This window comes from Arachis ipaensis, chromosome B1 (assembly GCF_059453495.1).
Source record: "Arachis ipaensis isolate K30076 ecotype BB chromosome B1, ASM5945349v1, whole genome shotgun sequence".
NCBI classification, from domain to species: Eukaryota; Viridiplantae; Streptophyta; class Magnoliopsida; order Fabales; family Fabaceae; genus Arachis; species Arachis ipaensis.
In genome coordinates, this window is record NC_142436.1 from 17,251,307 (window position 1) to 17,323,395 (window position 72,089).

Sequence of the window (72,089 nt, forward strand, 5' to 3'; positions counted from 1 at the left end):
ATTAGGATGCAGTTGGAAATGAGCAACATTACAGACCTTAAGGACCCCAGATTAAAAGTCAAAAAATGGAAGGCTAACTTCTAACTTTGTGAAAAGGTAATCATACATATAGATGAAATGACGCTCCGACTTATCAAGTCGGGAAAAACAAACCCTTTCTTAAGGATCGGCAACTACAATTTCGTACATTCTCTCATCCTCCCAATTTAAACATAACCTATGATGTCTATGAAAAGTTTCAGCATACTCGTTATTAATAACAGGGACGGAAGTAAGAACAGATATATCTACCCAAGTCAGGTCGAACGGGACTTTAGAGGACATGCTGTGAATTATTGACCGAGACATAAAACTTATACCTATAATACAATAAAAGAAGATCATCACTATAAGTCGGCAGGCCAAACATAACAACATAAGCATTTTCACAAAATTAAAAGAAGTTGGATCGTCATTAACTAAGAACATCACAGCTCTTACAACCCTTCAATGCCAAACAAACATGCAGAAAGGGGCCTTAGACAAGGGGACCTGCTTTCTCCGTTCTTATTTGTGTTGGTTGTTGATGTACTGCATAGAATGATTGGTGAGGCAGTAAGGAATGGCCGCATCTCCCCCTTGGTAGTGGGTCGAGACAGTGTGGAGCTCTCACACCTTCAGTTTGCTGACGACACTATCCTGTTCTGCCCACCAGACAATGAGACTATGCAGAATTACAAGCGACTGCTGCGCTGGTTTGAATTAATGTCAGGGCTTAGCATCAACTTCGACAAGTCCAGCTTGATTCCACTCAATTGTGAAGAGCAGTGGGTACAGCGTATGTGTAGTTTATGGGGTTGCAAGGAAGACACCCTCCCTGTCAAATACCTTGGAGTTCCCTTAGGAGCTAATCCGAGGTTGGTTAAGACTTGGAAGCCTATCATTGATAAGGTGGAAGAGAAACTAAGCCTCTGGAAAGCTAGGGTGCTAAACAAAGCGGGGAAGCTGGTGCTTATAAAATCTGTCTTGAATAGCTTACCAGTGTATTATCTGAGCCTATACAAGATGCCGAAGGCGGTTGCAGAGAAGCTGATCTCCCTACAAAGAAGATTTCTGTGGAGTAAGGAGGATGGGAGACAGGGCATGGTGTTGGTGAAATGGGAGTTGGTGCAGGCCCCAAAAAAATTCGGTGGGCTGGGAGTTGGAGACGCTATGATTCGGAACACTGCACTGTTGTTCAAGTGGTGGTGGCGGTTTGCAAAAGAAGAGTGCCCTTTGTGGAAGAAGGTGGTCTGTTCATGTAATAACTTGAGGCCGGATGAATTACTATCCATGCAAGTGCTGCCTACTAGAGGAGGCCCTTGGAAGGATATCTTCCATATAGAATTCAAGGAGCGGAATCTAAGGGATAAGATGATTACAGGTCTGACCATGGAGGTTGGCGACGGAAGAAGGACTCGGTTTTGGAGGATGTCTGGTTGCATTGTGGCTCTTTGAAAGATCGATTTCCAAGACTCTTCTCTGTTTTAAACCAATGTGGGTCGGTTATTGGGGATTGTGGGGTTTGGGATGGGCTAGAGTAGGTTTGGAACTTCCAGTGGAGGCGTGAGCTCTTTCAGTGGGAGTTAGAACTCCTGAGTCAGCTACATGAGGTGTTGAGACCTGTGAGGCTAGTGAATAATAGGGAGGATAGAGTTGTATGGAAATATGATAGACTTGGTATTTTTTCGACTAACTCCATTGTGCAGGTGCTACAAGAAGGAATGCTATCAGAGGATGTTACTAGTTACAGCATCACGAAGGCCATCTGGAAAGGGTTGACTCCACCAAGAGTGGAGCTATTTGTGTGGTTTGTCCTGGTTGGCAGGGTTGAATACAAAGGAACGGTTAAGCCGCCTCGGGATTATTAGCCAGGATGATAAGCGGTGTGTCTTGTGTAATAAGGATGATAAGCAGATCCATCACCTGTTTCTTGGCTGTGATTTTGCTTGGCAGGTGTGGAGTGCATGGATATCTGCATTTGGCCGACCATGGGTCTTTTCGGAGCGAGTGAAGGACCATTTTCTGAGTTGGACAGAGGAGCCGAGAAGAAAGGAAGACCGGAAGCAGCGCCTAAGATGCTTCTGCGTGATTATCTGGCATATTTGGATGGAGCAAAATAGGAGAATTTTTCAGAATGAAGGGAAAGGCGTTGATGAGATCATCTCAATGACATCCATGAGTTGTGAGGAGTGGAGAGGTATGCATCCCTAGGGTTATTGATGGCTATGCCGGAGATGACGTGGGGATGTTGGTTCTTTGGGGTAGGATTCTCCAGGAGTGGTCTGCTTTTCTTTTGGTTTGATTCTGTATGCTCCACCTTAGTGTGTTGAGCTCTTTTCCTTTCAAAAAAAGATATGAAAGTGGTCCCATCTTCAATGGAAAACATGGAACCATTTAGGGGCAACACAAAGTAAAATCCCACTCAGTTTATCAGTAACAACAAGAAAAGTTCAAGAGCGGCAACAATAAAAGTTCAAGAAAGAATCAAATTCTCAAATGAATACGACACAGAACCATCAAATAAATAAAGAATCATCACCAAATCAACAAAAATAATTCAAACCAAGAAGCACATTATCTAGCCAAGAACAAAATAAACAGGAAAGGCGAAGACCAACCTTGATTGGAAAAATGAAGCACACACAAGTAGCAAAACACGAACGTTCCTCTCAAAAGTGCGAGCAAAGCCTTCTAAGCCTCAAGATAAAGAAATCTTGAAGGCAAGAGTGGTTGCACGAAAGAAAGTTGAAAAGATTGAAAGAGGGAAAAAATGTTGAGTGCAAACATCTCAGAAAAGAAGCGAAAAAGAAGAAAGAGAAATGAGTTTGGGTATTTAAAAGACACCAAGGACAAAAGAGTAATTTTGGTCCTTCATTTATGGCCGGTAGAGTAACGTGCGCAAAATTACGAAAAGACGTAATGTCTCGAATTTTAAAACACATCGAGTGCCAGACCTAACCCCAAGAAAGACAGTTTGCCCGAGCTGATGTTTTAATCTGCTAGAGACCAATCTAATCTACAAATGCTCGAGTCCGACCTCAAAAAGCTCAGACTCAAGCAGGTACACTATTCATACTTAGACCCAAAAATATAGCCAAACCCAAAATGAATAGAAGCCCACTCAAGAGATCCAATTACTACAGCTACCCGACCTCATAGAGGTCGGGCGCGATGACGCAGTTCAGCTCTACTTATTCAAATAAGTAACTAACTCCTAAGATATCTCCCACTTATCTAGAAAAGAGAAGTCACTAACTTTTCTAGAAAGAGGGAATAGTTGTCCACTATTAAAGGTGGAACTACTCTATAAAGGTGGTTATATACTCTACTATAAATACACTAACACCCTCAACTATATTCAGGACCCAATCTACTAAAACCTGCATTAAACCCTTGCTAACTTAAGCATCGGAGTCCCTTGCAGGTACCACCTCCACCTTCCCACGAGAAACTCGGATGGCGGCACCTCAACATCAGTAGAAGTCGGACGCTGTCCTAAAAGAAGTCTGAAGACCTCGTGTTCAGACCTAAAAGTAACCCCATTTCAGATAATTCTCAGAAAAAATTTTATTAATTTTTTAATATTTTAAAATTTTATTTACTTTCATATTTTTTTAATTACTTTTATTAGCGATATAGATAAACTATCATTTCTACCAAAGAATATTTAAAACGCTGACAAATTTATCACAAAAAATTGAAAATAACTTCCGTGGCCACCACCTATCAAATACCTCGAGAAGTAGGCATTGAAGAAAACACACTGAATAATTACACGCCTACATATGCATCTTTTCGTCTTTGTTTGCAACTGTCATGTTTATTTATTAGGATTTAGGAGAATAAGGTTAATAAAATTAGAAATGAATGAAAATTTTCTGATATAACAGCCTTAATCATTAATTAATTTTATCCTAAGGGTGTTTATGGTTTGGTTAATCCAAAAATCAAACCAGTTTTTTGGTTAACTAAAAATAGTCTTAGTTAATCAACCAAATTGGTTTTACATGATAAAATTGGTTATTAACCAATTAGTAAAATTCAAAACTGCTTTTTAACCGATTATTAAAACAAAAATCGATTTTTAAAAAATAACCGGTTTTTATATAGAAAAACTAGTTTTTACGTAAAAAAAACCAATTTTTACACTACAAAACCGGTTTTTACACCTAAAAAAACGTTTTTTACACAAATTAATTTTTTTACATGCAAAAACTCAAATTTTGATCTTTTTTTTAAATTAATTTTTTTTCTTTCTAAATAATACAAGTAACATGTGTAAATAATGAAATTCCTTCCATTGTAAATAATAATTACTTTTCTAAATTTTTTGTGGCAACACTTATCACATATACCAAAAACAAAGAAGGTATAAAGCACATTAGAATCATACTCTTCATTCTCAATGGCACTTCAAAAGGCATCTTCAATGATGGAAATTTTCTCCTAAGCCAAAGAAACAATGCAAATTCCACCAGCATCCCCAAACTATACAAGAAATTTACTGTTGATATAATCTCATTGAAACTAAAAAATGACATTGCAACTACTATAGTTGTTGACAACAACAATATCCCCATCCAAGGAGTATTAGATTTCTTTGATCCATCACCAAATATTTTTGGTATAAATCCCAAGTCAGCCCATACCAAGAAGTTGGTATGCAGCACTAGTAAGTTGTGCCTCAAACAAACCAACATAAACATAAGCATAAACATAAACATAAGCAAATCTAGTCATATATGAAAAAGTAAGTCTAATATCTTTTTGTTCTATTTTCGCACTTGATCACTTTCAAACAGTGTTGACATTGAATCTTATTTTCATCATCAGAGATTCTCTTGAAGTGGTCCCAAACTGTTGATCGATTTTTGTGCTCAGATGATGTGGTTGAGAGAAGAGGTAATGTAAAAGTCGAATACTCTGCAGACTCTGACATGGGAACATCACGATTGGCTACCTCATTCTGAATAAAAAGCCATAAAATCTAATTATTAAATACTTCAACAAAGTAAAGCTATCAAGCACAAAGCCAAATTCAAACAATATATACATATACTTTGAAACCGATTCCAAGAGTGTACAAAATGTTGATGTTCACAATATATACAATATATGTGCTAATGCCTAATGGATTACATATACATTAAAGACCCTCTTCCATTTCCTTTTTATATTTTTTTGTTTATATTTTTTGTTATTACACTCCTATTCCTAAACTACACATCTGAAACATTCAATAGAGTTTTAATTGAACATAATCAATCAATATTCAATATAAGTGACAGATAACTTTTCATCAAAAGAACACCATCTAAAGATAGATAACTATATCCTTATAGCAATCTTAACAAGTACAAACAAGCTCAATTCAAAGTGCAAATTTGCCAACAACCTTGACACATAAATAACACTTTAAGATTGAACTATTCCTATTTACGAGAAGATATCCCTCTCTATAGATTGTGACAAAACCAAAACAAAAGGTGGTTGCTTTGGAGTGAGCATAACGTTATCAAACATCAATTTGAAGCTACAACAGAATTACTAATTATCACAGCATTTATGGGTGTTCATGAATCGGATCCGATCCGCATATCTGCGGTATTTATCCGAATTCAATCCAAAAATTGCGGATATAGATCCAATCCGCAAGGTTATCGGATCAGATCAGATCCGATCCGCACACTAATAGGATAGGATCGCGGATTTTGTATAGATATCCGCATATCTGCGTTTCCGCAAAAATAAAGAAATAAATAAGTAAATATTCTTTTTATGTTTTATTTTAACTAATAATTATCATATATGTTGTATTATTTTAATTTATTATTTAAGAAAAGTATGTTTAATATTATTTTAAGAGTAAACATATTTAAAAGAATAAAAAAAATAAATTTTATTGATATTTTTTTTAATAAAAATAAGCTTTTAAAAATATTTTTGTATTTTGCGGATATATCCGATATCCGATATCCGATCCGATCCGCAAATGTGCGGATCGGATCCAAGCTAAAAAACTGCGGATATTAGATCTGATCCAATCCGATGATTTTAATGCGGATCGGATCGAAATTTTGGCTAAATTTCATAACATCAAATCAAACACTTCAAATCACAAGCTACAAAGGACAAACTTGACATCAAAACTGAGAGAAACAAAGAATATCAAAGCTTTGTCATTGTTAATCCTTCAAAGGTTCCTAACACTATTGTACATTGAGCATGTTAGAGAAAATATTTAAAAAAAAAAAAAGAAAAAGAAACTACATAGTAAAAAGGAGTGAAACTTTAAAACATAAAAAAAAAAAAAGCCCCATCAAACTAACATTACCTCTATACAGAGTAACACCTAGGGGCCGCCAATGAGAGAATCATCAATGCACAAATTTTTTCCATTTTTTTTAAATCTTCCCAAATATCATTCCTCAGATTCATATCTTTGAATTCAAGTCACCCTTGCTTTTTCTCTTTCCAAAATCTGATGCACTTGCTAATCTCAGTCCCAACCCCAAATTTATAATGCAGCCACTAAAGAATTTAAAGCCTAAAAACCCACCAAATTAAAACGAATCGATGATTGATGATATGGAAAAAAACAAAATCTTTTTGTTTCAAGAATAATATATACATATAGTTTGCACTGTTTTCTTGATGATACTATGCATTAAACGCAACTATGCCCCACCAAGAAACGATTGTTAACATTATAGAATTTACAACTAAAACACAGCTATTAATTCAAATAAATGCAGTTTAATCTTTAATAGGACCCCAGGCATTATTAAAGCAATAGATGATTGTTTTTGGCAATAGAAGGAATGCTCGGCAGAAAAAGGAATTTGTGAAAGTGAACTAAAATGGCCGTATCTAATAAAAATTCCAGGTACATAGTAGTATCATCACTCTAAAGCATAAAAATAGCCTGCTTCCAACTAAATCCGATGTGTCTATGCATGAAATCATAGAACCAACAATTTCTAAGTGGAGTACAAGGGTCTGCTCTGTCCAGCATTCATTTAAAAGCAGCAGACAAAACCAAATGAAGCACATATACAGATACACTCGGCTATGATTCATGGTGGATGTTACAACACTATCCTAATGTTTTGGAGTTTTGAAATTCTTTTATATTATTGATGGCTATTTAATGGCTACAAATCACAAAAGTTACTGTACCTTAGCACTCCTCTTATCAATATTATAATGTGTTGGTACAGTATTTTAACAGGTATTCTATTAATAGAGCTTTTATTATATATTGATAACATCATTAAACAATTAATGCCAACAAATTATATTTTTTTAAAAAGTTAATATTTAAAAAATTAACACTAACTTAAAATTATACTTTTAAATAAAAACCATAAAATAATCATAGAATATCAATCTTCCATCTTTACTTATTAAGCAACTTTTTTTTTTAAATTAGTATTTTATTAGTGTTAATTTTTTACTGAAATAAAATAAAAAAATTATTGTTTCCCATAACAATTATTTTATTTTTATCTTTTAAAATTCATTTTGTTTTAGAATTTTATAAACTCATTACAGTACGATTTAAATTGTACTGGTATATTTATATTTTTATTTAATCTAATTTTATTCACATAATTTAAAATTTTAAATTATAAAATTTTTAAATTAAAATTTAAATAAATATAATTTAATTAATAAATTAATTTAATTTAATAAAAATAAACGTATTCGTATTATTATATTTATATGACTAATTACATTTATTCGATTTAAAAAAAAACAACTATTTAAAATCGTTAATTATAAATTAAAAAATTAATATACTCATATTATTTTTAATACGATTACCTTTACAATATTCCCTAATAGTTTGGTGAATCAATTGTGTATAAAGTCTTTAATTATTTAATGAATCAATACTCTATATATTTTTATTTTTAAATTAGTTTTTTGCAGTTAAAATTTTTATTATTTTCTTTATATTTATTTTATGTCTTCTGTTTTAAATTAAAAAAAATTATATTTATTTTACCTCATAGTTCTCTTTTTCAAATCTCACTTCTAACCAAATTTATCACCGCCGTTCACCGCCGTTCACCACTGTCACCGGTGTCTAGTTCAACGTTACATCTCCTTCATCATTTCTATCGTCGCGTCACCGTCTCGGAGCTACTTCGCCTCACTGGTTTAGTGTCTCGTAGGTGTCTTCTCTTCACCATGGTTACTCTCTTGGTTGGATCTGTTCTTTTATTCTGAATATGTTCTTAATCCTATTCTTCAAATTTTTGTTTCAAATAAAATATTTTTAGGATATTTTAAAATTTTATCTCCTATTTTAATTTTTCTATTCTTCTATTCTGGATATATTTTTAAATTATCTTTAATTTTTGTCCCTATTTTAATTGTTATGGTTTTCTATTTTTGTTCCTATTTTAGTATTTTAAATTAAAATTCAAAATTTAACTTTCTAACTCATTTAGTAATCTAATCCTAAAAGAACATCTTAATATTTAAATTTAATACTAAATAATATATTTGGTTCTATTAATTAAATTCAAATTCACATTCCCGTGTTTTAGTTACCAAAAAAAAAAATTCGAATTCAAATTTTTATTTTTTTAATTTAATAAAATAACTTTAATTATTTAAAGAGTAAAGTATTGATTTTTGTCCTCAAGGTTTGGGATGAGTCTCAAAGTTGTCCCTAACGTTTAAATTATCATATTTAAGTCCCTAAGATTTTAAAATTGGCTCAATGTTATCCTGTAGTTAGCGATCTGTTAACAGAATTGATGATGAGAAACGATTTTGAAACGTTAAAGATGTAAATAGGACGAAAACGTTGGAGACAATAGAAATAAATTTTAATTTTATCCTTCAATAATATCAATTTTTTACTGTACATAGTTATTCAATTAATTTTTAATCACATTTAACTAAATTACACTTAATTACATTACTTTCATTCTAAATAAAATATTTTTTTTTATAATTTTACTTTTAAAGATTTTTACTCTTAAACGTTAAAGAATTTCGATACGTTAGAGAGAAAGGTACAATTTATACTTTATTGTATATATATCATTTTTTTTTCTTTTTCGCAAGTTTATGTACTAGTCATTTTATAAAAATTTCATAGTGGGTAAAAATTTTTAAGAGTAAAATTATTAAAAAATATATGTATCGTGTTTACAGTTATATCTCGTTTACATTGTAGACGAGTTATACACGTGTCGCGTCTACCTGTCTTCGTGTAAACAAGATACATGCAAAATTATCATAAACAAGATAAGAGGGGTATTTATTTCGTAAATATTTTTTAAATTATTTATTTTGGTAATTATTACATTTATTTAATTTATAAAAATAAAAAATCTGAAGATAAATCGTTATTTTAAACTGCCCACTATTAACATGGTTTTTTTTTTTTTGTGTCTAACTAATAAAACTATTGCTTCATAAAACTATTGCTTCTTCCACTCATTCACCTCCACCTGATGATCGTTTTTTATTAGGATTTATATTAAATCAATTCAAATAATATTTCAATTTTTTAACTGAGATATAATTTTTAACGGACAGAATTTTTAAATTTTTATGTACTCTCTTGAGTATTAATTTTTAAATTTAAATTATATATTTTAAATTTTGTTTAAATATAATTTGAAATATAATTTAAATATACGTGATTTATTTGATGACACAGTTAATGAATATCACGACGCGTACAAAGTTTGTTACAAAGTTTAGTCTAATTTAAATTATTAATATTTTTTATTATTTTTAAAAATTATATTTAATTATTTATAAATACATATATTTCGTTTACACTATAAACAAGATAATTTTTTATGTGTAAACAAGATATATGAAAATTGAAAAAATACACATATTTCGTTACACTGTAAATGAGATAAATAAACGTGATGTAAATTGGTAAATACGCTACAAATTATTTATTTTGGTAATTAAAATAATTAAATTATTTATTTAAAAAATTCTAAATATTATGAGATAAATTATAATATCAAATAAATAATTAAAATAAATAAAAATAAAAATTATTAATTAATTAGAATTTATAAACTAATTTAATAATTTTAATAACTTATATACCAATAGAATATATTAAATTTTCAATAGTAAATCATCAAAATAAAAAATTCAATAATAATCATAATTGTCATTTTATTAAAAATATATTTTAAAAATTATAATTAATGTGTTTGTAATTAAAAAAAAAATACATTAATTACTAAATGGTTTTATCAATATACATGAAAAGTTTTATTAATAAAATTTCTTAAAATATTACACCAACGTACATTATAATGTTAATAGTGTAAAGGAGTTTCAAAAATCCAAACAATACAAGAGTATGGAATCGGTCCAAAGTGTTTGAAGTGGCCTTAATAATTTCTTTTCAAATGTTTTCCAACTAATGACAATGTGATTTTACAGTTCGTAGTACTTACAGAAAAAGGCCGGAGGATAATTCATGAATCAAGTATTTAAAAGGTGGTGACTGCGTCTACATATCATATTACTTTGAGAAAACAGAAATATATTCAATTATTTAAATTGATGCCCAAATTGAGATTATGTGATTTTTGGAGTTCGTTATAAATAAAAATATAAAAACAAAAAGCATGAGAAATTCAAGCACACGGAAATAAATTCTTAACAATTCACATATGGATCCAACTAATGCCGGAGTCATATTAAGCAAAGCTACCAAATCGTATGATCAACTAGCCTAAATAGGTAAGAATTAGATACATTTGCATACCATCATTAATTACGTAATATGTGACAATATATGAGCACAAACCAGCATCATATATTAACACAAATGAAAAATTAGAAAAGTATAGGTAACCAACAATATTTTTAAACAATGTGTGAACAATATGAATTAATAGGATTAAAGAAGTAAATTAATCTTAAATTTAATTAGTAGTATTAAATTAGGATGTAGTGTATTTTTATTTGATTAGTGGTTGTTCATGTTATTTAAGATGGTCATTGTTTACCTAGCACTCACAAAAAATTAATACCATACCTAACATGAATGAAAAAAATAAAATCTTTGTTTATGTAGCATGCATGGCACACATGCATGTCAAGTACATCATTAGATGGACAAGCTCAAAAACAGAGGAGCAAGTCAATGGCAAAATCCTTCAATTTAAGTCTATCACCAAAAGGAAAAAGAAAAGAAAACTATCATCTTATCATTTCCACCCTGCTATTTACAAACCCATATGCCATCAACCAAGAAAGTAATCTGTCAGAGCATTATTACTGATTATTCAGAATCCATGACCAGTAGGCAGCTTCCCTCAACTTCACGCTCTTTTCGCTGTTTATAATAATCTAAACCCAGAACTACCATCATTATGATTATCAATATAATAATCCTATAATCAACCCAAAAATACATACTAACAATAACAAAAAAAAAACATACTTAGAACGAAATATTCTTTGATCACCGGATAAAAAAGCGAAGAAAAAACCATATATATAGTTGCAAAAATGAGACAAGATCATCAAGAAGGGCCGACACTCTTACTGTCTTCACTCTCTGACAGTTGTTGTAGTTGCTGCTGCTCCTGTTGTTGTTGTAATAGTTGTAGTTCTAGTTGTTGTTGTTGTTGTAATAGTTGTAGTTCTAGTTGTTGTTGCAATACTTGTAGTTCTAGTTGCTGTTGTTGTTGTAGGGTTAAAGGTAGTGCTTGGTGCTCTGATGGGAGCAGCAACTGGCCCTCAAGAGGGTAGTGATGTTGAGTTGCAAGGACGTAATTTCCCCCTACTCCATGCTGTGGTGGTTGTTGCAATTGTGAATGATAACTTTCACCACTATCAAATGTCCCCAAACCCATACAAGGTGCCATCTCACCTCCTTGACCGCCTGAAGGTGCACCCATGTGGCCAAACACTCCACTTCCACTGACGTTACCGCCGTAGGGTGCTGCAGCCGCAACAGGTTCAATCCCAGCAGCAGCATTGTATCTTAGTTGCTGTTCTCGGAATGCCACAGCAGCAGCAAGTTGTTGGGCCTCCAACAACTCTTGTTGCCCTGGGTCCGCTTGCGGGACAGCACCACCACCACCCAATGACCCATTATACTGGATAGCTGGCTTAAAAAAAGGTTCATCATCTGGGCCGTCCGATAGGCCCAAATGGACTGAAGAGTGTACAACATTTGGATCGTAGAATGGGTTTAAATGGGCTGAATACTGTACAATATTGGAGCAGCAGGAAGGGCCTAAATGGGCGGGAGATGAAGATAGAGGCTTTTCCTGAGGGTTGAATGGACCTTGAATGGCTTGCGGGTTGATGTAGGCGCTAAGTTCTCTCTTGGCGTTTTCGAGGACGGCACGTCTCTGGCGGAGGAGCTGCTGGAGGATGGAGACTTGGAAGGTGCAGCCATAGACCGGGTTGCGAAGGCGTGCCTTCGCCTGGAACGCAAGGGACTTCACCGCATCCTCGCGCTGGGATGGAGGTAGCTCGTTGAGGATCTTGCCGACGTTGCTGGCGCCGAAGACGCGGTGGACGCATTCGAAGCGCTCTGGGTTGTTCGCTGGGAAGTACGGTGCGAAAATGCACTCCGGTGTGCACTTCCGACGAAGAAACTTGCATGCCGCGCATGGTGTAGGCGTCGATGACATTCTTCTTTCTTTTTTATCCTTTTCTGCGTACTATTCAATTCGATTCTGTTACTATGATTATTTTGTTTCTTGAAATAAAGAATATGATTTGAAATTCAAATGACTTAAATTGATGAAGAAAGTTATCGATCAAATCTCATAACTGCACGAGTTTGTTGAAAACATCGTCAGGTTAAAACTTAAAAATGATAGTTTTTTACCATTAAAAGCTTAGCACCTCGAGGTGGTCGGAGGAGGCGCCCGACGGCAAGGTGCAGACAAGGACGTGGGAAGGTTGGCGGGTGCAGCGGCAAGGTGCAGACAAGGCCGTGGGAAGGTTGGCGGGTGCGGCAGCGAATACGGAGACTCTGAGACTGAAAGCGTTACCGGGAGAGGGTGGTTGGAATTGCAACAATAAGAATTCAATTCCCCCTGCACAGTGCACACCCTAGTCTTTTTCATAAGAATTCACTCAAGATTCAAGAATGATCTTCTCTTTTAAAGGTTTGAAATAAATAAAAATAAATATTCATTTCAGAATTTTAAATTTTATATTTGTTTTCTTGTAAATAAATCAGATCAGAAGTAATTTGATTTTTAAATAATTTTTACAATAATTATATTTAATATTTGAAATATTAAAATATTTTTATTTATAAATAAATATTCAATAAAAATTGTTTTTTAGAGTAATAGATTTGTAAAAAAATTCACTGATTTAAAAGTAATTTCAAATCAAAAATTAAATTCACATCTATTAATATATTATAATTATTTTATATTATAGGATTGAGTTTTAAATAAAAATAAAATTTTTAACGAAATAAAATTCTTTTTTTTATTCTAAAAAACTTTTTAAACATGCTAAAACTATATATATTTTCTTCGAAGTGACATTCGAAATAGAAAAAATAAAAAATTTGCTTCATACTAAATTTATTCTATTATATAAAAATTAAATTTTTTTATTTAATTATAAAACTAACGTGACATATTTTTAACAATATTTTTTATTTATTTCTTTTAACTTATTAAATATAATTTATTATGATAGATTAATTATGTCAATTAATTAATTTAATTAAATATTTAAATCACAAAATTTAATATTATGTATAATTGTATATCAATTAATTAAATATAATAAATATAAATTAATTTAGTTAAAGATTCATTATTTTATAATCTTTTATATATATATATATATAAAAATAATTTTTTATTACTTTAAAATTATAAAAATAATTTTTTATTACTTTAAATATTTTAACTTTTTTTTTGTTTTTTTTTTACGTATAATTTTATTTTGTATTAACTTTATTTTTTTAATAATAAAATATATTGACGTTATTTCTATTATATAATTGTTTATTTTTTTTATGTATTTTAATTTGTATAATTAGTTAATTATTATTGATTTTACTGTTTTTATTTTTTTAATTATTTTTTATTTTTTTATGATTTAATAATTTGATTTAATAATTAAAAAAAAAAAACGAAAACCAAAGATAAAGGTTAGAAAGCTAAAAGTCATTCTTCAACATTATTATTATTATTAATATAAATTTTATTATTTCTTTTCTAAGATTCTAACAAAACAGTAACAGAAATTATATTAACCATACCCCTAAATGGCTAAATCAGAACAAATCACATAGGAAGAACAAAACACTAAACAGAAATTATATTAACTAAATTCCTAATCCAAATCAATACCCTAAATCAGAACAAAACACTAACGGAAATTATATTAACCAAAACACTAATCAGAAATTCCAATAATTAATATCCTAAATCCCTAATCATAACTTCTAATAGTCAAATCCCTAATGTCACCAAAAAAAAAAAAAATAGTCAAATCCCTAATAAAAAATTATATTAACCAATTTCCTAATAAAAAATTTAAAACGAAAATTATTTACCTGAACTGAACTTGAGCAGGGGCTAGAGAAGAGAAGACGACCAGCCGCAGAAGCAGTGCACTGGGTCAGAGATGCTCCGTCGCCGTCGTCACTGGGAGCCGAAGATGGGGATCGATTACTGGCGCCGTGATTGTGGCTGTTGAGAGACAGAGAGAGGGCTGAGAGGGAAAGAGTGTAACGGTGGGCTGCAACGGAAAGGCTAGCAGCGGAGGGGAAAGGCCTGAGGTGAAGGGCTGAGGGGACTGAGCTCTGAGAGTGGTACTGTGGCAGGGTCAGGGTGCGTGGAAGAGGGGGAGTGAGGCATGGAGGCAGTGAAGCTTGCGTGAAGCCGTGAAGAGTGAAGACGTGAATCAGTGAATGCCGTGCGTGACCGTGACTGCGTGCCCAAGACCCCTTCCCTTACTTAGGATATTAGAAAATGATCCTTCCACCGGCCGGGCCGGGTGACCTGATCTATGGTCCGGTCCCGGTATCATACCATCCCTTGGCTTCATATTTTTTCCCCGGGTCAGTCCCGGGCCACTTCGGGTCCAGGCCAATATGCCCCAAATTCCTTCAGGTCACCGGGCCTTGACACTCCTACCGTAGACTATGCAACTCGCCGATGTCAGACACCAAATCTGTTGAAGCCTTCCAACAGATTTTGGCATCTCTTTCAAATCAGAGCAGGAACTAAGTCTCAAAACTTCCAGATTCTTCAGCATAACGATTTCTGGTGGTAGTTTAGAAAGCTTATGACAGTTAGTGATACTAAGCTTCTTCATGGTCATAATGTTACAGAAATCAGAAGGCAATTCCACCATATCCATGCAATAGTCAATGTTCAACTCCACTAAATTTGGCAGTGCATCTGAAATTTTGATGCCACTACCAAAAGCCTGCTTTGTAGTACACATATAATGCGACAGATTTCGCACTTCCTCAATTTGCAGAGGCTAGGAACCGAAACCTTTTCCAGGCTAATCCTTTTCAAGCATGGTAATGAACCAAGTACCTCAAAGTTGTTCAATTCACAAGGATGGAAACCCTGATTTGTGACTATGAGAACTTTGAGTTTTCTCATTTTCTGAATGAAATCCGGAAATGTATACTTGTTTGAATGGATATTTAAAATCAGAACTTCAGTTTCATCAGGGTTCATGTTGTACCAGTCAGGAGTGAATGTTTCATCTGCAGAGAAGCCAACAAAATATATAGCATCAATACCAGAAGACCATGGATGTGACGCAAGACAAAACCATTCTTATCATGATTGGGACAGAGAGGGAGAAACATACCAGTTGAAACAAACATTATGGGAGCAGTGTCTTGTTCCTGCTTCTGTTGTTGTTGTGTCCCCCTTACAGATAAGAATGACAGCATGCGAGAAATGATACCCGGCTGATTCTGGCCTACCAACCAGTTGGGACAATTTTTCCCATTCTGAGTCAAGTCGATCGCCAGCCTTTTCCTTGGCTCGATGGGTTCTTGGTTGCTTTGATGGTTTGCTAGCTCTCTAAGGAGATCATGCTGCATAAGGAAGTGGTTATTGTAGTACATTTCCACGTCCGTTGCAACTTTCCTGTTCAACAAAGATAATAACAAGTTATCCATAGAATCAAAATCTTCCAAAAGTTCAATGACAATAGTCTATTTGACAACATTAATATTATTGTTATTCTTGCTTGCACATACACACAATCTCATAGATACTTATGCTATTGAAGCATGCATGTTTGATTTTGGATAAAGTTGTTGACTGAAAAAGTTTATACAAATTATGCAATGCGGTAGCATTATTTCATAGATTTTGGCTGTCTGTAACCTTTATAAAGCATAAAAACCAAAATGTTTTGGCTGTCTGTAACCTTTATAAAGCACTAAATATCAACCAAGATAACATAAAAGATCCTGTGTACCTTGTAACAATGAGATTAGCCAAATTCTTGGAGTTTAAACTATGTATAATATTCATTGCTTTTACTCCATCCTCATCAAGTTCATGCAGTTCTGTCCACATGTCATTCAGCAAAGGAACGCGGATCCTTTGATCTTCAGGGAACAGACCTAGGTCCATGAAACACTCCTTCTCCTTGTCGTCTTCCACTATGTCTAGACAATTCTGAAGGTGAGAATCCAAGTCTTTGTTGGATTTAAGCCGTTCCTTCATTGTTTGCCAGAACTCATAAGGATGATGACACAGGGATCCACCAATAACTTTTAGAGCCAGAGGTGAACCATTACAACCTCTCACTATCTGTGTTTCATGAAAACCAAAGAAGAGCCAATAAATATTTTCCAAATTGTAAATATGTCAATGCAGCATGAAACAAATCAACAATTCTTGATTACAATGTTCCAGTAACACATTGTATGCTTAGACAAAAAATATTAAAAGGTTAAAGAATATAACAAAATTATATTTTACAATATGACTTTTTATTAGAGGTAATACTTAGATTGATCCCTGAAATTTTTAGCACTCATCAAAATACGTGTATCCGCGTGTTTTGTGTCATATCGTATTTGAGTCTACGTCAGTGCTTACGCATTATAACAAGATTCCGATTATGAAAAAAAATTATAATTATTTAGACATTTCATCCTTTAATTTAATTTGGATCTAATGACTATTAACTGGTGCAAATATGCTTGCACCGACACACACATGCACATACACACATTATAGGCTACTGGGCACAAAAGCTATCCTCTCCTTTTTTGTTCCAAATTTGAATTCAACGCCGAAAAAGAAAAACCAAAATTTTACTTTGTGAACAAAAGGACATTGGAATTGCTGCATCTCTCTTCCTATAATCCAGTGGATAAAAGCATCTTTCCCTTTTGAAAGAACCAAAGAATTCAATCCTCTTCTGCAACACACGTCAAAGTTTCCAAACTCTTGAATAGTAGAATTTTGGAGACACACATTTGTTTTTTGTAATTAAATATGATATAATATTATTAATTATTTTATATATATATATATATATATATATTTATTTATTTATTTATTTATCTATTTATTATTATAAAGATGGAGAGCAACACAGTAATTACTAATCTACTGTCATAAAACAAGGCATAGGAACATAATAGCAGAGGATGAAATATGGAACAAACAGATCATACAAGATTTACAAACACCAATCAATCAGGAAGGAGACAAAATTTCATAGGGTAAAGATAAAAGAAGAGCTTACACGGTTCAATCAGGTTATATTATTAGCTTCCAATTCTTCTACCCCCTATTGAGACATTGCCACCATACTTCCAGAACAAGCTGCTGTGGAAATCAATCTAGGATGTGAAATCTCCAACTAAAGTTAGAGTAATTCTCTGGAAGACAATCCATGGAGGACTGCCAGTGAAACACAAAATCCATACTAGATTTTTAGCGGTCTCCGAAACTTGTCCCATCTGTCTGCTCCAAACTGAGACAATAGCTACTCACTGTCTCCTTCACTGTCGGAAGAATTCAATGTGGCAAAAGCATAAATGGAACACAACAAAATGTACACAAAAAAAATCCAAGTCTTAAAGCCTACATAAGGGGCAAAATAACCTCGTGAAAAATATAATGACCGCAACACACACAGGAGGTTGATATTATTGAGTCATTTTAAGTTTTAAGCATGATTCTTTTTTACCTTTCATTTCATTTAGAATAAAAACTTGTTAGGAAGAGCATGTGTTATTGAATCAGTAATCTGAACTTAGCTCATTGGATGTAAAAGAGCTCGATTGATACACAATTTTTTAATGATATTGGCTAATTGAACTCAGTGAACTTTATTAGGTGATTTGAGTGCAAATTACAATTATTAGACTAATGTATTAATTAAATGACAAATTATTAAGAGTATTTATAATAAAATCATTTTAGTGTATGTACATAATTAATTAAAAAGAGAACATCATTTTATTTGTTCCTTGCTTACCACATATATCTTTTCTCTTAGTGCTTAAACTTTTCATGATCTGGAGGGTGTTTAGTCTTTTATAATGGATGTCACTTGAGACAAATGGTATGAAATCATTAACGTTCAAATAAACACGGGCTAATTAGTTGTGTTTTCGAAGTAGAATTATAACTATTCTATATATAAAGAAGATTTATAGTTATGGTATGTAGTTCATACCTACTCATAGTTCTACTGATATGAGCGCATCATTTCCATTGAACTTTGAGTCTTTGTATGCTGCACTGAAATTATTCTTAATTATGATGCATATCCTTTAACACTGATTTGATTCTTCACTGGGTATACACTAGTTCCAGAATTTTCTACAGCAGATCAGTTGCAGAAGCAGTTTTCCGATAAAGTACATCATGAAACATAATTTAACTTTTTAATGATTCATTTCGTGTTGATAACTTGTTATGATGGAAGTATTCCCAATTAAATTGGATTAATGGTTTCTTTCTGTGTTTGATAAATATGTGTAAATTTGTTATTGATACTGTGAATTTAATGAAATTAATGTTTAATTTTGCTAGGATTGATTTCAGTATATTTATATCATGTGCAAGTAATAATAGTTGTTGGCCAAAAAGTTTTCGATATTTAATAAAATAAATTGGTTGAAATTTGGTTAGAACTTTAACTTCTTGTGATATTTATTGGCCGGGTTATAAACGTATATAGAAGGTTAATATTGAGTTCCTTGCAGGTTTTTCTTATATAATTGTTAACTATTATTCTTAGGTTGATTCATTGGAAAACCCAGTCTTTTATGATGGTCTTTAATTCGATAGTGGTTATGAAAATATTTGTAATGTAATAATTTTGTGAAAGGCATGTGCAAAAAGCAAACAACTCTGAGAAATTTAAGCACAGAGAAATAAATTCTTAACAATTCAGATATCTATCCAACTATTGCCCAAGTCATATTAAGGTAATCATGATCAACTAACCTAAATAAACCTTACCTGGCAAGGAATTAGATACACTTGCATACTATCATTTAATTAATATGACTGAGAATGTATGAGCCTAAAGCAGTATCATAGATTAACATGAATACCTAACATGAATGAAAAATCAAAATCTTTGTTTATGTAGCATGCATTGCACACATGCATGTCAAGTACATCATCAAATTGACAAGCTCAAAAACAAGAGGAGCAAGCCAATGGTAAAATCCTTCAATTAAGTCTATCACCAAAATTAAAAAGAAAAAAGAAAAAGAAAACTATCATCTTATGTGCTCATTACAAACCAGCAATCTATACATTAATATTATCATTACTGATAGATTCCGATTCCATGACCAGTAGCCACCAGCTTCCTCAACTACTTCCTGCTCTCTCGCCTGTTTATTATTATAAGCAAAAGCCACAACTAACTACCATCATTATCATTATCCTATAATCAACCCAAAAACACATAACAATAATAAAAAGAACATACTTAGAATTAAAACTTCTTTGGCCAAAATGAAAAAAAAAAAAAAAACCATTTAGCTGCAAAAAATCAGAAAAATCATGAAGAAGGGCCGACACTCTTACAGTCCTCACTCTCTAACGGTTGTTGTTGTTGTGATGGGAGCAGGAATTGCGCCTCAACAGGATAGTGATGACGATTTGCAAGACCAACATAATTTTCCCCTACTCCTCCATGTTGTGGTGGTTGTTGTTGCAACTGATGATGATAAGTTCCACCACTGTCAAATGTCCCCAAACCCAAAGAAGGTGCCAGTTCACCTCCTTGAGCGCCTGAATGTGCAGCCATCTGGGCAAAAACTCCACTTCCACGGCCATCGCCGTCGGCTGTGACAACTGAAACCGGACTTGCAGCTGCCACAGGTTCAATAATCCCAGTAGCACCGTTGTATCTTAGATACTCTTGCTGATGCTGATGTTCATAGTTTCTGACCATCATGTCATGTTGCTGTGCTGCGAGTTGTTGGGCCTCCAACAACTCGCGCTGCTCTGGATCCAGGTCGGCATTAGCAATCATTGTTCCATTATGCTGCACAGAAGATGGTGGCATCAAAGACTGAATAACATTTGGGCCGTAAGGCGGGCCGAAAAGAGCCGCAGACGAAGACGGCGGCTTTCCTTGAGGGTAAAGTGGGAGCCCTCGAATTCCATGAGGGGAGAACGGACCCTGAATGCCTTGTGGGTTGATGTAGGCGCTGAGTTCGCTCTTGGCGTGGAGGAGGTCCATTTGTATTTGTTGCAGGCGCTGTTGAAGGATGACGATGTGTCTGACGCACCCGTACACTGGGCTGTCGAGGCGCGCCTCCGCCTCGAACGCAAGGGACGTCACCGCATCTTCCCGCTGGCAGGGGCTAAGATCGTTGAGGATCTTGCCGATGTTGCTGGCGCCGAAGACGCGATGGACGCATGCGAAGCGCTGTGGGTTGTCCGGCGGGAAGTATGGTGCGAAAATGCACTCTTGTGTGCACTTCCGACGAAGGAACTTGCACGCCGCGCATGGGGAATTCGTCGACGACATTCTCCTTTTTTTTTTTCACTCTTCCTTTTTTATTATTTTCTGCATACAATTGAGTTTAGATTGTGTTACTATTATCGTTTGTTTCTTCAAATAAAGAAATATGATTTGCATTGCAAATTAAAAAAATTGATGAACAAAATTATAGATCAAATCTCATAACTGCAGGAGTTTGTTGGGAACAACATCAGGTTAAAAGGATAGTTTTACACCTCAATGTATATATTGATTAATAAATGTATTTTTTGTGTTTTTTAAATATTACTTTTACATTAAAATTAATTATTATGAAATGTATATATTATTTAACTCATTTTTAATATATATTTTATATTAATTTTAATTTGATGATTAATTTTAATGTATATAACATAATTATTTTTTAACACATATGTAATTTTTTTTTAAAAAAAATGAGAATTTAAAAGAAGGCAGAGAAAATAAAGGAAAAATAGAGAGAGAAAAGAACTCACTTTTTTAAATTTTCTCTTAACTAGTTTCATTTTATGTGCTTTTTCATAGGAATTTAAATTATAATCATAAATAAATATTATTTTCTATACTAAAAATTAATTTAATTTGGAATGATCGATAATATACATATTTATTATATAATTTTTTGAAAATTAATTTATTATTTAATTTTTTATATAATTTATAGTCAACATAATAATAGTGCATTGTTATTTTTATCATGCGATTTAACACTATAACTATTTGCTGTGTCAACAACTTAACATGTTGATCAAGTCATGATAAATATATATTTTTTTTTAAATTTGTTGCCTAAACATAGTCAAAGACTTGTAGTATATCCTAAGATAATAAATTATCCAAGTGTCGAAGTTTTTACTATAGATACATTCTAAGTAGTAAGTATTACTCTTACACTTTGTTTGGATGGAAGATAAAAAAAAATGAAAGGAAAGAAAATAAAAAAAAAATTGATTTTTTTTATGTTGTTTGGATGAAGAGAAAATAGATGGAAAGAAAGTAGGAGGAAATTTTTCTTTTGTTTGGATGAAAAGAAAAGTAAGAAGAGAGAAAATCATAACTAAATGAAATTACATTAATACCCTTCCTTATATTATATATAAATTATAGAGTATTTACCCAAATTGGTCCCCAAGAAATTTTGAAGTGGATGTTTTGGTCCCTAACAAAATTTAATTATGTAATTAGTCCCCAATTTTTTTAAACGTCCGTCATTTTAGTCCTTCTGTTAGTTTCCTCCGTGAAATTTTAACGGTGGAGTCCAACGTGTCATGTTAAGGTGTTGAGTCAGCTGTTAAACGCCACGTGGGATGAAAGACAAAATAGTCCCTAGAAATACAACTACAAATTTGTTCTTGTATGATGCCCTAAATCCTAAAACAATGGTGTGAAGGTCATAATCATCCTCGTGTGCTACTCTGAAAACGTGTAACCATGGCAAGTGGAGGGAATTCAGCAAATTCTTATCGTCAACGAGTTATTAGAGGTAGCGGAGATGGTAGTGCTAGCAGTGCTTCAGGTGGCCCCAAATTTGGAATTGCAAGAGGGGAGAATCCAAGATGCCACTGTGGAGCTTATGCCATTGTTGTGGAATTTGGAACAGATAAGAACCCAAGAAGACCTTTCTTTGGTTGTCCTTATTATAGGGTAAGAAACATTCGGTATGGTATCTTCTTTATGCATTATAAAATTCATGGGTTAACTCTGATTTTGTGCATTTTCCCCTTCAATGTAGGAGAATCTTTCACACTGTGAATTTTTTATATGGTTTGACAAATTTTTTTCCCATGAAATACAAGATAGCCAGCATAATGTTGTACTGGAAGAGAGGGTGAAGAAGTTGAAAGATTTGGTAGATGAATTAGAGAAAAAGACTAAGAATATAAGTAAAAGGAGGGAGTGGAGCAGTCATTGGAAAAATGTGTTCTTTTTCATGCTAGATTTTTTGGTTTGTATTTTTTTAGGAAAGATATAGTTAGGTAGGAAAAGAAGGGAATTAAGTGCTTATTATGTATGGATATATTGTAATTGAATAATTGATCAAAATGTAATTGCTAATATTATAGTCTGTCAGAATTGTGTAATGAAATTTCTTTTGCCCAATATTAGAATCATATGCATTCACAAAAATAATGTTTCAAAAACCTGATTTAATACAAATCACATCACTCATAATTATCAAAATAGTCTAATAACCATAATTTCATATATTTGAAATCAAGCATCAAAGTTCTGAATATTCCAACAAAAAACTTACTCCTAGCTAGTTTATATCTGTTGCTAGCATCAAAGATACATTCCAAAAGCATAGCTCAAAGTTGCATAAATGCACTACATAACCATAATCTGTTACAAAAGGGTCTTAATAAACTAAACAACATAACTACAATCAGCATGATATCATAGAGCAATATCATTTCTTCTTTTGGAGGTTGAGTCCTGGTGTAGGCATGAACTTGAATATTCTGGCAGCAGTTCCAAAGCTTGTAGCAGCAACTGTTTTCGGAGAGATTCTTGGTATCTGATTCGGATGGAGTGACCTAGGCACTGGAGCAAATGGGGCTGTAGGTAGAGGAGTTAAAGTTGGTGGAGGTAAAGGTCTTGGAGCCGAAACAAGCTTCATAGGAGGTGTTGAGGCAGTGACCGAAGCTGCATGAGGTCTCAGAATTTGTTGTTTGGGTCTTGGAGGCCTAAAACTTGTTGTTGATGCAACTTGGTTGGATGAGTTAGTAGTTTGCTCCTAACACAAGACGAAGTAACAAGACAAGTATGATCAGCCACCCATTTCTGATCAGCCATGTTAGACCCGAATTCCCTAGCACAAGTATGTTTAGGCTCATACGTCTTAATCTGGTAGCACCCTCTAGCACTATTCCAGGCACAATAAATCAGCCAAGGACATTCATTATCATCACTGCTAGGGACAATAGCAGTTCCATTCTCTCCAGAATTATCCACTTCTGTAGCATCAGTCTCTTTCCTTTTAGCCTTACATTTAGCCTTGAACTTTGCCTTTGCAATCATAGCCTTCTCTTCCCCACTTGCAGACTTGCATCTAACTCTTCTATTATCATTTTTAACATAAAAAACCTCCTTTCTTCGGCAATAGTATAGTTCTTTAAGGCATGCTTGAATTGATCTAATGTGGCAAACTCCATGTTCAATTGGAGTTGAACATCACCAAAGTCTGCTTCCTCATTGAATTGGGGCCAATCAAAATCATCTCCCTCATTGTCTGATGATTGAGGTGTATCAAACCCCTCTGACTCAAATACTAAACCATCAGACTCATCACTAAAGATGTCATCCCCTTCCTCTTCCTCTGCTATACCCGGTCCAACACCAAATTCTGACCCACCAGCAGTAGGACTAGGCGTAGCAGTCGGAGTAGACCCATTAGTAGGAGTAGGCCCAACAATTATATTGGGCCCATATTTGTCATTGGGCCTAGTAGTCTGTTTAGGCCTACCTTTCTTCCTTGCATTATCCCTTTTTTCAACAGCCATCTTCCTTGCATTATCCTTTTTTCCAACAGCTTTCTTCTTACCCTTCTTATCTCTTTTGCCACCTTTTCTCTTTGTTTTCTTCATGAGTTCTTCATCTTCAAAGCTATCATAGCTATCATAGGTGTCATCCTCAAATCCTGGAGGTGGGGGTTTATACGCCTCGTCTTCAGCACTTTCATAGCTATCATAGCTATCGTTGTCAGAAATTGGTTCATCAGACAAGACCTCGGCCTCACTATGCTCATCAGTATCATCGTTATCCTCAAAATCAACATCTTCTATAATTGGATGATCAAAGAACAGACACAATTCATCCGTCTCTCTGTCCTCCCTCTTTTTGTCACACATCTCTCTGATTTCCTTGTCTCCATATATAGGATATAGGCCTGCTTCATAACTAGGAGCTGTTGGGTCATACCAATACATCTTTTTGTATGCATGGTAACCAAGTTCTTCAAACATTTTCTTCAAATCAAAATAATTCACTAAATCAAGATCCAAAGGAGGAAATCTCTTTACATTCCCATTAATGTAAAATAGTTCACCCTTGTTATCTTTGACAAAACTCCTCCCATGTTGAAAGAAAGGGATAACCCAATCAGTCATCTGCAATCCATAAACATGGAATAAAATGTCAAAACCAGAACACAAACTTATACAGAGCAATTTCATATTAAACAACAACTGCTCAAACTTTAATTTTCTAATTGTGATAGCTAGATTAATTAATGTATAAAGTGTATTTACCACAAAATATTGAATCTTTTTAATGTTAAACTCATATATGCATGCATTACGTCACTTATCAATAACTGATTTTCATAGTAATGAAGAACTTAAAAACACTTTCTTCAGTAACTAATTTCTACTGCCAGAAACAAATACACAAGGTAAACACATTCGAACAATTGCAACGATGATCAACTATACCATCCGCATCATAATAGAGAAAAGATATACTAACCTGACCGGTGAAGACCGATAGACCGGCAAAACCTTCTTCTACAATAACTTCGTTTGGTACAAAGTCTTGAGTCAACAATGTCAGCGAGGTCGTCGGAAGACTGACTACCGGTTCACGTGGTGGTGGCTTTCTTTGTAAAACCTAGGGGAAGAGAGGGTGCTGGTTGTAATTTCGTTTTGGGGGAGGAAGACAAAAATGGACCTTTAAAGCCACTCAGCTAACGAAACGACACACACCCTCGTGCCCTATTCCCAAAACGCCGCGTTTAGCATCATTTAGAATAGGGACCAATTTGTCTTGATTGAACATGTGGCACTTAACGGCTGACTCATCACCTGAACGTGACACGTTGGACTCTACCGTTAGAATTTCACAGAAGAAACTAACAGAAGGACTAAAATGACGGACGTTTACAAAAGTTGGGGACTAATTACATAATTAAATTTTGTTAGGGACCAAAACGTCCACTTCAAAATTCTTTGGGGACCAATTTGGGTAAATACTCTAAATTATAATATACCAATGTATTTAAATTATTTTTCAAATAAAAAAAAGTGATCCCAATTATATTTCAGAATTTTAACGTGTTGTTTTTTAATGTCATAAATAAAAATATATATCATTCTTTTTAAATATATACAAATAAATAATTTCCTAAAAGAATAATAAAAACTACTCATACTTTACATCATTAATCTCCTTAATCATATTTAAGAAAAAGTTTCACTAAATTGTATTTACAAAATAAAATATTATCAAAAGTGGCTAGCATTTCTTTCTTATTACGTGCAACAAAAAATCATATACAATTTTTATAAACATATAACAAAATGGCAAAAAAGTAACAACGACCAGGACTCTAAGAGAGTACTATTTTATCACCACACAATACTTTTCAAAAAGGTAATTCTTCATGGTTAGAGTAATCAACATACGCCTACTTCCAAAAAATCAATTCTACATAACTTGAGCCATCTGTACCCATCTACTTCAAAAAAATAAAGTTTTTCCGAGTTAAAGATATTAACACGTGATCAATTTCTAGTTGTCTTAAGCAATGTACCCATTGGTCCCAAACATTTTCAAGTATTAGGATTCCTGCACGAGCATATACAACAAAGACAAATTAACACAAAGATCAGAGTTGATCATGATAATCTATTTTATCGATATCTTTCTATTCAAACAACCAATCAATCTCAAAGTATCGGCAAAAAGTGATTTCCAACCATGTATTAACATAAATAAAACAGAAAATGATATCTTGTTCAAATACATGAAGATATACTCATACTTTACAATAATAAGAAACACATAATCAATTGTTAAAAGCAATAACCTCAAATTAATCAAAGATTAAGTGCGTATAAAAATTATACCTGTAATGGTGAATATTTTCTGGAAGTACCATATAACACCAGCAACAGTCATGAAATGAAAAAGAGCATCTAATCGCATTTCAGGTGGGATCCCAAAAACTTGGTGTTTTTTTTCGCTCATTTTCACATAAAAACTGATAACATTGCATCCGATATGAACCTACTAGACCCAATTCAGTCAACATATCCCATACATCTAATTCACTGTAAAGGCGAAGCCTACTTTGTTGCATAATAGCTAATCCTTTTTCAGCAATCGCGACTTGTCCTTACTTCAATTAATGAGACTTGTTTTTCGGCAACCGAAACTTGCCTCTCAGCCACAGAAGCTTGTCTCTCAGCTGATTCAACCTGCCTCTGAACCACGTCATGTAGCTTGCTAGACAGATAACTACTCTCTTTTACAACATCGGCCATGGTAGTAATTCCCAAAGTAATTTTTTCATATTGTACCTCCAAAAAATCATTCATATGAGACTTACACTTTGTACCTCTTGAAGTTGAAGCCCCTCCTAATTAATTTGGCTGACTATGAAGAACACTTGGTGAATCTAAATTAGCAGAAAATATTGGGATATCATGTCCCGTATTCAAGTCAATGGGATCTCTATCAAGTTGTTGAATCCTTTCTCGTGAAGTAGCAGCCCCTTTACCAGTAGCTCTATCAGCTCCGAACAACTTCAAAGTATCATAATGCTTAATTTGCATTTTTTTTTATTTTTCTGCATGTGGTTTTTCCTGCATAAAGAAATGTTAAAATTATTTTGTGACTCACTTCATCATTGGTATAAGTAATAAAAAAATATATGATACCTTAATAAAGTCTTGTCACACTTCTTCTTCAGCTTCAAACTTTCTAGTTACAGGATTCCATGCAAATCCACTTAAGTGATGAAATAGGTCATATGCCTCAACAAAATGATCTTTCAGTGTCTTCATTCTATTCTTAATGTGGTTCTTCGTTATGTGCGGGCCTATTGCTATACTCAAAGTCTTCACAACATTGGCATATGCTTCAATTTTCCACGAGTTATCGTGTCTATTACCTTTCAATGCTTCTTCTGCTAACGCATTCAGCAGAGCTTCATCCATATCATCAGACCATCTTAAGTTGTCTTTAGAAGGTTGAGTTGCTTCTGTTATATTTCCTTTATTTGGCATTATTTAACCTGTAACATTTTTTTAAAAAAATCCAATTAAACAACTTTGATGATAAACTACACATATATATACATATTCAAATATATCAAAGGTATAATCACTCATAATATTTGGTACACATTCCACATTTCAGCTGCAATGTTATCTCGTAACAATGCTGCATGCCTATATTCCTCATCACGTTGTTCATTTGGTTGTGATCTATCTATATTGCGTTCTTGTAGTAATTCTCGGTCAACCTCATCAATTATAGATTGATCAACATCAACACCCATCAAAAAGTTATGCAGCATACAACATTGCCAAAAAAATGTCTCTCATAGTTTCAAATGAATAATATGGTTCAGTGTCGTCAGCTATAATTGGGAATCTTTTCTCTAGAACTCCAAAACATCTTTCAATGATATTTCTTAATGAAGAATGCCGGTGGTTGAATAGTTCTTTAGAATTTTGTGGCTCACGTACTGAATACTCTTTCAGGTGATACCGAACACCTCTATATAGTGTAAGTATCCCAAACTTCAGCATGAATCCAGCATCACCTAGATAAAATGTTCCTATAACATTTGCATACAAAAATTAAAGTATAACACACTACGACTATAAATTTAACTGTATGCAGATGATTTCGTAAATTACATTAACACAGACCTTCGAAAATTCGAAGTGGATATTACCTACTTAAAGCATCTTTCAAAATTCTTGAGTCAGAGGTAGTTCCTTCCCAACCGGACAACACATAAGTGAATTTCATATCAAATCCATAGGCTGCTAAAATATTTTGTGTTGGGTGATCTTTTCTTCTGTGAAAACGAGGGGCATCCACCCTTGGTACCTTCACACGACTATGAGTTCTATCTATGGTTCCAATGCAATCCTTTTTTGGAAAGTATATTGACTTATTAATATAACAGTATTATAATTATTTCATTGACAATTATATAAATGTCACTAAGTAAATCAAAAGAGTTAGTATCTTAAAAAAAGATAGAATCGACTATTATTAAGTATTTTATAAGGAACTTCCTCACCAGATGGTTGCTTGAAGAAGTCTCCCTCTAACGATAGAATAGCATGTAGGACATTGTGAAAGTGACAACTAATTGTCTTCCCTGACCGGTGGAAGAAAAAAGACATGATTCTAATTTTCACATTATGCCCTATAATATGTAAGAATTTAGTGACTTGCTCTTCAACCGTAGAACGAGTTGAATCCTTTACTCTAACAGTTCCTTTTAACTTCTGACACAACTGCCTAAATGCTTCAGGGCCCATACATATGACATCTTGGCACTTTTCAGACTCCAATAACTATGTCATTAATTGAGTACGCCTAAGTTCTCTTTCCAAGTTGTCATAATTAATTTGCCTATGCCTATATTGTAATATTAATTTCAAAAGATACAACTAATGCACTGCAACACATGAAAGAGATGTGACACATATATGTTGTCTATTTTCTAATTCTTCCCTAACAAGAGTTAGTATTTGTATTGGTTCAGGATGATATAGGTCAGTAAAAGTGATTTGACTTACTTAAAATTCTGAATCATATATGACGTTTGTTTTATTTTTGAGATTCGCATCTTCGATATTTTTGTTATCCATCTATGAAAATATGATGTTTAGGGTGGACACATCAATAAAGAAAGTAACCAAAAATTCACACATGTTATTACATTTAACAATTCATTTGTCGAAATATAAAAAATAATTGAAACTAAAATTTATATAAAATTATGGTGTCATATTGTAAACACAAAAATACTTTGTTATGAGACACTTATCTCCAACTCCTAAATGTCAAAGTCGATTTCAAAACTGCCATAAACAATAAACATAAACCGTAAATGACATGCTATATTAATAAATGCATTGGTTTATCACCAAAATTCAATGAAAAAAACATAAAAACATAAGTTGTGAGTAAAAATTGGATGAAACCTCAAAAGGAAATTATTCCATAGTAATAATTGTATCTATGTCCCATGTTTTATGTCCGTTTATTCATTTTTATACTTAAAAAAAAAAGAAACAAGAAAAAAAAGAATAAGTTGTCCCATTGAGATTGTAATAATTAGGTACATGCATCATAACACCTATCGATAAAACCTAATCATATGGATCTATTTAGTAAGTGATGGACTTTTGAATAAACTACCCATGATATTGATTTAGTTCACCCTACAGTTGGTTGCAATTTAAGTATATAATTAACAAATCAAATTAATAAAAAAAGAAAAAAATTTAAAAAAAATTAAGAAATCAAACATGTAAAAACATTGTGATAACTGATAAGCATGGATACATATTCTATGAACTCTGTAACTACTTAATCTATATTAAAAATACTATACTTATGTCCCAAAGTATGAGTTAAAAATACCACCCATGGAAAAAAATGGCATAATGTAATAAGCTTTGAAAAAAAAATCCGATGATGTGAAAATCAGGGCAAATCATTTCAAAGACGAAATGAGTTAAAAATTAGTCTTTTTTGGATCAAACGTGAACTGGTAGTGAAATATAAGGCCAAATATGGTTGAATTTTTGAATTAAGACGAAAGACGCTTTTAAAAACAGACAACGAAGAATGGGTTATTTTTCCACTACAAAAATAAACGTCATCCATGAAATGTAAAATCAGAACATTATCTCAGTTGAAAAACAAAAGACGAATACAATCTATATGCCATAATGATTTTTCCATTTTGTTTTGGAAAAAAACTACTACAATTGAAAAAAGAACTCACCTTTCTCTTGAGGATGCCCGGATGAAGTTGTGGAGGACCTGTCACAACGATAACGAAGTTGCTGTAGCAATGTGGACGAAGATGGAAAGCTACGGTGGCAGTGCTGAGGAAGAAGGCCAAACGGGAGAAGACATGATACGTGTTCTCTTCTTTCAAAAAGATTGAATTAGGAATTCTAATTTCTGTAATTGAAAGGACAAATTTATCTTTTTACTCATAATTTTTCTTCCATCTCAGTTTTCTTCCTAACCTTGAAGAGAAAACTTTTAAGTGGATCCCATATATACTTTTCTATTTTTCCTTCATTTTTACGGTTGATCCAAATGAAAGAAAATTAAATTCTCCATCCATTTTCTTCTCCCCCATTTTCTTTCTTTTCAAATTCATCTCATTCAAACAAACTGTCAAAGATGGGTTGATTTGTAGGAATGGGTCCCATAGGCCTCAGATAGGGAGGATTGGCTAGTCACGCTCGGTAGTTGCTAGGGTTATGTGGAAGAGAAGGTATGGCATGTACGTTGAATTATAACGTACATTCAAATAGGTTGTAGCGCAAGTTGATGGCTTGGACATAGAAATGAGAGCCAACGGGCTTCCCAGTTTTAGGGACCAACGGGCTCGACGTGGGTATTTTCAACTCATGACTCAACTCTTCAGTAGTAGAAATTTTAACAAATATATTTTTCTACTTCTCAAATGCATGCAGAGGCTTAGGCATAAGAATTAGCCTTGGGTCCTAACTAATGGGGTTGCTAATTGATTTTGCTCATATTTTGGTTCGATCTCAACACTTGATCAAATTTGTAAAAATTTTAATTTGATGAGTAGATAAAACTTTTTTATATACAATTTTTTTTTATAGAGTTCAACTCAGAAACTTATTGACTTATTAATATGTTAACACTTTGTAAGTTTGTATTGAAATGGATAACTTCATTAATGTGAATACATTCTTACAAACAGGGTTTCTCAGATATTTGTGTGGAAAGCATAATCAAACACAACATATACTTGAAACTAGAAACAAATAAAATGCTTTAATTATAGAAAATAAATGAACAATTTGAAGAACAAAATTAACGAAAATTAAAGATTATTTCACTCGATTTTTGGTATTGTTCAATAGAGTGTCGAATTGAGCTTGTATCACAATCTTAGTTCGGGAAGCAGATACCACTCCTTTAAAAAAGAGTGAGCTCGATCCGAGAATTACTTAGCAATAGTGTCAAAGTGACTTGCATCAAAATTACTAGTAACAAATTTATATTAAATAAGGTAAAATAAATAAATAAATAAAGAAGCAGAGAAAAGTTTAAAATCAATGAAACGTAAAATTGAATTGTAAAAGAAAGAGAATAACGACAAAATATAAAGAAATGAAAGACAATGAATCAAATAAACAAAAGAAAACAAGTTAAAAGTTGACTTCTAACATTCACATGCACTTGCACTCTATGTTCTTTCATTGCGTCGCGGAGACCGGAAATTTTATGAGTTTATGTGATGATCTAGTATTTTTTATTGAAGTCCCAAAACTCTTCTGAGTTTCTACTATTTATAGGCCATGGTGATGGTCTTATCATGGAGTATGTTGTTCTCTATCTTACTTCTCCTTTTACTCAGCCATGACCTTGCCTTGACTATGAAAAATTTTGACCCCCAAGTTTGACACCAACATTTTTCTTGGTCTTCAAGTCTTACGTTTTCTTCAACTTGCTCCTCAAATCTCGCGCCTGTGTCTTCCACTTAACTTAAAGGTCGAGTAGTAAGCCATGATGCTTAGGAAAAAGGTACTAATTGCCTTTCGACTTCGACATTTTTTATACCATTTTTTTAATTTTAGCTTACCCGTTTCTGCTTCTGTAGTCGAAATCGTTAGTAGTCGAAACGCTTTCTTTTTGAAAAAACTCATTTTTTGTACCAACAAAGATAAAATGGAAATGAAATGAAAAATAAAAAGTGGCTCCCAACAATATATGTACTCGCAATCTATTACATTGTTGCGTTAATGTGATTGAAATTGTTACGGTATGGCCCAAGCAGTTTACGGGCCGGCCCGACCCGAACGGTCGGGGGTGAGATGCTCAGATCTCGACCCGGACACGCGTCCCTGACAGCTTCGCCATAGCTGTATAAGGGAGGCCTCGAAGAAGGTGGGCCTGTTGATGAGCGGATAATTTATACGCTTTTTGGCATAGTTTTTAGTATGTTTTTAGTACATTTTAGTTAGTTTTTATTATGTTTTTATTAGTTTTTAAATAAAAATTACTTTTCTGCGCTTTACTATGAGTTTGTATATTTTTCTGTGATTTCAGGTATTTTCTGGCTAAAATTGAGGGATCTGAGCAAAAATCTTATTCAGAGGCTGAAAAAGGACTACAGATGATGTTGGAATCTGACCTCTCTGCACTCAAAGTGGATTTTCTGGAGCTACAGAAGCCCAATTGGCGCACTCTCAATTGTGTTGGAAAGTAGACATCCTGAGCTTTCCAGCAATATATAATAGTCCATACTTTGCCCGAGATTTAATGGCCCAAACAGGCGTTCCAAGTCAGCTCAAGAATTTTGGCGTTTAACTCCAGAACTGGCACAAAAGCTGGAGTTAAACGCCCAAACTAGCATAAAAGCTGGCGTTTAACTCCAAGAAATGTCTCTACACATGAAAGCTTCAATGCTCAGCCCAAGCACACACCAAGTGGGCCCCGGAAGTGGAATTTTACAATAAACACCCTAGCTTACTCATTTTCTGTAACCCTAGGTCACTAGTTTACTATAAATACTACTTTCAGTGATTCATATTGTACTTCATGACACTTTACACGTTTCTTGTTGTGTTCTCTATGGCATGAGTCTCTAAACCCCATTGTTGGGGGTGAGGATCTCTGCTGTTCTTCATGAATTAATGCAATTACTACTGTTTTCCATTCTATTACGCTTGCCTCCATTCTAAGATATTCATTCGCACTTCAACTTGATGAATGTGATGATCCATGACACTCATCATCATTCTCACCTATGAACGCGTGCCTGACAACCACCTCCGTTCTACCTTAGATTGAATGCATATCTCTTAGCCTCATGATTCAAATCAGAGTCTTTGTGGTATAAGCTAGAATCATTGGCGGTCATTCCTGAGATCCGGAACGTCTAAACCTTGTCTGTGATATTCTGAGTAGGATCTGGGAAGGGATGACTGTGACGAGCTTCAAACTCGCGAGTGTTGGGCGTAGTGACAGACGCAAAAGGATCAATGGATCCTATTCCGACATGATCGAGAATCGACAGATGATTAGCCGTGCGGTGACAGCGCATTTGGAACATTTTCACTGAGAGGACGGGATGTAGCCATTGACAACGGTGATGCCCAACATAAAGCTTGCCATGGAAGGAGTCTTGCGTGCATGAAGAAGAAGACAGTAGGAAAGCAGAGGTTCAGAAGACAAAGCATCTCCAAAGCCTCAACATGTTCTTCATTACTGCATAACAAGTATTTATTTCATGTTCTTTTACTTTTTACAATTAAATCTGAGAATTACTGATATCCTGACTAAGAGTTACAAGATAACCATAGCTTGCTTCAAGCCGACAATCTCCGTGGGATCGACCCTTACTCACGTAAGGTATTACTTGGACGACCCAGTGCACTTGCTAGTTAGTTGTGCGGAGTTACAAAAGTGTGATTGTAATTTCGTGCACCAAGTTTTTGGCACCGTTGCCGGGGATTGTTCGAGTTTGGACAACTGACGGTTTATCTTGTTGCTTAGATTAGGAATATTTTATTTTTGATTGGTTTAGAGTCTTTTATTTGAGTTTAGTTTCATATTTTAAGTTTGGTGTCAATTGCATGCTTTTACTCTCTTTTAATTTTTTTTTCGAATTTGCATGTTCTTAGTCTTTCTTGATCTTTAAAAATTCTAAGTTTGGTGTCTTCTTTGTTTTTCCTTTAATTTTTCGAAAATTTGTGCTTTATTTTCTAAAAATTTTAAGTTTGGTATTTTTTTTATTTTTATTTACTTAAAAATTTTTCAAAAATTTGTTCTTGGTGTTCATCTTGACATTCAAAGTTTTCTTGTTTGTTCTCTGTGTTTTGATCTAAAATTTCTAAGTTTAGTGTCATTTTGTTATTTTTCTCTTTCTGCATTAAAATTCAAAAATTAAAAAAATATCATTTCCTTATTTTACTCATAAATTTCGAAATTTTGCATTAATTTAGTCAAAGATTTTCAAAATCATATCTTTCTTTTTAGTCAAGTCAATATTCTAATTTCAAAAATTGATCTTTTCAAATCTTTTTCAAAAATCAAATCTTTTTAATTTCTTCAATCATATCTTTTCAATCATATTTTTTTTAATTTGCAATCATATCTTCTCAATCATATCTTTTTCAAAATAATTTTCAATCATATCTTTTTAATTGCTAATTTCAAAATCTTTTTAATTAATTAATTAATTTAGTTTTCAATTTGCTTTGATTTTATTTTCTTTTAGTTTTCGAAATTTTATTTTATTTTCCTTTTATTTTATTTTATTAATTTCTGTCACTTTTAAAAAAAATAAAAAAAATAAATATAATTCATATCAATTTCCTTTTCTCCATCATGGATATAAGTGGAAGTGAACAGTCCAGAAGGACTCTGGGGTCATATGCTAACCCCATTACAGCTGCATATGGAAGTAGCATCTGTATACCTCCCATCAAAGCAAGCAACTTTGAGCTAAATCCTCAGCTCATTATCATGGTGCAGCAAAATTACCAGTATTCCGGTCTTCCACAGGAAGAACCTACTGAGTTTCTGGCATAGTTCTTACAAATTGCTGACACAGTATGTGATAAAGAAGTGGATCGGGATGTCTACAGATTATTATTGTTCCCATTTGCTGTAAAAGATCAAGCTAAGAGGTGGTTAAATAACCAACCCACATCAAGCATAAAAACATGGAGACAATTAACAGACAAATTTCTGAATCAATTTTACCCTCCAAGAAGGATGACACAGCTAAGGCTGGACATCCAAGGCTTTAAACAAGAGGATCATGAATCCATTTATAATGCCTGGGAGAGGTACAGAGGGATGCTGAGAAAATGCCTTTCTGAAATGTTTTCAGAGTGGGTACAGTTAGACATCTTCTACTATGGGCTTACAGAAAAAGCTCAGATGTCCCTAGACCACTCAGCTGGTGGATCTATATACATGAGAAAAACAATTGAAGAAGCTCAAGAGCTCATAGATATAGTTGCTAGAAATCAACATCTGTACTCAAACAGTGAGTCCTCCATAAAAGAAAAGGCTATGGCAGTAACTACTGATCCTAATCCTCAAGAACAGATTGTTGAACTTTATCAGCAATTACTCCTTATGACAAAACAATTAGCAGAATTCAAAGAGAAGCTCCAAGACACTAAAAATGCTAACAAGAATATAGAAGCACAATTGAATCAGACAAGACAGCAACTATCTAAACAGATAACAGAAGAATGCCAAGCTGTCCAACTAAGGAGTGGAAAGAGATTGAATAACTCAGCTCAAAGTAGCAAAAAGTCAAGAAAGGAACAAATGACAGAGGATGACCAAACCACTGCCCAAAATCCCTCTGAGGACATTAAGATCCCAGAGAGGAATAACTCTGGCGTTCAAACGCCAGAAAGGGGGGGAAAAACTGGCGTTAAACGCCCAATGGATGCCCAAATCTGGCGTTCAAACGCCAGAAAAGGGTGGGAACCTGGCGTTAAACGCCCATTCAGCCCCCATTCCTGGCGTTCAAACACTAATGAGGGATCAGACACCTGCAAGTGCTGATAGTAACCCCTCTAAGAAGGCTTCTCCAACCACTTCTGTAGGGAATAAACCTGCAGTAACTAAGGTTGAAGAATATAAAGCCAAGATGCCTTATCCTCAGAAGCTCCGACAAGCGGAACAGGATAAACAATTTGCCCGCTTTGCAGACTATCTCAGGACTCTTGAAATAAAGATCCCGTTTGCAGAGGCACTTGAGCAAATACCCTCTTATGCTAAGTTCATGAAAGAGATCTTAAGTCATAAGAAGAATTGGAGAAAAACTGAAAAAGTGTTTCTCACTGAAGAATGCAGTGCAGTCATTCTGAAAAGCTTACCAGAGAAGCTTCAAGATCCAGGAAGCTTTATGATACCATGCACATTAGAGGGTGCTTGTACCAAGACAGCCCTATGTGACCTTGGAGCAAGTATTAACCTAATACCTGCATCTACTATTAGAAAGCTTGGCTTGACTGAAGAAGTCAAAGCAATCCGAATATGTCTTCAACTTGCTGATGGCTCCATTAAATATCCATCAGGCATCATTGAGGACATGATTGTCAAGGTTGGGCCATTTGCCTTTTCCACTGATTTTGTAGTGCTGAAAATGGAGGAGCACAAGAGTGCAACCCTCATTCTAGGAAGACCTTTCCTAGCAAATGGACGAACTCTTATTGATGTACAAAAAGGGGAAGTGACCCTGAGAGTCAATGAGGATGAGTTCAAGTTAAATGCTGTCAAAGCTATACAGCATCCAGACACATCAAATGACTACATGAGCACTGATATTATTGACTCTTTGGTGGAAGAGATCAATATGAGTGAAAGTCTTGAATCAGAGCTAGAGGACATCTTTAAAGATGTTCAGCCTGATCTGGAGGAATCAGAGGAAATAAAAGAACCTCTGAAAATCCCTCAGGAAGAGGAGAAACCTCCTAAACCCGAGCTCAAACCACTACCACCATCCCTGAAATATGCATTTCTGGGAGAGGGTGACACTTTTCCAGTGATCATAAGCTCTGCTTTAAATCCACAAGAAGAGAAAGCACTAATTCAAGTGCTAAAGACACACAAGACAGCTCTTGGGTGGTCCATAAGTGATCTTAAGGGCATTAGCCCAGCAAGATGTATGCACAAGATCCTATTGGAGGATGATGCTAAGCCAGTGGTTCAACCACAGAGGCGGCTAAATCCAGCCATGAAGGAAGTGGTGCAGAAAGAGGTCACTAAGTTACTAGAGGCTGGGATTATTTATCCTATTTCTGATAGCCCCTGGATGAGCCCTGTCCAAGTTGTCCCCAAGAAGGGAGGCATGACAGTGGTTCATAATGAAAAGAATGAACTGGTTCCCACAAGAACAGTTACAGGGTGGCGTATGTGTATTGACTATAGAAGGCTCAATACAGCCACCAGAAAGGATCATTTTTCTTTACCATTCATAGACCAGATGCTAGAGAGACTAGCAGGCCATGAATATTACTACTTTTTGGATGGCTATTTAGGCTACAACCAAATTGTAGTGGATCCTCAAGACCAAGAGAAAACAGCATTCACATGTCCATCTGGAGTATTTGCTTACAGAAGAATGCCTTTTGGTCTGTGCAATGCACCTGCAACCTTTCAGAGGTGCATGCTCTCTATCTTCTCTGATATGGTGGAGAAGTTCCTGGAAGTCTTCATGGATGACTTCTCAGTATTTGGAGACTCATTCAGCTCCTATCTTAATCATCTAGCACTTGTCTTGAAAAGGTACCAAGAGACTAACCTGGTCTTAAACTGAGAAAAATGTCACTTTATGGTGACTGAAGGAATTGTCCTTGGGCACAAAATTTCAAGCAAGGGAATAGAGGTGGATCAAGCCAAGGTAGAGGTAATTGAGAAATTACCACCACCTGCCAATGTTAAGGCAATCAGAAGCTTTCTGGGGCATGCAGGATTCTATAGGAGGTTCATAAAGGATTTTTCAAAAATTGCAAAACCTCTGAGCAACCTGCTAGCTGCTGACACACCATTTGTGTTTGACACAAAGTGTCTGTAGGCGTTTGAAACCCTGAAAGCCAAGCTGGTCACAGCACCAGTCATCTCTGCACCTAACTGGACATTACCATTCGAATTAATGTGTGATGCCAGTGACCATGCCATTGGTGCAGTGTTGGGACAAAGGCATAACAAGCTTATGCACATCATTTACTATGCCAGTCGTGTTCTAAATGACGCACAGAAGAATTACACAACCACAGAAAAAGAGCTGCTTGCAGTGGTTTATGCCATTGACAAGTTTAGATCCTATTTAATAGGATCAAAAGTGATTGTGTACACTGACCATGCTGCTCTTAAATATCTACTCACAAAGCAGGATTCAAAACCCAGGCTCATAAGATGGGTGTTGCTTCTGCAAGAGTTTGATATAGAAATAAGAGACAGAAAAGGGACATAGAACTAGGTTGCTGATCACCTGTCCCGGTTAGAACCAGTGGCTAGGGCGTCCCTCCCTTCCATTGAGATCTCTGAGACCTTTCCGGATGAGCAACTCTTTGCCATTCAGGAGGCACCATGGTTTGCAGATATTGCAAATTATAAAGCTATGAGGTTCATACCCCAGGAGTACAGCAGGATGCAAAAGAAAAAACTAATTTCTGATGCAAAGTACTACTTATAGGATGAACCATATCTCTTTAAGAGATGCACTGACGGAATGATCCGCAGATGCATCCCTAGAGAGGAGGCACAGAAGATCCTGTGGCATTGCCATGGATCACAGTATAGAGGACATTTCGGAAGTGAGCGAACAGCCACTAAAGTCCTCCAATGTGGCTTCTATTGGCCTACTCTCTATAGAGATGCCCGAGAGTTTGTGCGTAACTGTGACAGTTGCCAAAGAGCTGGTAACTTGCCTCATGGTTATGCCATGCCTCAACAAAGGATCTTAGAGATTGAGTTGTTTGATGTATGGGGTATTGACTTCATGGGTCCTTTCCCACCATCATACTAAAACACTTACATTCTGGTGGCAGTAGATTACGTATCTAAATGGGTGGAAGCAATTGCCACACCCACTAATGATACCAAGACTGTGCTGAAGTTCCTCCAGAAACATATTTTCAGCAGATTTGGTGTTTCCAGAGTACTAATCAGTGATGGGGGAACCCATTTCTGCAATAAACAGCTTTACTCTGCTATGGTTCGATATGGAATTAGCCACAAAGTAGCAACTCCGTATCATCCACAGACAAATGGGCAGGCTGAAGTCTCTAATAAAGAACTAAAGAGAATCCTGGAACGGACTGTAATTGCCCGTAGAAAGGATTGGGCAAAGAGCTTGGATGATGCTCTGTGGGCATACAGAACAGCATTCAAGACTCCTATAGGAACCTCTCCATACCAGCTTGTGTATGGCAAGGCTTGTCATCTGCCCGTGGAACTGGAACATAAAGCCTACTGGGCAACCAGATTCCTAAACATGGATGCTAAGTTAGCTGGTGAGAAAAGATTGCTCCAGCTAAATGAGCTGGAAGAGTTCAGACTCAATGCTTTTGAAAATGTAAAAATTTATAAGGAAAAAGTAAAAAAGTGGCATGACAAGAAATTATCATCCAGAGTCTTTGAGCCAGGACAAAAAGTTCTACTATTCAACTCTAGGCTCAGATTATTCCCTGGAAAATTAAAATTCCGGTGGAGGGGACCATATGTGATTATAGGAGTGTCACTATATGGATATGTTGAGCTTCAAGATATTGATTCTGAAAAAAAGTTCATTGTCAATGGACATAGAATCAAACATTATCTTGAAAGCAATTTTGAGCAAGAATGCTCAAAACTGAGGCTTGAATAAAGCTCAGTAAAGGTCCAGCTAAAGACAATAAAGAAGCGCTTGCTGGGAGGCAACCCAGCCATTAGCAAGTTATTTATTTTAAATTAATACTTGTAGAGGCTTGATATACATTTTCATTAAAGGTTAATGATCAAAAATGAAAGAATTCACAGATTTACAGAAGGATTCAGTGCAAAAAGCATAGAAAAGGAGCTTGCTGGCAAGAAAACGCCAGTAAGGGGCATTTTGGGCATTAAACGCCAGAATGGGTATCATTCTGGGCGTTTAACGCCAGTAAAGGTACCATTTTGGGCGTTAAATGCCAGAATGGGTACCATTCTGGGCGTTTAACGCCAGAATTGCAGTGTCCTGGGCGTTCAGCAAAACGCCCAGTGATAAAGGAGTTTCTGGCGTTTAACGCCCAGCCAGGTACCATAATGGCCAACAATTGGGCGTTAAACGCCAGAATGGATACCATTCTGGGCGTTTAATGCCAGAAAGGCAGGAGGAGGAGATTTTGTTTCCAACTTCAAATTTTTCAATTTTTCATGTTTTGACTCATAATTTTCTGCATAAACATGTTTCAAACTTTCATCATTCACCCTCAATTTTCATCATTCAATAATTTTCTAAATTATTTTTCAAATTTCTTTCAAATCCTTTCCAAATCTTCTTCAAAAACTCAAATATCTTCTTAAATTCTTTCCATATCTTTTCATATCTCTCTCAAATTTTTTGAAAGCCATCCCCTCCTCCTATAAAAATAGTTTCGGCCATCCCCTCCTCTACACCATTCGAATTTACCTATTCTCCTCTCTCTCCCCTTTCCTTTCTTTTGCTTGAGGGCAAGCAAACCTCTAAGTTTGGTGTGCTTTCCCGTGATCACTGAGCTAAGACTCATCAAGATCATGGCACCTAAGGGAAAACAAACCAAATCAAGAGGCAAGAAAGAGAATACTCCAAAGAGTCTTTGGAATCAAGAGAGGTTCCTAACCAAAGAACATGCAGACCATTACTACAAAATAATGGGTCTGAGGTCAGTGATCCCGAAAGTCAAATTCAATCTGAAAGAAGATGAATATCCGGAGATCCAAGAGCAAATTCGAAATAGAGGATGGGAAATTCTAGCCAATCCTGAGACAAAGGTTGGAAGAAACATGGTTCAGGAATTCTATTCAAATCTGTTGCTAACATATAAGCAGAGAATGACTGGAACCGCCTTTTATACCTACAGAACCATGGTCAGAGGAAGAATTATTTACTTTCATCTGGACAAAATAAGAGAGGTCTTCAAACTACCTCAACTACAAGATGATCCTGAATCCTTTAATAGGATAATGGTGAGAGTAGATAAGGGGTTGGATCAAGTTCTAAAGGACATATGCCTCCTTGGAACTAAGTGGATAACCAATTCCAAAGGTGTCCCAAACCAACTCAAGAGAGGAGATCTCAAACCAGTTGTAAGAGGCTGGCTGGACTTCATTGGGCGTTCTATATTGCCTACTAGCAATTGCTCTGAGGTCACTGTCAAAAGAGTAGTGATGATTCATTGTATTATGCTTGGAAAAGAAGTGGAGATTTATTATCTGATTTCTTGTGAGATTTACACAATTGCAAACAAGAACTCCACTAAAGCCAAACTGGCTTACCCAAGCTTAATTTCTCTGCTATGTAAAGATGCTGGGGTGAGGATGGGAGTAGATGAATTCATCCCAATTGAACACCCAATCACCAAGAAGTCAATGGAAGGACAAGTGCAAGACAACTCCATCAAAAAGAGGGCGCAGGAGTTCCTCCCAGAAATTCCTGAAATTGACTACTGGACCCGCTTAGAAGCATCTGTTACCAAGCTGCAGGAAGCTATGGAACAACTTAAGGAAGAACAGCAGAATCAAAACTGCATGCTCTGCAAGCTGCTGAAGGAACAAGAGAAGCAGGGGCGTGAGCTACAGGAGCTGAAGCGCCAGAAGCTCTCCCTTGAAGGACCAAGCACCCCACAAAAAGAGGGAGCATCCACTTCTCAAAATCAAGGTTGTTGAGTCCTAAATCTGTGATAACCTTTATTATTAAGAGTCTATTTTAAGAGTCATTTATTTTTCTGCTTTTAATTTTCTGTCTTCTATTATTATGGGTCTGCCTTTATATTTATTTTTTAGTCTTATTTTTTATTCCATAATCAATAAAATTAAAGTTTATGTCTTAAAGCTATGAATGCCCTATGAATCCATCACCTTTCTTAAAAGAAAAATGTTCTTAATTGAAAAAGAAAAAGAAATACATGAATTCTGAATTTTAAAACAGTTTAATTATTTTGATGTGGTGGCAATACTATTGTCTTTCTGAATGAATGCTTGAACAGTGCATATTTTTTAATTTGATTGTTTATGACTGTTAAAATTGTGGGCTCTTGAAAGAATGAAAGAAAAAGGAGAAATGTTATTTGATAATCTGAAAAATCATAAAATTGATTCTTGAAGCAAGAAAAAGCAGTGAATAGAAAGCTTGCAACAAAAAAAAAGAGAGAAAGAGAAAAGCAAGCAGAAAAAGTCAATACCCCTTTAAACCAAAAGGCAAGGGTGATAAAAAGGATCCAAGGCTTTGAGCATTAGTGGATAGGAGGGCCCACAGGAATAAAATCCTGGCCTAAGCAGGCTAAACCAAGCTGTCCCTAACCATGTGCTTGTGGCGTGAAGGTGTCAGGTGAAAACTTGAGACTGAGCGGTTAAAGTCGTGGTCCAAAGCAAAAAGAGTGTGCTTAGGAGCTCTGGACACCTCTAATTGGGGACTCTAGCAAAGCTGAGTCACAATCTGAAAAGGTTCACCCAGTTATGTGTCTGTGCCATTTATGTATCCGGTGGTAATACTGGAAAACAAAGTGCTTAGGGTCACGGTCAAGACTCATAAAGTAGCTGTGTTCAAGAATCAACATACTTAACTAGGAGAATCAATAACACTATCTGGATTCTGAGTTCCTATAGAAGCCAATCATTCTGAACTTCAAAGGATAAAGTGAGATGCTAAAACTGTTCAGAGGCAAAAAGCTAAAAGCCCCGCTCATCTAATTAATACTGATCTTCATAGATGTTTTTGGAATTCATTGTATATTCTCTTCTTTTTATCCTATTTGATTTTTAGTTGCTTGGGGACAAGCAACAATTTAAGTTTGGTGTTGTGATGAGCAGATAATTTATATGTTTTTTGGCATAGTTTTTAGTATGTTTTTAGTACATTTTAGTTAGTTTTTATTATGTTTTTATTAGTTTTTAAATAAAAATCACTTTTCTGGGCTTTACTATGAGTTTGTGTATTTTTCTGTGATTTCAGGTATTTTCTGGCTGAAATTGAGGGATCTGAGCAAAAATATGATTCAGAGGCTGAAAAAGGACTGCAGATGCTGTTGGATTCTGACCTCCCTGCACTCAAAGTGGATTTTTTGGAGCTACAGAAACCCAATTGGCGCACTCTCAATTGCGTTGGAAAGTAAACATTCTGGGCTTTCCAGCAATATATAATAGTTCATACTTTGTCTGAGATTTGATGGCCCAAACAGGCGTTCCAAGTCAGCTCAAGAATTCTGGCGTTTAACTCCAGAACTGGCACAAAAGCTGAAGTTAAACGCCCAAACTAGCATAAAAGCTGGCGTTTAACTCCAAGAAATGTCTCTACACATGAAAGCTTCAATGCTCAGCCCAAGCACACACCAAGTGGGCCCCGGAAGTGGAATTTTACAATAAACACCCTAGCTTACTCATTTTCTGTAACCCTAGGTCACTAGTTTACTATAAATACTACTTTCAGTGATTCATATTGTACCTCATGACACTTTACACATTTCTTGTTGTGTTCTCTACGGCATGAGTCTCTAAACCCCATTGTTGGGGGTGAGGAGCTCTGCTGTTCTTCATGAATTAATGCAATTACTACTGTTTTCCATTCTATTACGCTTGCCTCCATTCTAAGATATTCATTCGCACTTCAACTTGATGAATGTGATGATCTGTGACATTCATCATCATTCTCACCTATGAACGCGTGCCTGACAACCACCTCCGTTCTACCTTAGATTGAATGCATATCTCTTAGCCTCATGATTCAAATCAGAGTCTTCGTGGTATAAGCTAGAATCATTGGTGGTCATTCCTGAGATCCAGAACGTCTAAACCTTGTCTGTGGTATTCTGAGTAGGATCTGGGAAGGGATAACTGTGACGAGCTTCAAATTCGCGAGTGTTGGGCGTAGTGACAGACGCAAAAGGATCAATGGATCCTATTCCGATATGATCGAGAACCGACAGATGATTAGCCGTGCGGTGACAGCGCATTTGGAACATTTTCACTGAGAGGACGGGATGTAGCCATTGACAACGGTGATGCCCAACATAAAGCTTGCCATGGAAGGAGTCTTGCGTGCATGAAGAAGAAGACAGTAGGAAAGCAGAGGTTCAGAAGACAAAGCATCTCCAAAGCCTCAACCTGTTCTTCATTACTGCATAACAAGTATTTATTTCATGTTCTTTTAATTTTTATAATTAAATCTGAGAATTACTGATATCCTGACTAAGAGTTACAAGATAACCATAGCTTGCTTCAAGCCAACAATCTCCGTGGGATCGACCCTTACTCACGTAAGGTATTACTTGGACGACCCAGTGCACTTGCTGGTTAGTTGTGCGGAGTTACAAAAGTGTGATTGTAATTTCGTGCACCACCTGTCCCTGCAGGGCCCACCTCTGACACGGTATATATGGGGAAGGACCTACCCTTCCCCCAAGGTACGTCACATACCACTCACTCTCTACTCGCCTGCACACTTCACTGACTAAGGCGTCGGAGTGTCTTTGCAGATGACACCCCCTTCTGTATTCGAAGAGCTCGGGACCTCGCATATCCCCAACCCGGAGACGTACAACCAGACGAGTTCCCCTTCTTTGGAGAGGATACCAATCCTACCCGTCCGGTACCCGATCTACCGAACATTGGCACCGTCTGTGGGAATCGTCCATGGACTTCGTACTAGTCCAAACTGGGACAGGCCGCAAGGCCGAGCTCGGAGGGGACGCCGCCGCGATTGCTTCCCAGCAACATCCAAGGTCCCCTCCGAGGCACACAACACAATCCCACAAGAGACGCCCCTTCGGGGGAACTGGCGACAACCACGCCAGAATAATGCAAGAACTATGCCACAGGATGCAAGACTTGGAACGCCGGCTGGCAAACAGGAGCACGACCAACACGCCCCAGAACAAAGCCACTCCCGCTCTCACTCTAGGAGCCACTCCATACGCACGCCCAGCCCCCAGGCTGAATCCGAGAGCGCTGAAGAAAGAGGACGCGCGACCGGCTCGGTGACCGGCTTCGCGGACATCAGCCATTCCCTGTTAGCCCAATTCACGACCAGAATTGCAAAGGCGAAGCACCCAATCAACCTGCTCGGGGTGACTCAGCGACCCGACGAGTCGACCAGAAAATACCTAGATAGATTCAACGATGAGTGCCTAGAAATTGACGGGCTGACGGACTCAGTCGCAAGTTTGTGCTTGACGAACGGACTCCTGAACAAGGACTTCAGAAAGCACCTTACCACGAAACCAGTGTGGAGTATGCAGGAAATCTAATGTGTGGCTAAGGAGTACATCAACGACGAAGAAGTGAGCCGAGTCGTGGCCGCCAACAAACGGAAGCCCTCTCACAACCAAGATCGGCACCGCGGAAGCAGAGAAGGACAAAAGGAACACGCCAGAGACGGCGGCCCGAGCAAGGCACCCAGACCATTTCCTCGTGTCGGGAAGTTCACCAACTACACTCCCCTCACCGCGCCGATCATGAAAGTTTATCAACAAATTTCCGAAAAGGGGATCTTGTCAAAGCCTCGACCACTGAAGGAACGAACAGGGGGAAACCGAAGCCTCTACTGTGATTATCACAAGGGCTATAAACATAAAACCCAAGACTGCTTCGATCTAAAGGACGCACTGGAGTAGGCCATCAGGGATGGAAAGCTAGCCGAATTTTCCCACCTTATTAGGGAGCCGAGGTGACGGAATCGCGACCACGACGGTGAGGATAGGACTCGGGCACCGAAGCGACGCCAAGAACCGGAGGACGACGACCGGGGCCTCACCATAGTGAACGTGGTAACAACTAGGAATGCAGCACCTAGGTCAAGGTCGGCACACATGAAAGACGCTAAAGTCCTGGCGGTCTCCTCATCCTCTACGCGAAGCACTAGGAAGCTCCCACCCATTTTGTTCGGCCCGGAGGATCAGTGGTTCGACGAGATCGGAGAGAGTCCTCCCATGGTCATAACGGCCAGAGTAGGAACCGGTCTCGTCAAACGAATCCTTGTAGATACAGGGACAGACTCGAACATCATGTTCCACAATGTGTTCGATGCTTTGGGGCTAAGGGACGCCGACCTACAGACGCACCAACACGGCGTTGTAGGGCTCGGCGACCATTTCATCAAGCCGGATGGCATAATCACCCTGCCGATCTCATTGGGACAAGGCCAGGCGAGAAGAACGATAATGGCCGAATTTGTGATCCTACAGGACTCCACCGCCTACAACATCATCTTGGGGAGAAAGACAATCAACGACCTAGGAGGAGTCATCAGCACGAGGATGTTAGTAATGAAGTTCATAACTGAATAAGGGTCAGTAGGGTCTGTAAGGGGAGACCTGGAAACGGCAGTCGCCTGTGACAATGCCAGTCTCTCGTTAAGAAAAAAGTCTAAAGAGGCATCGGGAGTATTTCTCGCCGACCTGGATGCCAGAGTTGACGACAAACCAAGACCCGAACCCGAAGGGGACCTGGAGAAGTTTAGGGTCGGGAACTCGGAGGAAAAATTCACATTCGTGAATAGGAACCTCCCCCATGAGTTAAAAGAACCTTTGATGGAAATGATCAGAGCCAATGGCGATTTGTTTGCCTGGACACCTGCCGACATGCCGGGCATAGACTCCGGTCTCATGTCACACCACCTAGCCATCAGACCGGAAGCCAAACCAGTGGCCCAAAGAAGGAGAAAAAATGTCTCAGAAAAGAGCAGAGGAAGTGGCCAGACAGACGGCCGGCCTTCTCGAAGCGGGGTTCATCCGAGAGCTGGACTATTCGACCTGGCTATCAAATGTGGTTCTGGTAAAAAAGCACAATGGGAAATGGAGAATGTGTGTGGACTACTCCGATCTCAATAAAGCATGCCCTAAGGACTGCTACCCCCTTCCCAACATTGACGCACTCGTCGACACGGCTGCGGGATACCAGTATCTGAGTTTCATGGATGTCTACTCCGACTACAATCAGATACCAATGCACCGGCCAGACGAGGATAAAATGGCGTTCATAACGCCAGGGGGACCTACTGCTACAGGGTGATGCCGTTTGGCCTGAAGAACGCGGGAGCAACGTACCAGAGACTGATGAACAAAATATTCAGCAACCTCATCGGCAAGACGGTGGAAGTTTACGTGGACGATATCCTCGCAAAGACCACCCGCCCTGACGATCTCATAAGCGACCTGGAGAACGTGTTCGCATCCCTCCGACAACACAGCATGAGGCTCAACCCGCTTAAGTGCGCCTTTGCCATGGAGGCCGAAAAGTTCCTAGGATTCATGATAACCCAGAGGGGAGTAGAGGCCAACCCTGAAAAGTGCCAAGCAATACTCTAGATGAGGAGTCTGGGCTACATCAAAGACGTTCAGTGGCTGACGGGAAGGCTCACAGCGTTGTCCCGTTTCCTCGGTGCATCGGCAGCAAAGGCCCTACCCTTTTTCGCTTTGATGAAGAAGGGAATAGCATTTGAGTGGACCCCTGCGTGCAAAGAAGCTTTCAACCACTTCAAAGAGATTCTAGCAGCACCCCCAGTGCTCGGGAAGCCCAAAGCCTGAGAACCACTCTATCTGTACCTAGCCATAACGGAAGGGGCGCTTGCAGTGGTGTTGGTGCGCGAAGAAGGGAAGGCCCAGCAACCAATCTACTTTGTGAGTAGAGCACTGCAAGGGGCAGAACTTAGATACAGCAAGCTGGAAAAGCTGGCACTGGCACTCCTGGTCTCCTCCCGCCGACTACGACAGTACTTCCAGAGTCACCAGGTGGTCGTGAGGACGGATCAGGAGATTCGTCAGGTGCTCCAAAAACCTGATCTGGCGGGAAGGATGATGACCTGGGCCATCGAACTATCCCAATACGACCTAGGCTACGTGCCCCGACACGTGATTAAGGCGCAAGCAATGGCAGACTTCCTAGTGGAATTAACTGGGAATCCAACCGAGGACACGGACACACGGTGGAAGCTCCACGTGGATAGAGCCTCCAACCAGACGTCCGGGGGCGCCGGGATCATCTTAGAAAGGCCATCCGGAGTCATCTACGAACAATCGGTTAAGTTTGAGTTCCCCATATCAAACAACCAAGCAGAATACGAAGCCCTCCTGGGGGGTTTGGTTCTAGCTCAAGAAGTTGGGGCCACGAGGCTGGAAATATGCAGTGACTCGCAAGTCGTCATTTTGCAAGTGAATGGAAGCTACCAAGCCAGAGACTCACTGCTACAGAAATACTTAGAGAGGGTCAAGGGAGAGGAACACACGGGCAGACCTCCTATCCAAGCTAGAGAGCACAAAACCTGGAACCGGCAACCGCTCCCTCATCCAAGGCATCACGAAAGAGCCGGCAATTGCCCTCCACCTGACCAAAATAAGCCCTTCTTGGATGGACCCCATCACGGACTTCCTGGAAAGCGATAAACTCCCTGAGGACGAGAAGGAAGCCAAAGCATTAAGAAGAGAAGCCACCAAATACACGGTCATACAAGACCAGCTATTCAAAAAGGGACTCAGCCAACCTTTGCTGAAGTGCCTACACCTCTACCAGACGGACTACGTACTCAGAGAAGTCCATGAGGGGTGCTGCGGCCATCACATCGGGGGCAAAGCCCTAGCAAGGAAGCTTATCCGAGCTAGATACTACTGGCCAACAATGATGAATGACTCGAGAGAATTCATAAAAAAATGTGCGAAGTGTCAACAGAACGCCAACTTCCATAAAGCTCCAGCTTCCGAGCTGAGCCTACTGACGTCTACCCGACCTTTCGCACAATGGAGAATCGACCTCTTAGGACCCTTCCCGGTCGGCCCAGGACAAGTCAAGTATCTCATAGTTGCCATTGACTATTACACCAAATGGATAGAGGCTGAACCACTGGCCAGCATATCCTCATCCAATTGTAGAAAGTTCCTGCAGAGGCAGGTGGTAACCCGATTTGGCATCCCGGAGATCGTTATATCGGATAATGGGACACAGTTCACTGACAAGAAGTTTGCAGAATTTCTAACCGGCTTGGGGATAAAACAGAAGTTCTCCTCAGTTGAGCATCCCCAGACAAATGGACAAGTGGAGTCCGCAAATAAGGTTATCTTATTAGGTCTCAAGAAGCGTCTAGATAGCAAAAAAGGCGCATGGGCCGACGAGCTCGCCTCGGTCCTCTGGTCCTACCGTACAACCGAGCAAAGTTCCACAGGAGAAACCCCCCTTTCGCCTAACATACGGAGTCGATGCGGTGATACCCGTAGAGATCGGCGAGCCAAGCCCGCAGTTACTTCTCACAGGAGTAGAAGAAGCAGTAGACAAAGATCTGGTAGATGATGTCAGAGAGATGGCCCACTTATCAGAGATAGCGCTGAAACAAAGAATAGCCCTACGCTACAACACCAAGGTCCTCAGGAGGGAATTTGAGGAAAGGGACCTCGTCCTGCGCCGCAACGACGTCGGGCAACCGGCCCCGGGAGAAGGAAAGCTGGCAGCAAACTGGGAAGACCCCTACAAAATCAAAGAAGTGCTTGGCAAAGGCGCCTACAAGCTGGAAAGACTCGACGGCAAAGAAATTTCGAGAACATGGAATGCAGGTAACCTGAGAAGGTTCTATTCATAGCTTGGGCACACCGGCCAAGCGGCCTGACGAGCTAGATGGATGTTTACTTTTATCAAATGATAATTTCCAATGATTTACTTTTATCAAATGCCTACCATGTTCATGAATTTGTTTAGCTGACGACTAATTTTTACTTGTCTGAATTCTTCCATCTACTACTCCCCAATACGTATCCCACACAATCGCATTCTTCAACGGCAACCCGGGACTGATCACCCCGGGAGCCAGTCGGATCATAGCCATAATTAACGGCCGTGATAATATGACCAAGACGGTTTCAACCACGTTACCAACGTAAACGGCAAAATGGACACAAGCAATAAGTCCACACAAAAAAAAAACGGTAACAAAACATAAACGCCACTAAACAAACAAGATAGCGGCAATAACTAGAAGCCGACCAAGTGACCATTAAAGAGTAACAAACGTCTTAACGGTTGCAACAAAGTATTTTACAAAACCATACACAAGTTACAAGAGTTCACTTTCAGGGCATATCAACAATCTTGCCATCCTGAATCGTTTTGAAAACCCCAATAGCCGACGTGTCGAAGTTCGGAACCACGATCTTCACCTGAGCCTTGAGAGCCTCCTCATTCATGAAGATCGTGTTCTTTCCTTGCTCTTTAGTCGCCTTGTGCTTCCTCTTAAGCTCTTCGACCTCGGCTTGAGCAGCTCTAGCCGACGAAACGGCCTGGTCACGTTCCTTCTCCAAGGCCGCCACCCGACCCTGCGCGGCATTCAACTGACTCTCAAGGGTCATATCCCGCTCGACCAAACGAGACACGGTCTCATCGGAGGCTTTCAACTTCTCCTCAGCAGAGGCAGCTTTCTCCTCAGTGGCCTTGAGCTTCTCCCATGCCTCGGACAGCTGCCCCTGGAGCGACTCGACTTGAACTTTGAAATCATTGTTCGCCTTGGCAGAAGACTCAAGTTTCCTTCGAAGCGCCTGCATCCCCGACAGCTTGAACTTGGCTTTCCGAGCTATCACAGCTCCGCGGAGCAGAGTACGATACATCCACCTCACCTGGCCCGCCAATTCGGTGCCATGGAAGTGGTCCTCCGTGCCAGGGATCAGCTGGGAGTCAAGGAAAGCGGCAGCGTCAAAATTCCTTTCCATCACGGTAAGGGTTCCTTCCGGGCTGGAGGATGCCCTTCGCCTCTTAGGAGTGGGGATGAACTGCAAATCATCATCCTCCTGACGAGAAGATGACGAGTGCCCAACAGCGGCCGTCTCATCGAGAACGGGAGAAGTTCGCGCCCCGACAGAGTTCTTATCGGACATCTCGGCGTCCCGAGGAGAAGGTACGGCTTGATTCTCCTTCTCCTCGGCAGGGCCTTCCGACTTCCCGGCATCCTTCTCGTCAGCCTTCTCCTCGTCGCTATCCTCCAAGAAGGTCTTGACTAAACTTTCGAGCCCGGTTACCGAAGCAGACATCTCCATTACAACAGAGAAACAAATGCGTTAGTCAAGAAGTCGGCAAGAGCAAATTAAATAATAAACGAAGCAAAAGTACAAGACAAAACAGCTCACAAATATAATTCCTGGCGGCCTCCCGTTCACCCATAAGGAGGTGGGGGTTCACGGGGTTCTTTCCAAAAATCGCAAACAACACATCGGCAATTCTTTTATTTACAGGGGACATCCCCTTGTAGGTCACCTTAATGAAGGTGTTAGACCCCGCCCCGAAGCTCCAATATGTCGGGATGAGGCGTTCTCCCTCTAGCGACAACCAAAAGGGATGGCGACCTTTGACGGGACGAACTTTGAAGTATTTGTCTTTGAACCCATGATAGGAGTCTTCGAACAGGCCAAATACCCTCCGACCTTGGGCAGATCGGAAAGACAGGAACCCTTTCCTCGCTTTCCCTTGTCTGGAAGGGTTGGTAAGGTTGAAGAAGAAGAGAAAGACATCCACCGACACCGGCAGCTCGAGATATTCACAAACCATCTCGAAACAGCGGATAGAAGCCCAGCTATTCGGATGAAGCTGCGACGGTGACACGGATATCCGATTAAGAAGCGACATCTGAAAATCGAAAAACGGTATGCGAACGCCAACCTGGGTGAACATGGCTTTGTAAAACCAAATCCAGTCGGCAACTCGGGGGGAGCGAAAATTAATCTCATACAACCGCTCATTGGGGGCAGGAACGAAGGACTCATAATTGGCCTCTTCGTCTGTCCCCCCGCACAGATACCCGGCTTGCCGGAACTCTGTCAACTCCTCCAGATCCATCTGATTCGGCGAGTCCTTCACATCGGAGGTCACCCAAGCCTAGGGGTCATAGTTCGCGGCGGAAGCAGAAGCCCGGAAAATGATGCGAGGCATACCTACAGTGGGAGTATCACTCCATTAGTCTATGAGGTCGGGAGTCCGGAAAAAACCCAGAAACTATGTCCATCCTATTCAACAGTTAAGATCAAGCATGACTAAAGTTATACCTATCATGCAAGCCACCTAAAAGCCTACCCTGGAATGGTACCCCTCCCCTAACGCGTTTACTTGGCACTAAAAAGCCATCTAGCAACAAGGATCAAACAAAAACAGCAAGAACATGGAGCTAATGCAAGCAGTAAACGCTACAACAACAAAGCAGAAAAGAGAGATGATCAAAGATTACCTGAATCGGTACGAAAACTGAGAAGGAAGAAGGAGAGACGCACGGAGATGCTAGAACGAAGCTTTGGGATGCTCTGGGATTTTCTGGGTGAAGAAGAATGAGATAGTAGGAGCAAGAGTGTAAGGGGAAAAAATCAAAGCAAAACTGTTTAAAACTGCCACCCAGGAAGCGCGAAAGACCTGGGGGCAAAATAGTCTTTGCATACGAGATTTTCCAGCCCATTATGAGCATTAAATGCCCTGCGCGAAGAACGAGGCGACAAACGGTCGTTCCAACAACGAACAGACACGCGCACAAGAGGCATGTCCACTCCACGGACGGCCGGCCTGACGACGCCATACGAGAAAGGAGATGACGTGCCACCAACTATCCTCATGGTCGTTGCTGGCACGTCGGGGGCACTGTTACGGCCTGGCCCAAGCAGTTTACGGGCCGGCCCGACCCGAGCAGCACCCGACCCGAACGGTCGGGGGGCGAGATGCTCAGATCTCGACCCGAACATGCGCCCCTGACACGCGTCCCTGACAGCTTCGCCACAACTGTACAAGGAAGGCCTCGAAGAAGGTGGGCCTGTCCCTGCAGGGCCCACCTCTAACACGGTATATATGGGGAAGGACCTACCCTTCCCCCAAGGTACGTCACATACCACTCACTCTCTACTCGCCTGCACACTTCACTGACTAGGGCGTCGGAGTGTCTTTGCAGGTGACACTCCCCTTCTGTATTCGAAGAGCTCGGGACCTCGCATATCCCCAACCCGAAAACGTACGACCAGACGACTTTTCCTTCTTTGGAGAGGATACCAATCCTACCCGTCCGGTACCCGATCTACCGAACAGAAATCTTCACTGTTTCGGTGTGATTTTGTGAGTTGCCCGTTAAAAGGGTAAGAACACATTTTTTCTTGGAATGATTGTTCCAGCATTCCATGATTGAAATTTATAAAATTCGTAAATTACGGTTTACTTCGTCTTAATAAGGCGGGTTCGTATTTTTAAAAATAAAAATAAAAATATATTTAGTTAAAATATTATTTTCATATAAGGCGAAATATACTTTTGATAATGTTGTTTAATTATCGGGTCCAAATTGAACTGATAAAAAATTGTATTAATATTCTTTGATAAATTTAACTTCATCAAAATATTCTAAAGATATTTTAAGATTGAGATAACATAAAATATCAGTGTCAGCAATACTGATATAATTATCATTTGATCTGATAAATAAAATAAAGTGATCAAATAATTACTAATTTTAATAATTATCTTCCAAAAATCAATTTTGGCTACAAATTTTCTTTGATCCTATCCATTTCATATGTTTCTCCCCTCTTCCCGTTTCCTAATTATATAAAAATTAATTTAGCACATGCTGAATTAACTTAAGTTGGATAATATTGAAAGAAAAAAAAATGGTAAATGAAAGAGAAATAGCTAAAGAAAAAGAAATTAAAGAGAGATAGCTAAAGAAAGAGAGCAAGAGAATGTTGCTTAAAGAGAAAGAAAAGATAGTGTGTTCTTGTATTCATTAATCTTTACCTTTACTACTCTCAAGAGATCAAGATCTCATATCAATAATATAATCCAACTAATCAATTCCTCTCATCTTCATCTTCATTCTTATATTAATTTTCTTAAAATTTGTGAAGAAAATCTTCCTTTTCTCCTTCCATTAGTATTCGGTCATACTAGGTTCTTCAAAGAAGAAAAATGTTTTTATTTTTTTGTATAAAAAATTATTTCTAGATCTTCTGAAAAGTGAGAAAGAACATCAATTTCAAGCTCAAATATGAAAAAAAAATTTCTCCTCTTCTCTTATGAAATTCGGCCATGGTTACTTGGGTAACAAGAAAATTATTTTGATGATGTCTTGTTCATAATATGTGTTCTAGAAATCCGCAAAGAATCACAACATAAAAAATTTCAAACTTCAAAGATGAGAAATTTATTCCTTTCTCTTCTATGATAATTCGGCCGTAAAGGCTAAAAGTGTTTAAATTTGTTTTAATTTTGATTTAAGAGAAAGAAGTGATCAAAAGGTTCTAAGGAGAGAATTGGAAGGCTAACAAGTGAGGTAAGAGTTAGGGTTAGATTAGAATATCTCATGAATGTCATCAAATTCTAATTAATATTTTGATGATGATTTGATGAAATTGGTTGCCTATGTATGTTCATATTGATGATTGAATGTTGAATGATTAAGATTTAACAATGATGCTGGTAGCTGACGAATTGGTGAAGAGTTTTTGGGGCTAAAATATAATTTTATAAAATTTTAAAAATAAGTGAAAATCTTGTAAGATGATGTTCGTATTTGTTAAGCGAGTAAAAGAATGAAAAATTGCAAGAAAAAAGCTTAAAGAGACTTAAAAGTGTCATAAAAAAGAAATTGATAAATATGAAAGAAGTATGATGCACCTAAAGTGAGATTTAGGCTTGGTTTGGTAAAATTTTTTGGAGAGGTGCTTGTGCTTTTAAAAAGTACAAGCACCTCATTTTGCGTTTGGTAAATTAAAAAGCCCAAGTGCTTGTGCTTGCAGCTTTTAAAAGTTATGGGTGCTTTTGAAAGCACCTAACAAGGAGCTTTTCAAAGTTGGCTTATACTTTTTAAAATTTAAAAATCTAATATAACCTCATATGTTAATTAATTTTCAAATTTAATGCTTGCATTTATGTCTATTATAGTATTTTTAAATTTTAAAAGCTATTTTACCAAACACAATGGTTGTTGCTTGTATTTATTGAAAGCTATTTTTAATTTAATTTACCAAACATAAATGCTACAACTTTTATAAAACCATCTTTTAAAAGTTAGCTTTTATAAACTACTTTTGAAAAATAAAAGCTTTACCAATCTAAGCCTTAGAAAATAGAATATGAGAAGTGAGTAGAGATCAAATAAGCAGCATAGTGTAATTTAGGATAAAAAGTGGGCTAAAATATAATTAAGAAAAAAATTAGACTAAAAATAAAAATATAAAAAATTTAGGAATAAAAGCATAATTATAAGAAAAATTAGGTCAAAATGTAATTAAAATGAACTTTTGAGTATAAATCATAATTTTAGTAAAGTATAGAAGTAAAATTGCAAATATGATAAAATGTTAAGATTGTTGTAAAATAAATAAATAAAAAAGATAAAATAAGAAATAAAAGACCATATTATTAATATTAGCTAATATAATTAACTCAATATAATAAAGATAATTTATATATATATATATATATATAGCAACTTATTTGTAAGAGAGAAAGAAAAGAACAGTATATGAAAAGAGAGAATGATTTTTTATTGTTTTTGTTGTTTTTTAAAAGCCTCAGCTTATGCCCCTATTTATATATGTGCAAGGTTTCACTTTTTCAAACTATATTAAATACAGTTATCCTTGAGAAACTGTATCTTATGAAAAATGGGCATCCACATAAGGTGTGATAAGGTATACTTATCACAACACTCTCCTTGGATGACCATTTAGGATTATTGTCTCGTTAAAACCTTACTAAAGAAAAACCCAGTGGAAAAAAACCTTAGTGAAGGAAAAAGAGTACAATATCCTTTAGTGATGGAGACTGTCTCATTAAAAATCTTGTCAAGAAAAATCCAATGGGAAAAAAACCTGATCAAGGAAAAAAGAGTACAGTCTCCCCCTCTTGTTGACATCACTTAACGTCTCGAAATCGGAGCATCCCAATCTCATGTACCAATCTTTCAAAGGAGGATTTTGGGAGTGACTTTGTGAATAAATCTGCCGGATTGTCACTTGAGCGGATCTGTTGGACATCAATTGTCCTTTGATTTTGAAGATCATGAGTGAAGAAAAATTTGGGAGAAATATGCTTTGTTCTATCACCTTTGATATATCCACTTTTAAGTTGAGCAATACATGCTGTATTATCTTCAAACAGGACAGTTAGAGCTATATTCTGATCAATCAGTCCACATGATGACAGAATATATTGGATCAAACTCCTCAGCCAAAAACACTCTCGACTAGTTTCATGTATTGCTAGTATTTCAGCATGATTAGAGGATGTTGCTACAATTGTCTGTTTTGTGGACCTCCATGATATAGCTGTACCACCATATGTGAATAGGTATCCTGCTTGAGATCTCCCTTTATGTGGATCAGACAAGTATCCAACGTCTGCATAGCCAACTAATTGTGACTTGAATCCATAGGGATAAAACAATCCCATATCAACCGTTCCATGAAGATATCGAAAGATTTGCTTGATTTCACTCCAATGTCTTCTGGTTGGAGAGGAACTATACCTTGCTAGTAAATTCACAGCAAATGATATATCGGGTCGTGTATTATTAGCAAGATACATTAGCGCTCCAATAGCACTAAGATGTGGTACTTCAGGACCAAGGATATCTTCATTCTCTTCTTTAGGACGGAATTGATCCTTCTCCATATCCAAAGATCTTACGATCATTGGGGTACTCAAGGGATGTGACTTATCCATATAAAATCTTTTCAAGATCTTTTCTGTGTATGTCGCTTGATAAATAAAGATCCAATTTTTTGTATGCTCGATCTGCAGGTTGAGACAAAATTTAGTCTTTCCAAGATCTTTCATCTCAAACTCTTCTTTTAGAGTTTTTATAACTTTTGGAACCACTTCAAGAGTTCCAATGATATTTAAATCATCAACTTACACAGCAATTATAATGAATCCAGATATAGTTTTCTTTATGAAAACACACGGGCAGATATCATCATTCTTGAATCCATTTTTGGTCAGATACTCAGTAAGACGATTATACCACATTCGTCCAGATTGCTTTAAACCATATAAAGATCTTTGCAATTTAACTGAGTATAACCCCTGCGAATATTCATTGGATGGTTTAGACAACTTTAGCCCTTCAGGGACTTTCATATAGATATTCCGATCTAATGAGCTGTATAAGTAGGCTGTTACCACATCCATTAAATGCATATGCAGTTTATGATATGCAGATAAACTGACCAAATAACACAATGTTATTGCATCCACTACAGGGGAGTACGTTTCTTCATAATCTATACCGAGCCTTTGTGAAAAATCTTGTGCCACAAGTCGGTCTTTGTAGCGCACAACTTCATTTTTCTCATTTCGTTTTCTCACAAATACTTATCGGTATCCAACAGGTTTTACATCTTCTAGTGTACGGACTATAGGTCCAAAGACTTCACGTTTTGCAAGTGAGTCTAACTCAGCCTTCATGGCTTCCCATTTTGGCCAATCATTTCTGTGTCGACATTCTTCGACTGATCTTGGCTCAAGATCCTTACTTTCATGTATGATATTTAATGCCACATTATATGCAAATATTTCATTGACAATTGTCTTATTTCGGTCCGATTCTCTCTTGTAAAGACATAATTTATCGAGATCTCGTCATTTTCATAATTTTCAAGTACCTGAACGTCTTCTGACGTTAAAACTATATTAGAATTTTGGACAACTGCAGGTGTCTTTACTATGTCTTTTTCAACAGGAATGTTATTTACCTCTTTTCTCTTTCGATGATTTTTGTCTTTGGAACCGACAGGCCTGCCACGCTTCTGGCGTGTATTTGCTTCGGTGGCAATTTGTCCAACTGGGACGTCAATTCGAATTGGGGCATTTTTCGCTGGTATATACGACTTGGTTATCCTCTTTGTATCGGAAAATGCATCAAGCAATTCATTTGTTATTCTTTGCAAATGTATAATCTTTTGAACTTCTAGTTCACATTGCCCTTATTGAAGATCTAAATGCATCAACGATGATACATTCCAATTAAGTTTCTTTTCAAGAAGCTTATTCTCTCCCCCTAATGTTGAAAATTTTGATTCATCAAAATGACAATCCGCAAACCGGGCTTTAAATACATCTCCAATTTGTATCTCAAGATACCTCACTATAGAGGAAGAATCATATCCAACATATATCCTCAATTTTCTTTGGGGTCCCATTTTGGTGCGATTAGGTGGTGCAATAGGAACATATATCGCACACCCAAATATTCTTAAATGGAAAATATTTTGCTGCTGGCCAAAAGCTAATTGCATAGGAGAGAACTGATGGTAACTCGTTGGCCTCAAACGAATAAGTGCTGCGGCATGTAAAATAGCATGCCTCCAAACCGAGGTTGAGAAATTTGTCCTCATAAGTAAGGGTCTAGCAATTAATTGGAGGCGTTTAATAAGTGATTCTGCTAACCCATTTTGTGTGTGAACATAAGCTACTGGATGTTCAACACTTATTCCATTAGCCATACAATAAGCATCAAAAGTTTGGAAAGTAAATTCACCAGTATTATCAAGACAAATTGCTTTGATTGGATTTTCTGAAAACTGTGCTTTTAATCGAATAATTTGAGCTAGTAATCTCGCAAACGCCAAGTTGCGAGAAGATAATAAGCACACGTGTGACCATCTCGAAGATGCGTCTATTAGGACCATAAAATATCTAAAAGATCCACATGGTGGATGAATAAGTCCACATATATCACCTTGAATCCTTTCTAGGAATTCAGGGGACTCAAATCCAATCTTTACTGGTGATGGCCTTAAAATTAACTTCCCTTGAGAATATGCAACACAACAAAATTCACTAGTTTTAAGAATCTTCTGGTTCTTTAGTGAATGTCCATGGAAGTTTTCAATAATTCTCCTCATCATGGTTGTTCTCGGATGACCCAATCTATCATGCCAAGTTATGAATTTATTTAGGCTAGTAAACTTCTGGTTTACAATGACATGTGATTCAATTGCACTAATTTTGGTATAATACAACCCAGATAAAAGTGAGGATAATTTTTCTAATATAACTTTCCTATTTGAATCATGAGTTGTGATACATAAATACTCATAATTTCCTTCATTCATTGTCTCAACATGATATCTATTTCGGCAAATATCTTTGAAACTCAACAAGTTCCTCAAGGACTTGGTAGATAATAGTGCATTATTTATTATAAGTTTCGTTCCTCCAAGAAACAAAATTATAGCTCTTCCGGAACCTTCTATCACATTGTCTGAGCCAATAATAGTTAACATATTCCTCTTTTGGCACAAGATGGGTAAAATATATATCACTTTTGAGAATGGTGTGCGAACTTGCACTATCCGCAAGGCATACATCTTCATTATATATCCTTGCCATTTTCTTCAAAAACAAATAATAATAATAAAATGAGTAGTATGCACAGTTAAATTGAATACTTGATCGAAATTATTTTTCTAAGAAACACTGTTCATAAAAATAATGTCATATATTAAAATTTTATTTTAAAACTTGACACATTTAATGATTTCAAAATTCATAAACATTAATATTTCATTATTTATATACATCACATTTGAAACTTAAATACATAGAAATAAAACTTAACAATAAGTTTTTTACATTATTTATTTACATAGATACTTCACAATCCCACATATTAAACTATTCCAACATTGATCAAATGACCAATATTTCCTTCAGGGTCCTCAAAGAAATTAGATACATCATAATGAGTAGTAAAATTTTCAGTATCATTTAAAACAACGGAAACAATTATCCTCTGTTGATTTATTTTGCCCAATATTTTTTTTTTTATCCCACTTCTGGTGAGATCCTCTCTTTTGAATATAATTCCTTTTCCTTCCATAATTTTTCTTGTCATTTACCTCTTCTGGGGTAATTTGTCGCATTTACTTCAGAAAATGGGGCGGCACAAGCTGGGCGCACTTCATGATTTTTCAAGAGCAACTCATTGTTGCGTTCAGCAATAAGAAGGTAAGAAATTAACTCAGAATATTTTTTAAACCTTTTTTCTCGATACTGCTGTTGCAGGAGCACATTCGAGGCATGGAAGGTTGAAAAAGTTTTCTCCAACATATCATGATCAGTTATCTTTTCCCCACATAATTTCATTCGTGAGGTGATTCGAAACATTGTAGAATTATATTCATTTATGGATTTAAAATCCTGTAGACGCAAGTGCGTCCATTCATATCGGGCTTGAGGAAGTATCACCACTTTTTATAATTGTACCTTTCTTCAAGGTCTTTCCAAAGATCTGCAGGATCTTTTAATGTGAGATATTCATTTTTCAATCCTCCATCAAGATGACGACGAAGAAAAAACATGGCTTTGGCTTTATCCTTTTGAGATGCATTATTTTCAGCCTTAATGGTATCTCCAAGATCCATTGAATCAAGATGGATTTCAGCATCTAATATCCATGATAAATAATTGTTTCCAGATATATCAAGAATATTGAATTCAAGATGAGAGAGTTTCGAAATAATGAAAATTTGTTACCTGAGTCTTCCTAAATTTTGATCAGAGTCTCATGCTGATAACGTGTTGTAAAATAAATAAATAAATAAGATAAAATAAGAAATAGAAGACTCTAGTATTAATATTAGCTAATATAATTAACTCAATATAATAAAGATGATTTATATATATATATATATATATATATATATATATATATATATATATATATATATATATATATATATAGCAACTTATTTGTAAAAGAGAAAGAAAAGAACAGTATATAAAAAGAGAGAATGCTTTTTTATTATTTTTGTTGTTTTTTAAAAGCCTCAACTTATGCCCCCTATTTATACATGTGCAAGGTTTCACTTTTTCAAACTATATTAAATACAGTCATCCTTGAGAAACTGCATCTTATGAAAAATAGGCATCCACATAAGTTGTGATAAGGTATACTTATCACAACAAAGATAAGATTGTAATTATGTTAAAAGATAGGGACATATAATTAGGTCTACTTAAGGATAAAATAGTCCTTAGAAAAAAGTTTAAGGGTGAAATAGTAACTTGGGACCAGAGGTATAAGGGGTAAAATTGTTGTTTTGATAAAAAGATAAGATTAAAGTAGTTATAAAGCATTAAGGATTAAAAGGTCATTTTGGTAAAACATGAGGTTAATAAACCGATAAATTTAAAACATTAAGGACAAAAAAGTTATTTTATAAGATATTAAGGGTAAAGATGTAATTATGAGGGAAGGAGAATATAAAAGCCTTTTAATTAAAAAATTTAAGGTGCAAATAGTAATATAAAATATTAAAGGGCATAATGATTATTTTGTAAAAAGACTATAGACAAAAGGATCCTTTAAGCTGCGTTTAAAAAAAAAAACTAAAACTAAGAGATAGAGATTGAATTATGTCTTAATATTCTATTTAATTTGAGATAAATATAAAGACTGAAATAAAAATTATTAAAATACCCGTATTTATTAAAGATAATAATAATTTTGTTCTTTTACTTTTTTCATCTTCTTCTTCCAGTCTCTTTTTCTTCTTCTTCTTACTTTCTTCAAATGCATCATAAAAAGTATTATTATTATCATTGTCCATCTTTTTTTTTTCTCCACATTAGATCTTTTAATCTTAACAATGTTCTCAGCTTTCCTATCTCTGCTATCATCCATTTTATTTCTAACCAAATTGACATTGAAAGAGTGATTTATTTGTAGGCCTAATCTTATTCACAACTATAGAATCATTTTCTGATGGTTGTTTGAAAGAAGTAGATTTTCAAAGAAAAAGCTTTGGATTTAGAGTGTTTTAAGTTTTCTTAGAATATCATGTCTAGATCTAGCACTATTGACATTGCCATTAACACTATTATCTTTTCTCTCAAGTTTCAAAAGAAGTAACTCTTCGACATTCTCCATGTCTTCATCCTCCTCCTCTATTACCTCACCCCAATGCCACTTACTCCTCCATCTTCTCCTTCTCCTTCTCCGATTTTTCTTCCCTCTGCTTTGACTCCCTCTCCAATTGCATCAAGGAGTCCCATTTACAGGCCCTCTACCTCTTCTGCCAGTCGTAATTATCCCTCATCCGTGCTTGGAATGCCTCCTTTCTTTCTAATTCTCATTCTTCGACGCCTCAAGTCCTTGCTGTTCAAGCAGATGTCCTCATGGAAACAAGAGAAAGAACGAATGAGTTAGAAAGGAAAGAATGAAAGAACTAAAAAAGTCCTAATTTTGTTTGAAGAGAGGGGTAAGATTGAAATTTTAAAATTTGAATGAATGTAAATTTAGAAAGAAATGTTATTAAAGTTTGTGAGTTCTATGGTGCCTTTGTTATGGTGCCTAAATTGTCTAACTTCCCTTTTAAAGTAAAAAATAAAATGTTTAAAATAAAAAATAAATCATGTAAAATTTATTAAATATTATTTATTTACCTTTTTTAGTAAGTTAGGTAGAAAGTGATAGGCACCATAGCATTCACCATTAAAGTTTTAGTCTCGGTCTTAAAAAATTTCAGTTCTCTGTGTTTCCACTTTCTAGAGGTACTGAAGGGATTAAAATTTTGAGTCTTAGGACTGAAATTTTAGTTCTAGTCTCTAATCACCAAACATGATACTAAGTTCTAATCTTCTAGTCTCAGTTCCGGTCTTTGCAAACAATCGCAACCTTAGAAAATAAACAGAATATGACATACATAAATATCCTAAAAGCTATATGTAATGGAATAATGAACGTTAACCACACTAAGATGCTTGTGAATGAATAATTTCTTGGCAGGGTCGAGGTTTTGTCTCGGCTGTTCAATGCCTAAATAATGTGGGGAGACCCACCTGATTGTAAACTCTGTTTCTCAACTGGGAACATATTGGGGCATCAAGCTCTGTGATGATTGTCGACAACCCTGAATAATTTCGCCCATGAAACACATATGCTGACTATACACAGTTATGAAGCCATATTTGGGCTGATTCTCGGGTAACGCCGAGTTATGGATAGTCAACCGATGCGTGAGATTATGGCCTACATAGGGCAGACATGCATTATGTTGTTTGATGTGTATTCTTCGTGATTTGTGATTTGCACATATTCTTTGTGACGGTGTTATGTGCTTGATTCTCGATTATTATGCTATGTGATTTCTCTATGTTTCTCTATTATTATGCTATGTGATTTCTCTATGTTTGATCTATTTACTGAGATTGTAGATTGTGGTATAATTAAAGAAAGACTAAGATTATGCTAAGCTAGGGATGCGAGACTTTGAACCTAGGATCAACCTAGTATACGCAGGAATGATTAAACGCTAAAGCTTTGTACTAGAACCAATAATCATCGCAACCGTTTTTTGTTGGTACCTTGCTGGAAACCATAGGTTCTCACCATCTTTCCTTCACTATTTCTATAGATGGAACCAACGGTAACGTTCGCTGAATACTAAGACTGTTTTTTGCTACAACCTAGACCACGAAATACGTTTAGCGTTTTGGAAGACACCTGATAACATGTAAAGCCTTCAAGACTAGAGTGTTTTTCTTATTGTTTATTAGCATTTTTCTTGAGGAATATGATTTTACTATTTTTTGTTAGTCTAGTAGTAGACTAAGGGCTTTCTGAATGATCTTGGGCTTAGGGTGTCATATGTTCATAACCATAGAATGACTGGATGCTAACACCTGACAATTAACATTTATGATGACATGATGAAAGTTGGGTCGTTACAAGTAGTCCCATTTTCTAGTATTTTGATAATCTATTTATAGAAATACTTTTGTGTTTAGATTTACATTTCTTGGAGATTAAGCTTATTTACCTATGTGTAGGCTCTTTTTGATCATCAAGCAATTTCACCTACCATTAAATCTTTTTGGGAATCAAAAAATTCTACCCATGGTCTGAAAAGTGATTACTTCTTTAAATACCAAATTTTTTCTCCACATTAGGCAGTTACATCTAGACTAGAAAACTAAGCATATATTTTTTTTAATTGTAGCCTCTGTCGTCTTCAACTACCCCCAATGAACTATCCACTTCATCAATTTTGGCCAAGATTGCTTCAATATGTTTTCGATTCCTCTTCTCTGAGTTCTTGATTCCTTTAACCTCTTCTAGACCTCTAAAGTCCTTGTTCGACTCTTGTTATGGAACCTTTGGATCTTACTACAACTACCTTCCTCTTTCGACATTAATCTTCTACATTCAAATTCGAGATTTTCCTTCCTTTCTTTTAATCTTGATATGAGCTTGTGCTTCTTGGTATGATGTTAAGATGAACCATCAAGACTCGATACCATGTGCTTTAATATTCTAGAGCTATTTTGACCTTACTCATGTTTGGTCAAAATAAACTTTCATACCAACAATTAAAAATGATGTTTTAACTGTTTTTTTTTTTTTTTTGGAGTGATTTATTTGTATTTTCTTTCTCATAAAGTTTTTTTGAATTAACATGCGCTCAACACAGCAAAGTGGAGCAATTAGAGTCTAGAACATAAGTAAAAACAAGTGACAAACATTACTAACAACTCGAATAGTAGAATCAACCCTTCGTCATTCCGGCGTTGCCATCAACAACCAAAGGGAGCACCACCTAGCCACTCGTCCGAGAGCATGAAGGACTTATTTATTATTTCCACGACGCCCGAGCCATGATTATTGAAAACTCGATCATTCCTCTCTAGCCACACTGCCCAAATGACAGCAAAGAAGCCAACCAGCCACCTTTTCCTCTCAACCTTACTTCGTGCCGCATGCAACCAACCCTCAAAGTGTTGTTTCAGTGTACCTGGTACAGTCCATGACCTTCCAAGGGCAAACAGCCACGCATTCCACACTTGCCAAGTGATCTCGCAACCAACAAACAGATGAAACGCAGTCTCAACCGCCTTTTTACATAAAGCACAAATATTATCACGCTGATCAATAACACCTAGCCTGGACAATCGTTCTTTAGTATTCACCCTTTCAATCAACACAAACCAAGTAAATAGTTCGACCCTGTGCGGGACAACTCCACTCCAAACAGCACTAGTGAAGCTATAACTTGTTATTTCCTCCGGGAGAACCTCTTCTTGCACCACCTTGACAAAGGATTTAGTTGAGAAAATACCAGTTCTATCAAACTTCCAGATGACCCTATCCTCCCTTTCCGTCGTTAGCTTCACTGTCATTAAGATCTCATGTAGCTGGTTCAAAAGCTCCAGTTCCCATTGAAACAGTTGTCGCCGCCACTGGAAGCTCCAAATCCATTCTACTCCATCCCAAAATCCACAGTCCCCAATTACATATCCCTTAAGGTTTGAGACCGAAAACAGTCTTGGGAATTTCTCCTTTAAGGCCCCACCAGGTAACCAGACATCTTCCCAAAATCGGGTAGTTCTACCATTCCCTACGTCCATTGACAGCCCTCGGATCATCTTCTCTCTTAGCTGTGGATCCCTTATTCGAAGCTGACATATATCCTTCCAAGGCCCCCCTCTTTGAGGCACAGGCTGCCCACACAGCATCTCAGCCGGACTCATGCTATTACAGGAACACACTACTTTCTTCCATAAGGGGCAGTCCTCTTTCGAAAATCGCCACCACCATTTAAACAAAAGGGCCGTGTTCCGAAGCACTGCATCTCCCACTCCCAACCCACCCGCCTTTTTCGGCGCCATCACTACCTCCCATCGCACAAGTGGCATACCGGACCTCCCATCTTCTTTACTCCACAAGAACCGTCTTTGTAAGGCTATCAATTTCTCGGCTACAGCCTTAGGCAACTGGTATAAGCTTAGATAGTATATAGGCAAGCTGTTCAGAACGGACTTAATGAGAACCAACTTACCCGCTTTATTGAGAGTCTTTGCTTTCCACAGACTTAGTTTTTCCTCAACCTTATCAATCACTGGCTTCCATGTCTTCACTAGCCTCGGATTCGCTCCCAAGGAAATGCCAAGGTACCGAACAGGAAGGGAGGCCTCCTTACATCCCAACAGGCGGCACATCTGTTGCGCCCAGCGCTGATCACAATTAACCGGAATGAAACTAGACTTCTCAAAATTAATGCTCAACCCAGACATCAGTTCAAAACATCGAAGAAGACGCTTGTAATTCCGAATTGTCTCTTCCTCTGGAGGGCAAAACAGTATAGTGTCATCCGCAAACTGCAAATGCGATAATTCAATGTGATCTTGCTTTAATTTCATTTTATAATTTTTTTTTCAATAGATTTTTCATTACCTTCTACTATTTTTACCTAATTTTTCTTAATCAGGGAGTATTTTATTAGACTTATAATATTTTTTCAAGAGATAATAATACAGTCCAAAATTTTCCATCACTTTGTTTTTTTTTTTTTTTTTTTATATTACACTATAATGCATACACCTTTCTCTTAGTGATAGCTTGGATTCGAATCCGGTACACTTTTCAGCAAAACGTACTTATTTTGTTTTTTGATTTTTTGGTCGAATGGATTGAACCGTTTTTAATTCTAGGCATCACACACTCACACACACATTTAAATTTAAAGGTTCTACCTATTAGTTGAACACCACCAAAATTTAAACTCAGATGTAACATATTAAGCCACTCAACTAAAGCCTCACTTGCAGACCTCATTTGTTTTTTTTTTTTGGTCGATGAGACCTCATTTGTTAGAGTTAAGAAAATTTGTCGCAAGGTATTGGGCCAAATGATCTACGCTAGGCCCATAACATCTCATTTAGTAGGTTCCGGAGACAATGGTTACCAAACCCAGAGGTGAGAAAAAACAAAAAACCCAAGCACCTAGCCTCGGAACCTTAACGGCTTAACCCCTTAATTCTCAAAACCCTCTCTCTCTCTCTCTCTCTCTCTCTCTCTCTCTCTCCCCCAAACCCCATTTCCGCATTGCAGCAGGAACACTGATAAAAAGACGCTCATGGCGCAGCGGTGGCGCTCCGCCGCCGGTCACCTCAGAACGGTGGCGGCGGCTACCCGTCGGGGACCATCATCATTCCGGAGTTCTTGTTATCACACGATCCAAGCGATCCCGAGAGAGTTCACCGGCAGCAGAGTCTCTGCAAGGGAAAGAACGCAAGGTCGAATCCCTGCCGTGGTTTTCTTCCAGACCCTTCTAGAAAAGGATCCTACAACTCGGCCTTCATTTTCTTCGAAGAAGCATTTGGTCACCGTTGAGAGGAAGCAGATTAAGACCATACTCAAATCCCCTGACGCCTTTTCCTTTTGCTCCACACGTTTTCCTCTGCAGATCCGTGCTGGCTCAGGATCCTCCCATTTGCTTGAATCCGGAACTGTTCTTCCCATCAAGGTTTTATACTTCGATATATATTTTCAAAAATGATTTTTTTTTTTTTTCATTTTATTTTCAGACTTTTGTGATATTTCATTTAGGTGTTATTTTGTTGGAATTATATTTTTTTGGTGCCAAAATAGTGGTTTGCTCTTTTTTATTTTTTCAACACAAAAATGGAATGCGATTTATTTATTTTTTAATATTTATGTGGCCTGTAGATTCACAGGGACGAGGAGAGTGGGAAGGTTCTGAATCTGGTGTTTGTTTGGGCTGAAGATGGGATGAATTTGAAGGTTGATGTTCCTGTTGTGTTCAAAGGCGAAGATGTTTGTCTTGGTGTTCAGAAAGGTACTTCTTTTTGGCTTTCATCTACAGTTTATTGGTGTGGAAATTTCAGTCACTGTGACAATTTAGGCGTCATTTGACAATATTTGGGTTAGTAGGGAATGAAATATGAATATCATCAACACTACTTAGTTGCTTGCTTAAAGTGGTTTTGATGCATTATATATATATAGTTTTAGATCAAGGTCTTTAGTGCAAGTATCATGAATAAACAATAACAATAAACGCATAAAACGCTCAAATGACATAGTTTCTCCATACTCACTTAGAGGTGGTGGGTTCGAGCCTCATTCCTAACTTTGAAAAAAAAAAAATAAACGCATAAAACTAGGCCGAGAAAATCTGCAGTGCCAGAGCCAAATTCTGTTGATATTGATGATGACATCACACTATTCATGGTGATGTGGTGCCTATCTCCGGGTGTTTGGTAGAAGATGGAAGGAAAAGCTGGGGAAGGAAAGGGATGAAGCAACAGACCTTATTCACACACCCCATTTGGGGGGTCACAAAATACAATGTGCGCAATGGCAAGGAGCGGCTTCAGTGTCCTTTGCTTTCCTTGCCCCTTCCTCCTAATAAACCTCTTCCAAACATGATCTTGTTGAACTGCTCATGCCACTCCTCACCCTTCAGTCCTCTGCCAACACTTCCAAAGTATTTTTCTTGGCTGAGGGACGCTGTAGGTTTTAAATATTTATCGATTGTAATTTTTTTTATGAGATTGGCAAATGTCAAATTTCTTGGAAAAATACTTTGCTATTAAAATTTGCATATGTTAAACATGAATTAAAGATATAAGAACTTCCAACAATTTAGACATAGATTGTTCTTTGTTATCCATTTTTCAAATGATTTTGGCATAACTTTAGTGTCGAAGATATTGAGGATATCATAAATTTAATTGCACGCCTTCCGTTCTTTTATTTTCCCTTCATTTTAATTATATGGACCTTGTTCTCTATAATCTATTCCCCATTTTTAAGCTGTTTGGAAAGTTTTATGTGAAATTGCAAAATATGGAACTTCAGCAATCTCTCAGTGTGAACAAGAGCAATTGTTAACTCTTTTTATTTCAAAGGTTTGTAATCATTGAATTAGCATTTAGCAAATAAATTGCTATGTAAGACCTCTATAGGATAGACTGCAAGTTGATTGCGTTTCTGTTGGGGATCATGCCTCTTATTCGGCCTTGGTACTAGTAGTCAAAAAGGCATGAAAGAAGGTAGTAGATTGGTAGAAGGCATTTGTTGAGTAGATAGGAACCAAACGAACTAGGAGTCTAGGAGAATAAAGGATCTCCAAATTAATTGGGAATTTTTCTACCCAAATGAGACTTTGTAAGAATTTGTCTAAGCAGTTCTCTGAGGAAGAAGAGCGCGAGTATGTATGGTTGTTTGGATAACGAAAAGAACACACTCAAAAAGGAGGCAATTGAACTAAGAGTCTAAGACTAATGTGTTCTTGACATTTTCTTTGAATTAATACTTTCTTCCATTTTCTTGCTCTATTTTGAGAAGATACTATAATCAGTTTCTACAAAAGTTCTGAAAATATATCTGTTTGAAATTTGGATTATTTTTAAATATACAAATTATACAATATGTGAAAACTGAAAAGTGATTGTTTAGCCCCAAGAAAATTATGTTATGCTAAAAGAAAGAATCATGTCCAAAGGCACCCTTAGATGTTTTGCATGTTAACACCCTGAGTTAAGCCCTTCAATGGACTGTTTGCATGTTACCTTGTGAAAATATGGGCAACATGGAAATTCTAGATTTAGATGCCTTCTACGTGGGGTTATCTTGTTGCCTTTCTTTAATTGATTCTAATATCTTCCAGTACCAATCAAACTTTTATTTCAATATCACTCTTTATAGCAATTCATTCTTTCATTCATTATTAGCACACTGTGTGTTTTATTAGCTTGTAATATTCTTTTTCACAATGGCCATTTATTACATAGAGCTGTGTTTAAAAATTTCTAATGAGTAAAGTATCGTTTTTGTCCTTAATGTTTGGGTAAGTCTCAAAGTTGTCCCTAACGTTTGAATCGTCCTATTTAAGTCCCTAACGTTTCAAAATTGACTCAATGTTGTTTTGCCGTTAGGAATCTGTTAACGGAATTGACGGCGGGACAAAATTGAGACGATTTTGAAACGTTAGGGACTTAAATAGGACGAACACGTTGGGGACAAAAACAATACATAGAAATAAATTTTAATTTTATCCTTCAATAATATCAATTTTTTACGGTACATAGTTATTCAATTATTTTTTAATAACATCTAAGTAAATTACACTTAATCACATTAATTTTATTCTAAATAAATTCATTTTTTATAATTTTATTCTTAAAAATTTTTACTCATCATAAAATGTTTGTAAAATGACTAGTACATAAACTTGTTGGGAAAAAAAATGATACATATACAATACAGTAATGTGATTCTAGTCATTTTATAAACATTTCATGATGAATAAAAATCTTTGAGAGTAAAATTATAAAAAAAGATAAATTTATTTAGAATAAAAGTAATGTGATTAAGTGTAATTTACTTAAATGTGATTAAAAAATAATCGAATAATTATGTACCGTAAAAGATCGATATTAGTAAAGGATAAAATTAAAATTTATTTCTATGTATCGTTTTTGTTTCCAACGTTTTCGTCCTATTTAAGTCCCTAACGTTTCAAAATCGTCTCAATTTTGTCCCGCCATCAATTCCGTTAACAGATTCTTAACGGACAACATTGAGTCAATTTTGAAACGTTAGGGACATAAATAGGACGATTCAAACGTTAGGGATAACTTTGAGACTCACTCCAAACGTTGGGGATAAAAACGATACTTTACTCAATTTTTAATCAATTCCCTATAGTCTAAAAGACGATTTAGCGTGCCATTTAAAATATCTGGTCTTTTTTTAAATAGCTAAGTTGGCTTCAATGTGTTATAGTGCTAGCATGATATTAACTTTGAATGCCTTTACAGGGGGGATGTTAAATAAGATCAGAACTAGCGTAAAATATCTCTGTCCATCAGAGCATATTCCTTCAAAAATTGAGGTGGACGTGAGTAATCTTGATATTGAAGATAAGATATTCATCCGCGATATTGAGGTTCATCCATCCTTGAAGCTTCTGAGCAAGAATGAAAACATGCCCATATGTAAAGTAGTTCCAACAAGTTTGGGACACCAAGCGAAGGAGGATCAATGATCTCAGAGTCCTTATATGTTATATTATTCAACAGGAGAAATGCCAAGGGACAGATTCAATTTCCAAATAAAGAGGTGTAGTTTGGTGGGTATGCTGTAGCAGCGATGAGTGCAAGCACCTGCATGTTACAACTGTTTTATATTAGTATAGGCGGCTTTTGAATTTTGATTTCCATGCAATTTTCTTATCGAATTTACGACTTAGATGTAAGTTCTTGAAGATGAATTGCCATGCAAGTCTCCAAACGTCTGTTTACACAGGACCATCTTAGATTGACCCAATTTCTCTTCCCTATCTTTCTTTAATGATGTTGGGAGTACTGAGGAACAAGATTAAATCTTCATTTTGGTCCTGAAAGTTATTTCTTTCTAACATCTTAGACTAAAATTACAATTTAGTTTCTGAAATTAAAAAGTTATTCAATCAGTATCAAATATATATATATATTTTTACGTATAGTGGGAATTGAAGACAAGTTTGGTGTATACATTTTTTTTCCCCTAAAATACTCTTTAGTATTAGATTAAATTATATATTTTTGTCTTTGAAGTTTGTTAAAAATTTTAAAAA

At 36.7% G+C, this 72,089-nt stretch overlaps 3 protein-coding genes and 2 pseudogenes across 4 annotated transcripts; 2 read left to right on the forward strand and 3 right to left on the reverse strand.

Moving 5' to 3' along the window:
* Positions 1-11,076: 11,076 nt before the first annotated feature.
* Positions 11,077-15,228, reverse strand: LOC107647307 (uncharacterized). The gene is made up of 3 exons (XM_021118188.2): positions 14,576-15,228; positions 12,875-13,085; positions 11,077-12,704 (listed from the first exon to the last, which is right to left on the reverse strand). Exons 2-3 carry the CDS (start codon positions 12,875-12,877, stop codon positions 11,553-11,555), a joined length of 1,155 nt encoding a protein of 384 aa, XP_020973847.1. The 5' UTR covers positions 12,878-13,085; positions 14,576-15,228; the 3' UTR covers positions 11,077-11,552.
* Positions 15,136-16,924, reverse strand: LOC107647315 (putative disease resistance protein At4g33300; annotated as a pseudogene). Its single transcript, XR_015902677.1, has 4 exons — positions 16,907-16,924; positions 16,474-16,811; positions 15,853-16,136; positions 15,136-15,745 (listed from the first exon to the last, which is right to left on the reverse strand). The product of XR_015902677.1 is annotated as a putative disease resistance protein At4g33300 (transcript).
* Positions 16,925-20,040: 3,116 nt separating this feature from the next.
* Positions 20,041-21,018, reverse strand: LOC110262357 (protein LATERAL ORGAN BOUNDARIES pseudogene; annotated as a pseudogene).
* A 25,514-nt stretch (positions 21,019-46,532) lies between these two features.
* LOC148575842 (uncharacterized) lies at positions 46,533-47,733 on the forward strand. The gene is made up of 3 exons (XM_088502580.1): positions 46,533-46,981; positions 47,069-47,525; positions 47,623-47,733. Exons 1-3 carry the CDS (start codon positions 46,533-46,535, stop codon positions 47,731-47,733), a joined length of 1,017 nt encoding a protein of 338 aa, XP_088358706.1.
* A 19,677-nt stretch (positions 47,734-67,410) lies between these two features.
* On the forward strand, positions 67,411-71,847 carry LOC107626462 (Ribosomal protein L25/Gln-tRNA synthetase, anti-codon-binding domain-containing protein). Its single transcript, XM_016329349.3, has 3 exons — positions 67,411-67,970; positions 68,174-68,303; positions 71,293-71,847. The coding sequence occupies exons 1-3, from the start codon at positions 67,581-67,583 to the stop codon at positions 71,517-71,519; spliced, it is 747 nt and encodes a 248-aa protein (XP_016184835.1). The 5' UTR covers positions 67,411-67,580; the 3' UTR covers positions 71,520-71,847.
* The last annotated feature ends 242 nt before the right edge of the window (positions 71,848-72,089 follow it).

What these genes read in the sequence shown, in the direction of transcription:
- LOC148575842 (XM_088502580.1), top strand. Translation starts at nt 46,533, where the DNA reads ATGAAAGACGCTAAAGTCCTGGCGGTCTCCTCATCCTCTACGCGAAGC. An exon ending in GGAGTCATCAGCACGAGGAT is followed by an intron (nt 46,982 to 47,068) that starts GTTAGTAATGAA and finishes TGACAATGCCAG; the next exon opens with TCTCTCGTTAAGAAAAAAGT. An exon ending in CACAATGGGAAATGGAGAAT is followed by an intron (nt 47,526 to 47,622) that starts GTGTGTGGACTA and finishes GCGGGATACCAG; the next exon opens with TATCTGAGTTTCATGGATGT.
- LOC107626462 (XM_016329349.3), top strand. Translation starts at nt 67,581, where the DNA reads ATGGCGCAGCGGTGGCGCTCCGCCGCCGGTCACCTCAGAACGGTGGCG. An exon ending in GAACTGTTCTTCCCATCAAG is followed by an intron (nt 67,971 to 68,173) that starts GTTTTATACTTC and finishes TGTGGCCTGTAG; the next exon opens with ATTCACAGGGACGAGGAGAG. An exon ending in TTGTCTTGGTGTTCAGAAAG is followed by an intron (nt 68,304 to 71,292) that starts GTACTTCTTTTT and finishes ATGCCTTTACAG; the next exon opens with GGGGGATGTTAAATAAGATC.